Source organism: Homarus americanus, unplaced genomic scaffold, assembly GCF_018991925.1.
Source record: "Homarus americanus isolate GMGI-L3 unplaced genomic scaffold, GMGI_Hamer_2.0 scaffold51859, whole genome shotgun sequence".
NCBI classification, from domain to species: Eukaryota; Metazoa; Arthropoda; class Malacostraca; order Decapoda; family Nephropidae; genus Homarus; species Homarus americanus.
In genome coordinates, this window is record NW_024711292.1 from 1,581,727 (window position 1) to 1,645,105 (window position 63,379).

The window sequence follows — 63,379 nt, forward strand, 5'->3', positions numbered from 1 at the left end:
TGTCTAATCTTCAGGTGAAATAAGCTGGGGTGTCTAATCTTCAGGTGAAATAAGCTGGGGTGTCTAATCATCAGGTGAAATAAGCTGGGGTGTCTCATCTTCTCACACACACACACACACACACACCTGTACGTCTTATCACCTGACCTTATAACACCTTCGTACTGTAATTAAATAAATATTGAAATTTTATGATACAAAAATTATTATGGATAAAAATGATATAATGAGAAAATGTTATAAAAGGTGAGAATTTGTAACTTAACAGTGAAAATTATTATTATTATTATTATTATTATTATTATTATTATTATTATTATTATTATTATTATTATTATTATTATTACTACTACTACTACTACTACTACTACTACTACTACTACTACTACTACTACTACTACTACTACTACTACTACTACTACTACTACTACTGCTATACTACTACTGATTTTGTTGCTAATACTATTACTATTACTAATACTACTTTTACTACTACTACTACTAATAATAATAATAGCAGGAGCAGAATTAATAGCACTAGTAAAACGAAGTAGTAATAGTAGTAGTAGTACAGGAGCAGGAAAAGTTGAGTGCATCAAAAAGTGGTGGGACTTGGTAACATCGCGAGGTCCACAAATAGGGTACCACCCAAACGCCAGCAAGTCCTTCCTCATCGTGAAGCCAGAACATTATGAACGGGCATTGGAGGTTTTTGGCGGAAGTGAGGTCAAAATAACTAAGGACGGCCAAAGACATCTAGGCGCAGTAATTGGCACTACGGACTTCAAGACCGAGTACGTGGCGGGAAAGGTGAATGAGTGGGTTAGTGAAATCCAAGCTCTGTCTGAGATTGCTAACACAGAGCCACATGCGGCCTTTGCAGCATTCACCCATGGAGTCAAGCATCGTTGGAACTACCTGATGCGTACCATCCCTGAGATCGGACCCCTCCTCCACCCTCTGGAAGAAGCTATCAGTGTCAAGTTCATTCCCAAACTAGTGAAACACCCTGACTTAACCCCAGCAGAAAGAGCACTTCTTGCACTTCCACCAAGACTGGGAGGGATGGGACTGACCAATCCAGAGGAGATTGCTGCCACTGAACATCAAAATTCACTTAAGCTCACGGCAGCCCTCACGGACCACATAATAGCCCAGAATGCAACAGGGGAAGTGGATACCACCGAAGTAAATAAGATTCGTAGGTCCATTACGACAGATCGACAGCACTGCCAAAATGAAAAGTTGCAGCAACGATTGCTGCAGGTTCCAGAAAATTTGAAAAAAAAAGTAGCTATAGCGCAGGAGGTGGGCGCCTCGAACTGGTTAACTACGTTACCGATAAGGGCAAATGGTTTCAGTCTTAATAAACAAGAATTTACAGATGCCATTGCTCTAAGGTACGGTTGGCCAGTAGAAGGTTTGCCCTCCCAATGCGTGTGTGGCTCTTCCTATGATGGCGATCACGCCATGGTCTGCAAGAAGGGGGGCTTCATATGCATGAGGCATGACGAGGTAAGGGATCTCACAGCAAATATGTTGAAGGAAATCTGCCGGGACGTCATGGTAGAACCGACCCTCCTTCCATTGGATGGCGAGATCTTCCAACACAGGACTTCAAACACATCTAACGAAGCCCGTGTGGACGTCAGTGCTCGAGGATTCTGGACGCTGGGACAGCGAGCTTTCTTCGACATCAGGATTTTTGATCCCATGGCCGCATGTCACCGTAACCTAGCTCTCGATGCTGCACATAGGAGGAACGAGAACGACAAGAGAAGGGCATATGGGGAGAGAATTCAAAACGTTGATCAAGGCAGCTTCACTCCTCTAGTGTTCACCTCTGGTGGGATGGGCCCAAGTGCAAGATGTTTCTACGCCAGACTCGCGGAGTTGATCTCCGAACAGAAGCAGCAGCCCAGAAGTTATGTTACAGCCTGGATGAGATGTCGACTGTCTTTCTCTCTCCTTCGGTCGGCTTTGCTTTGCCTCAGGGGAACGAGAGCTTCTGCCCCTACTCCGACAACTGCTGCAGATATTGACTATGAGGCTACAGTCACTGAATGCCGCATAGATCTGCGGCTCAACTAATTTAACACAGATAGGATAGCTTCTTATGTATTAGGATATTTAATATTAAGGTAAATAAATGGTGGCGAAGGTGTGCTATTGGGGGAGGCTGGAGGCCACGTTAAAAAAAGTAGTATCAAGAGCAGTAGTAATAGTAGCAAGAGTAGTAGTTGTAGTAGTAGTAGCAAGAGTAGTAGTAGTGGTATCAAGAGTAGTAGTAGTGGTAGCAGCTAGAGTAGTAATAGTAGTAGTAATAGTACTAGAATAATATCAAGAGGTGAGTGAGTGTGTGTGTGTCTTGTTGTCTCCCCTCCCTGGTATTTGCATGTTGCTCTGCCTTACTTAGTGTTTTGTTATACTGACGCGGCCACGCAGGGAGGGAAGGAGGGCAGGGAAGGAAGGAAAGGGAGGGCAAGAAAAGAAGGGGAGGGAGGGCAGGGAAGGGGAGGGAGGAAGGGCTGATAGAGAAGGAGTGGGAGACAGGGAGGAAGGGACGGAAGGAAGGGGAGGGAGAGGAGGGCTAGAGAGAAGGAGAGCAATAAAGAAGGTGGGAGTGAAGGGCAGGCAGAGAGATAGAGCAGATTGAGGAGAAATGAAGGGTAGGAGGGAAGGGAGGAAAGGAAGGGAGATGGGCTGGGAGGGAGGGAGGGAGGTCAGGCACAGAGGCTGTTTAGGTAGGGCGGGAAGAGGGAAGGGAGGGAGGGAAAAGGGAAGGGAGGGAGGGAGGGAGGGGAAGAAGGTCAGGAAGGGAGGGAGGGAAGGAGGGAAGGGAGGGAGGGCCAACTTAAACTAGTTTAGGGAGCCACTGTGTTTATAATGTTGTCTCCTGACACAGCCACAGCGGACCTCTCCTCGCTACACCAATCCTATTACCACAGCAAGTTATCCTACTGTCTCACTCACTCACTCACCACAGTAAACTTCGAGTCACTCACCACAGTAAACTTCGAGTCACTCACCACAGTAAACTTCCAGTCACTCACCACAGTAAACTTCGAGTCACTCACCACAGTAAACTTCCAGTCACTCACCACAGTAAACTTCCAGTCACTCACCACACAGTGCAAACTTCCAGTCACTCACCACAGTAAACTTCCAGTCACTCACCACAGTAAACTCTGAAATAGGCTCCACCACAGTAAACTTCCAGTCACCACCACAGTAAACTTTGAGTCATCACACAGTAAACTTCCAGTCACTCACCACAGTAAACTTCCAGTCACTCACCACAGTAAACTTCAGTCACTCACCACAGTAAACTTCCAGTCACTCACCACAGTAAACTTCGAGTCACTCACCACAGTAAACTTCCAGTCACTCACCACAGTAAACTTCCAGTCACTCACCACAGTAAACTTCGAGTCACTCACCACAGTAAACTTCCAGTCACTCACCACAGTAAACTTCGAGTCACTCACCACAGTAAACTTCCAGTCACTCACCACAGCAAACTTCCAGTAACTCACCACAGTAAACTTCCAGTCACTCACCACAGTAAACTTCCAGTCACTCACCACAGCAAACTTCCAGTCACTCACCACAGTAAACTTCCAGTCACTCACCACAGTAAACTTCCAGTCACTCACCACAGCAAACTTCCAGTCACTCACCACAGTAAACTTCCAGTCACTCACCACAGTAAACTTCCAGTCACTCACCACAGTAAACTTCCAGTCACTCGCCACAGTAAACTTCCAGTCATCACCACCACAGTAACTCCAGTCACTCACCATGCAAACTTCCAGTCACTCACCACAGTAAACTTCGAGTCACCTCACCACAGTAAACTTCTGAGTCACTCACCCTACAAACTTCCAGTCACTCACCACAGTAAACTTCCAGTCACTCACCACAGTAAACTTCCCCAGTCACCACCACAGCAAACTTCCAGTCACTCACCACAGTAAACTTCCAGTCACTCAACACCACAGTAAACTTCCAGTCACTTCACTCACAGTAAACTTCCCAGTCACTCACCACAGTAAACTCCAGTCACTCACCACAGTAAACTTCCAGCCCCACAAAACTTTCCACAGTAAACTTCCAGTCACTCCCACAGCAAACTTCCAGTCACTCACCACAGTAAACTATCCTCACACCACAGTAAACTTCCAGTCACTCACCACAGTAAACCAGTCACTCACCACAGTAAACTTCAGTCCTCCCACAGTAAACTGAGTCACTCACCACAGTAAACTTCAGGTCACTCACCACAGTAAACTTCCAGTCACTCACCACAGTAAACTTGATCACTCACCACAGTAAACTTCGAGTCACTCACCACAGTAAACTTCCAGTCACTCACCACAGCAAACTTCAGTCACTCACCACAGTAAACTTCCAGTCACTCACCACAGTAAACTTCAGTCACTCACCACAGTAAACTTCCAGTCACTCACCACAGTAAACTTCAGTCCTCACCACAGCAAACTTCCAGTCCTCACCACAGTAAACTTCAGTCCTCACCACAGTAAACTTCAGTCACTCAACACACCACACACCACAGTAAACTCAGTCCTCACACACCCCACAAACTTCAGTCCTACCAAAGCAAACTTCCAGTCACTCACCACAGTAAACTTCCAGTCACTCACCACAGTAAACTTCCAGTCACTCACCACAGTAAACTTCCAGTCACTCACCACAGTAAACTTCCAGTCACTCACCACAGTAAACTTCCAGTCACTCACCACAGTAAACTTCGAGTCACTCACCACAGTAACTTCAGTCACTCACCACAGTAAACTTCAGTCACTGACCAAAGCAAACTTCCAGTCACTCACCACAGTAAACTTCAGTCCTCACCACAGTAAACTTCCAGTCACTCCACATAAACTTCCAGCATCACTCACAGTAAACTTCCAGTCCTCACCACAGTAAACTTCCAGTCACTCACCACAGTAAACTTCCAGTCACTCACAGTAAACTTCAGTCACTCACCACAGTAAACTTCAGTCACTCACCACAGTAAACTTCCAGTCACTGACCAAGCAAACTTCCAGTCACTCACCACAGTAAACTTCCAGTCACTCCACAGCAAACTTCGAGTCACTCACCACAGTAAACTTCCAGTCACTCACCACAGTAAACTTCCAGTCCTGACCAAAGCAAACTTCCAGTCACTCACCACAGTAAACTTCCAGTCACTCACAACAGTAAACTTCCAGTCACTCACCAAGCAAACTTCCTCTCTCCCTCCGTCTCCTTCTCTCCCTCCCTCTCTCCTTCACTCACCACAACACCAAACTTCCCTCTCTCTCCCTCTCCTTCCCTCCCTCCTTCCTCCCTCCCCTTCCCTCCCCTTCCTCCCTCTTTCTCTCCCTCCTTCCTCCTCCTCTCTCCCTCCCTCTCTCCTTCCTCACCCCCAACACCACACTTCTCTCTCTCTCCCTCTCCTTCCTCCCTCCTTCCCTCTTCCCTTCCCTCCCACCTTTTCTCCCTCCTTCTCTCCCTCCTTCTCTCCTCCCCTCTCTCCTTCACTCACCACAACACCAAACTTCCCTCTCCTCCCTCTCTCCTTCCTCACCACAACACCAAACCCCTCTCCCTCCCTCTCTCCTTCCTCACCACAACCACCCTCTCTCTCCCTCTCCTTCCCTCCCTCCTTCCTCCTTCTCCCCACCTTTTCTCCTCCTTCTCTTCCTCCTTCTCTCCCTCCCTCTCTCCTTCCTCCCACCCCAAACTTCCCTCTCTCTCCTTCCCTCTCTCCCTCCTTCCCTCCTCCTTCCCTCCCTCACCACAACGACCACTAACACAGCCACAGTTCGGCGCTAATTCAATCCGCCACCTCAAACTCGCCTCCTTTCTTACATTTTAAAATTACATTTGCACATTAGGGCGCTGGCACACTGCGGTAAGCCGGTTACAGGAGCGCCGCTCAACCTAGTGTCCCCACCCTCACCGCCTCTGCCGCGCCACTATGCCCACACACACACACAACACATACACTATGCCGCGCCACTATGCCCACGTACACACTCTAAGCCGTGTTATTATACTGAGAATTATGGTGAGATGCTCTGCCACGCTATTATGCTCATATGCCGCGCCACTATGTCCATACACACTATGACCACACACTATGCCGCGCCACTATGCTCACACACACTACGCCGCGCCATTATACTGAAATTGTGGTGAGATGCTCTGCCACGCCAATATGTTCACATTATGCTGCACCACTATGCCCAAACACTATACCACGCCACTATGCCCACACATACTATGACGCGCCACTATGCCCACACCTGTGCGCCATTATACTGAGAATTCTGGTGAGATGCTCTGCCACGCCAATATGTTCACATTATGCCGTGTCACTATGCCCATACATAGACTTTGTCGCGCCACTATACCCACACACAATGCTGCGCCACTATGCCCACACAGACACTATACCACGCCACTATCCTCACACTCCTTACTTTGCCTGGCATATACACACACGCCGCGCCAATATACCAAAGTTGTAGTGAGATGTTGTACCATGCCATTATATCGAGCACTAGGTTGTGGTAGTTTGTTCAACGCTATGCCGCTGCGCCATTATACTGTGACGCTATGCCACGCCACTATACCGAGTGCTGGAATGTTATCTAATCACTATGCCATTCTACTATGCTTACACTATGTCACGCCATAATAATATATAAAGACCGTAGCGCCATAATGTATAGACTTCTACTCCATAATTACTATACTCTATGCTATAACCAGACTATGCCGCACCATTATAACCAGACTATGCCGCACCACTATAACCAGACTATGCCGCACCACTATAACCAGACTATGCCGCACCACTATAACCAGACTATGCCGCACCACTATAACAACTATGCCGCACCAAACAGACAGCCGCACCATTAACCACGACTATGCCGCACCACTATAACCAGACTATGCCGCGCCACTATAACCAGACTATGCCGCGCCACTATAACCAGACTATGCCGCACCACTATAACCAGACTATGCCGCACCATTATAACCAGACTATGCCGCGCCATTATGCACCTAAAGTATACCACGCCACTATAAAGGACAATGCACACAGTAACTTTCTTATTATGTAGATTGTGAATGATGATTAATACAGTGTTTGTGTGTATATTTGTGTATAATTAGTTAATGGTTGTATATATACACAGGTGATGTCGTAGAGGTGTGTGTGTGTGTGTGTGTGTGTCTACACATATTTAATTATCCAAGTAGAGATATATGTACATGTGCATTTATATCATCAATGTGTATGTATGTATGTATGTATGTATGTATGTATACGTGTGAATAAAACTACCCTAACACAGTTTACAGCAGGTATTGACTGCCAGTTGTCACCTAACCTAATTTGCTGTATTTTTCTGCATCCTCTGTCACAGCATCACAGCTTAAAGTGGTGGAGGCCGGCCACTGTGAGGTACTCTGTCACAGCATCACAGCTTAAAGTGGTGGAGGCCGGCCACTGTGAGGTACTCTGTCACAGCATCACAGCCAAAGTGGTGGAGGCCGGCACTGTGGTGCTCTGTCACAGCATCACAGCTAAAGTGGTGGAGGCCGGCCACTGTAGGTACTCTGTCACAGCATCACAGCTTAAAAGTGGTGAGGCCGGCCACTGTGGTACTCTGTCACAGCATCACAGCTTAAAGTGGTGGAGGCCGGCCACTGTGGTACCTGTCACAGCATCACAGCTAAAAGTGGTGGAGGCGCCCTGTGAGGCACTCTGTCACAGCATCACAGCTTAAAGTGTGGAGGCGGCCACTGTGAGGCACTCTGTCGCATCCAGCTAAAGTGGTGGAGGCCGGCCTGTGGTTCTGTCCATCACAGCTAAAGTGGTGGAGGGCCGGCCACTGTGAGCACTCTGTACAGCATCACAACCTAAAGTGGTGGAGGCCGGCCACTGTGAGGTACTCTGTCACAGCATCACAGCATAAAGTGGTGGAGGCCGGCCACTGTGAGGTACTCTGTCACAGCATCACAGCTAAAGTGGTGGAGGCCGGCCCACGTGAGGTACTCTGTCACAGCATCACAGCTAAAGTGGTGGGGCCGGCCCTGTGAGGTACTCTGTCAGCCCAACAAAGTGGTGGAGCCACCTGTGAGGCACTCTGTCACAGCATCACAGCTTAAAGTGGTGGAGGCCGGCCACTGTGAGGTACTCTGTCACAGCATCACAGCAAAGTGGTGGAGGCCGGCACTGTGAGGTACTCTGTCACAGCATCACAGCAAAGTGGTGGGAGGCCGGCCACTGTGAGGCACTCTGTCACAGCATCACAGCATAAAGTGGTGGAGGCCGGCCACTGGCAAGTACTCTGTCACAGCATCACAGCATAAAGTGGTGGAGGCCGGCCACTGTGAGGCACTCTGTCACAGCATCACAGCAAGTGGTGGAGGCCGGCCACTGTGAGGCCTCTGTCACAGCATCACAGCATAAAGTGGTGGAGGCCGGCCACTGTGAGTCTCTGTCACAGCATCACAGCAAAGTGGTGGAGGCCGGCCACTGTGAGGCACTCTGTCCAGCATCACAGCAAAAGTGGTGGAGGCCGGCCACTGTGGTACTCTGCCATCACAGCTTAAAGTGGTGGAGGCCGGCCACTGTGAGTACTCTGTCACAGCATCACAGCATAAGTGGTGGAGGCCGGCCACTGTGAGTGCCTCTGTCACAGCATCACAGCTTAAGTGGTGGAGGCCGGCCACTGTGAGGCACTCTGTCACAGCATCACAGCCAAAGTGGTGGAGGCCGGCCTGTGAGGTACTCTGTCACAGCATCACAGCTTAAAAGTGGTGGAGGCCGGCCACTGAGGCACTCTGTCACAGCATCACAGCTAAAGTGGTGGAGGCCGGCCACTGGTGGTACTCTGCAGCATCCAGCCAAAGTGGTGGAGGCCGGCCACTGTGAGCACTCTGTCACAGCATCACAGCATAAAAGTGGTGGAGGCCGGCCACTGTGAGGTACTCTGTCCAGCATCACAGCATAAGTGGTGGAGGCCGGCCACTGTAGTACTCTGTCACAGCATCACAAAGTGGTGGAGGCCGGCCACTGTGAGGTACTCTGTCACAGCATCACAGCATAAGTGGTGAGGCCGGCCACTGTGAGGTACTCTGTCACAGCATCCAGCCTAAAGTGGTGGAGGCCGGCCTGTGGGCACTCTGTCACAGCATCACAGCTAAAGTGGTGGAGGCCGGCCACTGTGGTACTCTGTCACAGCATCACAGCAAAGTGGTGGGGCCGGCCACTGTGAGGTACTCTGTCACAGCATCACAGCAAGTGGTGGAGGCCGGCCACTGTGAGGTACTCTGTCACAGCATCCGGCTTAAAGTGGTGAGCCGGCCTGTGAACTCTGTCACAGCATCACAACAAAGTGGTGGGCCGGCCACTGTGAGGCACTCTGTCACAGCATCACAGCCTAAAGTGGTGGAGGCCGCCACTGTGGTACTCTGTCACAGCATCACACTAAAGTGTGGAGGCCGGCCACTGGAAGTACTCTGTCACAGCATCCAGCAAAGTGGTGAGCCGGCCACTGTGAGTACTCTGTCACAGCATCACAGCATAAGTGGTGGAGGCCATGCAAGTGCTCTGTCACAGCATCACAGCATAAAGTGGTGGGGCCGGCCACTGTGAGGACTCTGTCACAGCATCACAGCTTAAAGTGGTGGAGGCCGGCCACTGTGAGGTACTGTACAGCATCACAGCATAAAGTGGTGGAGGCCGGCCACTGTGAGGTACTCTGTCAAGCATCACAGCAAAGTGGTGGGCCGGCCACTGAGGCACTCTGTCCAGCATCACAGCTTAAGTGGTGGGGCGGCCACTGTGGAGTACTCTGTCACAGCATCACAGCTAAAGTGGTGAGGCCGCCACTGTGAGCACTCTGTCACAGCATCACAGCATAAAGTGGTGGAGGCCGGCCACTGTGAGGTACTCTGTCACAGCATCAGCTTAAAGTTGTAGGCCGGCCACTGTGAGGCACTCTGTCAGCATCACAGCAAAGTGGTGGAGGCCGGCCACTGGGCACTCTGTCACAGCATCACAGCTTAAAGTGGTGGAGGCCGGCCACTGTGAGGTACTCTGGTTGAGTTACGCTTACTTTATAGAGAGTGCCGTTCGTGCAGTGAGTGCCGTGCTGTGTGTTGTGAGTACCGTGCTGTGAGTACCGTGCTGTGAGTTCCGTGCTGTGAGTACCGTGCTGTGAGTTCCGTGTTGTGTGAGTTGGTTGTATTATTATTATTATTATTATTATTATTATTATATTATCATTATTATTAGTAGTATTAATAACTGCTGTTAATTTATTTGCGTAATTATATATTCTTTGACTACATTAGTTGTTTTATGTTTCTTTGTCTTTTGTAAAAAATTAGTAAAAAATTTACAAAAAATTAATTAAGGAGTTAAGGTGTTTGACAGCTACAGCGGGTACAGAAAAGTTGCAGAATTTGTGTACATATTTGCAAGATTTTGGGGGAATTTGCAAGTTTTTTTTATAATTTTTTGCAAAAATTTTGTGTTGCGAATTTAGATTTTAGGCACAAATAAATACAACGGAATGTTCACACACACACACACACACACACACACACACACACACACACACACACACACAAACACACACACACACGCACGCACACACACACGCACGCACACACATACGTCAGGTCTCCAGCTACCCCCTCTAACCCCCCTCTATCCTTCACCTTCAGTTCTCCATCAGGTGAGAGACGCCCCTGAATGAACGCATTTTTCCTCACAAAATATCAATTCATAATCACCAAACACCCAACACTCTGCCCTGAGCTCGTGTATGTTGGGTGTGGGTGTGTGAAAGGCTCCAGTGGTGTGGCAGCCCTGCGCCTCCATGTTTACAAAAGCCTCCGTGCACCGTGAAGTCTCTGTGGCGGGGTAATAATGAGTGAGGGATATGATCTTGAAGGGGGCAACTCCTGAATAAGCTCTTCTTCCCGGCCAAACAGCAAGTAAACATTCGAGATTAACCTTTCTATATTCTCATTAACATCTCGGTAACTCCTTCACGCGGGGGTATTCACTGACGGTGCTCAGGACCCTCTCTCTCTCTCTCTCTCTCTCTCTGCCTCGCCGCGTCAGGAGCCCGCCTAACTTTTATTCACCCAAAGAAAAAAAAAATAATGATATGGACGAAGACTTGGTAGACTTGGTAATTTTTTGGGGGGGTTATGTTAAGACTGGAACCATTTATTTTATTACGAGTGACTCTGAATAATTGATATGTATGGTATGGGTTTGTGTTTGTGGGAAAACATGAATCAGTGGCGGGCATCACTCTCCACGGAGGCCGCAGGGGTAAACACAGTCATGTGTAGCTTGAGTAAACACGATACGCTAAATCCACTTGCAAAATGTTTTTTCAAAAATGCGTTTATGACCCCCGCCTTTCATTCCTACTCGAGGGAAAATGGATGGAGATGGAGAGCTAACCTGACCTGACCTGGCTAATTGTGTAGTTGTGTCCCTGGAGGGCGCGGGGCCGCTGGTATTCAGAGCAAGGGCGCGCGGGAAATTGAAAAGATTCCCTTGGGTCGACGTGGACGAACCCAGCGGTCTCTGGAGCAGGTCATTAGCCACGGAACGGACGTACTATACCTCCACTTGCTAGACTGAATGTAATATATGTAGATATAGTTAATGATAGCGACAGAGAGCAGGTAGGTCACTCACCCTACACCTGCAGCAGCCCACACACACACCCACGTACTGGGAGATGATTAATGATACCTGCTGCCCCCACTAACTTCACCACCCACACAACTGCTGGTTATTTTACCGGCTGTTCTGATACTACTAACATAATAATAATAATAATAATAATAATAATAATAATAATAATAATAATAATAATAATAATACAGCAGTACAATATTTCCCACATCTGCAGCATCGCTAAAACAACCAAGTCAATGATTAAAGCTTAATAATACTATAATATATAAGAAAAAAAAACTTAAAATTGCGGTACAAAATATACATTACAACCCAACAAACCATTTGAGGGTAAAAACGACATAACTTTACGTCAGAGTTGTCTTAATATAGTTTTTAATTGCAAGATAAAATAATGGCAGTACGGGAATGAGATTAAAGTTGTTGGGAAAAAGACCAGGTGTAAAAACTTTTGCTCAATACGAGAAAATTATAAAAGTTAAGGAAGAAACATTTTAACTTGATCAGAAAAACTTATTAGAGAGAATGTGAATAGAAGGAGTGAGATCGTGAAATGCCGATTGAATTAACTTAGTATTAGGCTTTATTTAATGTAACTTATCAGGCCTAGATTAATGTCGTTTATTAGACCTTGATATATGTAATTTATTTAGATCCTAAGATACATATTTTGTGACTGGGATAATATTTAATGGCACAAGTGGTTTAATAGGTCGGTGTGGACTTGTCATTACAGAAAATGGTCCTGTAAGCTATCCAAAGTTTCAAGGGGTGATCGAGTTATTAATATCCTCGTCTATCAGCTTAAAACTTCAACGCATAAGCTTGATTAATCGGTTTTATTTGTGTCAGGTTTATAAATTTATTGTAAAGTTTCATACAGCTTAATATATGGGCAAATCTCTTCACGTTGTCTTTCTCGGGGTTAGGTTAGGTTACAGTAGGCTTAGATTACATTAGATTAGGTTAGATTTCTCGACTCATTCAATTTTCGACCATAGCTAAACAACGTGAGGAGATTTGACCGTACTATTATTTATGTATCTCAAAAGTAAACATTGAATTATGGGGTTGTAGTTATTCAGTGTTGATGCAGTAAGGAGTAGGAAGGTTCTGGTGATTTTTGACTCAATTCATGTCATCATCACTATTAATACTACTACTACTTTTTTCTTCTTTTAACATGACCTCCAGCCTCCCTCAATAGCCACACCTTCGCCATCATTTTATTGTCTTAAAATTAATTATCCTAATACAAAAGTAGTTACCCTAGCTGCGTTGAGTTACTACTGCTACTACCTGTACTACCATCATCAGTTTGCCACCAACACTACTTAACTACTACTACCCTCAGTCCTTCACCACCACTACCACCATCGTTACCTCCACAACTACCACCAGTACCCCCACCACCCCCACCACTAGCCCCAATACCTCCACCACCTCCTCGCTCACTGCCAAAAACGAATCGTCTTTTCTTAAGAATGGATACTCGTTCGTAAACTGGAACTGCCAAACTCCTACTGTAGGATTTAGTGATGTAATAAAAAACGTAAATAACTCAGACAAAGCCCAGATATCTCTCTTCCTTCGCCTTGCACGCCATTTACTCCGGGATTATCTTGCAAGGCAGCGCCACGTCAGCACGCCATTGTGGTGACGTCACTTCCTGCGTGTGGTATAATCCGGGACCCTTTCACATCTCCCACACATTATATAAACTTCTACCAACATAATAAAAAAATTGCTTTGTGTGTATTATTTAAGCGTTTTACTATGAAAAAGAGGGAAAAGGAGACGTAGTTTTATCTTCAAGAAATGTTCCTGCAACTTTCCTCTCGCGAGCCACAACTGCGGACGAACATAAAAATTATGACCCCTCATGATCTCAATAGCATTTGCATATGAATCCCGCGTATGAATTTCAGATCAAGTAGAGGCGGGAGACGATCGGCATTTACATGTAATTCACATATTTCATAAATGTGTCAAAAATCCCATCGTGGTGTTTCATGGGTGTTGTAGCGGCACAGATCGACAGCGGGAGTCCATATTGCCCGCTAACACCGCCCGCGATTTCCTGGTCTTTGACTTTATCCACGATGCAGTTTTGTCGCATTGCTAAAATCAGCGAGTAATAGCTGAATTTCCGGATCAATAATAGGATATTATTGTCATTTGGAGTGAAAAGGGTATTAATCTTATGTATATACTGTGAAGAAAATTTAATTTTAGAAAACCTATGAAGACGAAGTCACGTCTAGTTGTTTTTTTCGCATCATTTAGCGGCGCCTCACTACCCTCAGACACCTCCGCCGCTCCTTCACCAACCCACACATTGATATCTCCGATGGACGCTTTCACGATGCATGCCTGAAGTACCGCGGCTAAACACCAAACAACTCTTATTCTTCTCCTCCCTGATAAAACTCCCCTGATAAAATCCTCCAAGTGAGAGAGATATAAAGTACATTTGCCTCCCTCTCGCCAACGTTCACACACCCACTACCACTGGCAGACGATTCTCAAACGTCTCTGCGTTAAAATCTTACCCGAGAACCGAGATGGTTATATGAGAAGCCATTTTACCGACTCTCCAAAGCTACGAGACAAATATGACAATGAAAATGGCGCATTACACTGATACTCTATCATAAATAGAGAGAACATTTACCCATGGAGGTTTTGAGGTTAATGGTGTATGAAGCCCATCGTTGACACATATAATTCACTTTGTTGTGTGGCTGCTTTGTGACACACCAAGTGGAGCAACAGCGCGAGAACCACATCAATAAAATAAAACATAAGTGTATGGGTAAATGCCTCACTTATCCAAATACCCGGGTCGTGTTATGGTGGCGTGTCTTCTGTAACTCCACCAGACTGTGATGTTATCTTACCATTCTACATGCTAATTCATCCGTATCTGTGATAATAATAAACACACCCCCTCAAAAAAGGAAACATTAACACAGTACACCATACTACAGTATATAGTAGGGTTCCCGGACATGTCCTCCATTTAGGTCTCGAAGTCTTCGTCCGGAAGTAATTTTTAAAATTCTTTAAAAGTCCGGAATTTCAGCTTCCATCATTTTCTCCACGGAAAAAAAACATGAAACTGTAACGACGAGAGAGGGAGAGACTGTGAGAGAGGGGAGGTGGAAACCGTACAGATCTCGTTCAGTTTTCGTCAGGTGATAAGTCACGTGTGCGCTGTACGGTGCTGTCAACTTAGCTGCTAGCAGTTTTTGGGCTAGCCTGTAGTGCCATGTACTGCTTTTCCTTGTTCTTCAGCCACGCGCATTATTAAATTTGTTTTTGTATTTGGTGCTATTACAGCCATAAATGAAATGTTGAAAGTATACCTTTTTTTTTTCTTATGGCTTTTTTTGTACACTGAAGCATTTGTTTTTCTTGTCCTGCATTTAAGGCATTTTAGCAATTTTCAACCATAATCTTGATGTGCATGGGCACACCAAGTCACACACACAGTAGGGGAAGAAGACTGCAGCTAAGGGAATGAAGATATTCAGCCTTAAGCAAAGGTAATTTTTTTTATTATTTTTAAGATTTCTTTACCATGAATGTTGAATATTAGCTTACATTAAAAACACAATGCAATACAGTATGCAAAATTAATTGTCACGGCTGCTTCAAGGTTACATAGCGGAGGGGGGGGGGGCAGGATGTCGTCTGGAGCGTGTCTTTTTTTAATGTTCACATATGTCAACCCTACTATATAGGCTAGCCATAATGACGAGTCTTATACATAAAGGGCGACCGTGAATATTTACATCAAGAAAAAATAAATAAACTCAAGTATCCTACACTCTTATGGCGCTGTTACTGCTGTTCTGACTCTACGTGCCTCTATTATGTCTCTCTCTTTGCTGTTAAACTCTGGTATATAAACAAGAATGAGGCATAACGTCCGTAAACTTCTCAGTAAGTGCATTTTTAGATACGAGTTTATGTAAGATGGCCGAAAGTGAATGTAAACAAAGAAGCATTCACAAACAGTTGGGAGTAACATTCACAAGTATAGTAATTTAATAGAAATGTAACCTAAATCAACATTACTTATTGATGGATTAATCGGATAAATTTATGAAGTTCGTTAATTTTAAGGTTTTTACCCGACAATTTCACTAACTACCGTACAAAAATAAGATTAAGATAAGATGGCTGCCTAAATGAAAGTAATTATTGATGATTCTTTCCTTAGAACTGGACCGTAAATAAGGAGCATAACTGTGTGATTCTATAATACGGAAGATTCACCTCTAGCTTATTTCACCTAAAGATTAACCACCCTAACCTAACCTAACCTAACCTCACCTCCCTAGTTTATTTAACCTGATGATTTGACACCCTAACGCTACCTAGGTAGGGGGGGGTTAGGTTAGGTTAGGTTAGGTTAGATTAGGTCAAGTTCAATTAGATTAGGTTAGGTAAAGTTGAATTAGGATAGGTTAGGTAAACCTTAACTAGGATAGGTTAAATTAGGTTAGTATAAGTTCGATTTGGTTCAGTTACACTAGGTTAGATTAGGTTAGGTAAAATTAGATTAGATTGGGTTAGGTTAGGTTAGCGTTAAGGTGGTTCAGTTGGTGAAATAACCTAAACTTGTCTAATATTCAGGTAATAATCTGGCGCTAATGTTAAAACAACGCCCCCCCCCCCCGACCCCCAAGAATACTTACCATAATACACAGTTTGAATAAATACCATAATATATTGTATTATTTTAGTGTAAATTCCCTTATGGCTGGAGATATATTATACTATTAAAACATCGTCGTGTTAAAACAGTGCAATATGGCTGTCTTTTGTCCCCACCACTTGTTTTGTTTTGTTTATAAGTCTACGATAAACTCTACTCTTTTATGGTCGTGCGACTTAATCAGATTAGATTACACACTTGTAATTACAGAGTGAATGGCCAGGAGTGGGATTAGCACGCGTCAGTGCATAGGGTAGTGGAGGGGAGGGCCGCGTGCCGTGAGACATGGAAGAGGGTGACATGGTAGAACGTATTGGTGAGGGGCGCGTGGCATGGCCTAGCATATGTTGTGAGGGACGTGGAGTGTGTGTGTGTGAGGGCTGTCAGGAGTGTGTGTGTGAGGGCTGTCAGGTGTGTGTGTGTGTCAGGTGTGTGTGTGCTGTCAGTGTGTGTGGTGTGCCTGTCGGAGTGTGTGGGGGCCCTGTCAGGTGTGTGGGGCCCTGTCGGGTGTGTGTGTGTGTGGGGGGCTGATGGAGTGTATGTGTGTGTGTGTGTGTGTGTGTGTGTGTGTGTGTGTGTGTGTGTGTGTGTGTGTTCCTGTCTGAGTGTGTGTGTGTGTGTGTGTGAGGCTCTGTCTGAGTATGTGAGTGTGTGTGTGTGGGGCTTGATGGGTGTGTGTGTGTGTGTGTGTGTGTGTGTGTGTGTGTGTGTGTGTGTGTGTGTGTGTGTGTGAGCCCTGATGGAGTGCATGCATGTGGACCCTAACTGGGTATTTGTGAGTGTGTGGTCCTGGCAGTGTATGTGTGTGTGTACGTGGACCCTGACTGAGTGCATTTGTGTGTGTGTGTGTGTGTGTGTGTGGGTCTTGATGAAGTATATGTATGTTGGGGTGAGGGATGAGAGAGGGGGGTGTAGTCCTCCACCATCATGTAAGGAGGAGGAGAGGGGGGGGGATAAACACCCTCCACTTGAAGACTCAGGAGAGAGGCACAGATGAGGATGACACTACTCGACATTTTTACCCAAACCTGTTTATCCCGGAGTCCTCCCGCCATTACCAACTCATCTTGAAGAAAATGACATCCATGAATTTCTAATCCTTCCCGACGACACACGACGATTTTCAAAAGAAATCTCGTGAAATGCGAATAAACACGAACTGCAACCCTGGGTCCCTAACAAAACTCTCACCATCAAGTAGGACCATGAATAACTTAGTCGCGCTACCATCTCCTCAACACCCGTTCAAAAATGATCACTCGGCCGGGTACCTTCCTGACGAGGGTGTACGGAACACAGTGGTAAAGGTCCCGCTGGTTATGGGAAGGCGTGGAGGTCTGGGCCCGCCTCGCTTCCACGTATTAGCTCTATTCAAACGGAATTATAGGTAAACAATGATGCTGTTACGGACGACGTTAGATGTTTGTCTATTAAATATTGCGGAGAGAAGGCATCTGCTGCCCGTGTCAATGGAGGCAAGCAGCTCGCTAATTGAGATATGAATGTTTTATACGTCCTCCGCCATGCCTCCGGCGACCCCACCCACCTACCCAACTACCCACCTGTGTGATGCTGAGGTCCTGGACGCCCACCCACCCCTATGATGCCAAGAATAGGCACCCGTTACCACCTTGCAAGAGACCCCGTTAGTGATCTTCCAGGTACTCTCGTTAGTAACTTCTTGATCGCGTTAATAAGGTGACCTACACACACACTCACACACACACACACACACACACACACACACACACACACACACATGATAACGTCACAGTGTTAGTTAATGTGAGGCTCTTTAGTATTACGTTATGTAGAATACTAGTGTGTGTGTGTTAGTTAGTGTGGCGAAGGCTCGTTAGTATGTTAGTTTACCAACGTGTTATTAGTCAGACACTGGAACTGTGTCGTCAGAACCGTTTCCAAAATCTCTGTTGATTTATGGTTTTTCCAGATTTATCAACTATGAATTCTCCAGATTATTTTTCAACATTTTAAGGATTAAGTCATTTTTTTAATACCCCAGTTAACTAAATGTTCCCGCAAAATTGAACGCCATGTTTGTGACGTCATAGTCCTCCCGTATGCCTCGGTTCTCAACACAAATATTGTGTATGTATGTACAGTATGTATGTATGTACAGTATGTATGTATGTACAGTAAGTATGTATGTACAGTATGTATGTATGTATGTTCTCGTACTCTTACCCATCCAAAATAGACAACATTCATCAACATTTTATTTATTGTTATTAATTAGAATTTGTAGATAATCAATAGAAGTATAATTATAATAAGGACAATATTTTCTTAACTTGACGAACACACAAGATCTTAGCCGAACAAAATGGTGTTTTCCCTACACACACACACACACACACACACACACACACACACACACACACACACACACACACACACACACACACACACACACGACAAAACAAATTTAAATTACACTGTTTTTGTAAGTAGTTGTTTTTGATGTCATAGGAGACTCTTGGAATATTAAACAAGGTACTGATGTATATGAAAGATGGATGATGTTTGAGGGTTATGTAAGAGAGGTTCTATATAGGCTCTAGGTAGGCCTATTGTAGTGGCTCTCACAAGATGGTCTCGTGACCTTTAAAGACATAGGCCTAGATTATTTATGCATTTGGACGTTTTTAGATAGACAGACAGACTGACAGACTTACAGGAGAAGAGACACACATACAGACAAAGACAGAAAGAAACACACACACACACACACACACACACACACACACACACACACACACACACACACACACACACACACACACACACACATAGACAGTGGCAGACGGACACAGAGAAAGATAGAGACGGATAGACAGGCACATAAAGGGAAAGACAGAGAGAACACAAGATCAGGGACGGATCCAGGGGGGTTCAGGGGGACCGGACCCCCCCTTTTTATCAGAAAATTCCAACACTTTTTCTTTATTACAGTATTGTACTCAGGCATTTTTTGTATAGTAAAAAGTAATGACTATTGACCTCAGAATATCTCCTAATATCAAGTGCACATGGCTTCAAAATGGCCATGACATTGGTGAGATTTCAAAAAATTTACTGGACTGGCCCAAACCCACAGCTGGGTGGTCTCGCTGTTCCCTCACCCACAAAATTCTTCTTGGACCCCCGGATGTAGGGTCTTTTCAACATAAGACGACTCCAGGCAGGAAAAAAGGTGTCGGCAGCTTCCATTACTGAAGTTCAATATTCAGACGACCTCACCTTTGTCACGTACACTGAACGTGATCTACTGGAGATCCTGAACACCTACGCAGATGCGTATGCACACTTCGGCCTTGAGGTGAGTGTTTGTAAGACTCAAATTCTCTCAGCCTGCTCCTGGTTCACCAACACCTCCACCATCCATCCAGCTTAACGGTACTACCCTCTCTAATGTTACCCACTTTCAGTATCTCGGCTCCCACCTGTCCACCACCGCGGACATCGATGAAGAGATTCAACATCGGATCAGATGTACATCTCAAGCCTTTGGCAGACTCCGTACCCGTGTTTTTAGCTGTAGGGAGCTGAAATTATCTACACAGCTGCATGTGTATCGAGCAGTGGTCCTCCCCACCCTGCTGTATGGCAGCGAGACATGGGTCACATACAGGAGGCACCTCAAGGCACTTGAAAACTTTCACCAACGTAGTCTATGTTCCATCCTCCGAGTTCGCTGGGAAGACAAGAGAACAAATGCCAGTATTCTTGCTGACACCGACTGTAGGAGCATCGAGGATACCATTATCCATGAACAGCTGCTTTGGACTGGCCATGTTACCCGCATGGACGACAGTAGACTGTCAAAGCAGCTACTTTACAGTCACCTAATGAATTCTAAACGTAACGCTGGCCGGCAACTGAAAAGGTATAAGGATAGTCTTAAGACAAACCTGAAAAAGTGCCAAATCGACCCACTCACCTGGGAGACGATAACTCAACACCGTAACGCTTGGAGGAACACCACACGAGAAGGTGTCAATACTTTCGAGTTAATCCGACTGCAAACTGGAGCAGACAAGCGCCAACGCCGGAAAGACGCTGCCGCCGCCCCTCCTGCATCAGATGCGACCCCCCACACGTGGAACACCTGTAAACGACCCAACCGGTCCCATATCGGCCTCTTTAGTCACCAATGAAGATGACATCCTTAATACCTCATATCATTGTATCATAGCTGGATGATCGTTATAATCGATTCCGAGTGACAGCAAAGTAGTAGTAGTGTCTCTGTGTGTGTGTGGGGGGGGGGGTCGTTTGTGTATGTGTGGGTTGTGAGTGTGTGTGGGTCGATATACTGTACATGTGTGTAAATCACTTGAGTTTGAAAATAGGGAATATTGACACACACACACACACACACACACACACACACACACACACTACAAGTACACAGCTCTTTCATGACTATTGGTGACCTGTTTAAGACGCAACTGATAGTTTGTTTATTCCTGAAGATAGGGGGGAGGGTCCTGGTCGTGGGAGGGTCCTAGTCGTGGGAGGGGGTCTGGTCGTGGGAGGGAGGGTCTGGTCGTGGGAGGGTCCTGGTTGTGGGAGGGGTCTGGTCGTGGGAGGGTCCTGATCTTGGGAGGGTCCTGGTCGTGGGAGGAGGGTCTGGTCGTGGGAGGGTCCTGGTCGTGGGAGGGGGTCTAGTCGTGGGAGGGGGTCTGGTCGTGGGAGGGGGTCCTGGTCGTGGGAGGGTCCTGGTCGTGGGAGGGAGGGTCCTGGTCGTGATGGAGGGAGGGTCCTGGTCGTGGGAGGGGGTCTGGTCGTGGGAGGGGGTCCTGGTCGTGTTGTTGGGAGGAGGGTCCTGGTCGTGGAGGGGAGGGGTCCTGGTCGTGGGAGGGTCCTGGTCGTGGGAGGGTCCTGGTCGTGGGAGGGTCCTGGTCTCGTGGGAGGTCCTGGTCGTGGGAGGGGGTGCTGGTCGTGGGAGGGGCTCTGGTCTCGTGGGGAGGGTCCTGGTCGTGGGAGGGGGTGTCCTGGTCGTGGGAGGGTCCTGGTCGTGGGAGGGGGTCCTGGTCGTGGGAGGAGGGTCCGGTCGTGGGAGGGTCTGGTCGTGGGAGTGTCTGGTCGTGGGAGGGAGGTAGAGGAGAAAGGAGAAAGAGGAGGGAAAGGAGGAGAAGAGAAAGAAAGGGTTTGCCCATTTTTTCTGGCTCCCTGGATTTTTGTCCTCTCCCTACCTTCTCCCTCTTTCCTCCTACCCTTTCTATCCCTCCTCCGCCCTATCCTCCTCTTCTCCTTCCTTTCCTCTTAACCTCCTCCTATTCTTTTCCCTTCCACCTCCTTTCAGCTTTATCTGCCTCCTCTCCTTTCCTCCTCTACCTTTCCTCATCCTCTTCCCCTTTCTTCCCCTCTCCCTTTCCTCCTCTCTTCCCTTTCCTCCCTCCCTTTCCTCATCTCTTCCCCTTGCCTCCCTTTTTCCTCCTCTCTTCCCTTTTCCTCCTCTCCCTTTCTCCATCTCTTCCCTTTCCTCCCTCTCCCTTTCCTCATCTCTTCCCCTTGCCTCCTTTTCTTCCTCTCTTCCCCTTTCCTCCCTCTCCCTTTCCTCCTCTCTTCCCCTATCCTCCCTCTCCCTTTCCTCATCTTTTCCCCTTTCCTCCTCTCCTTTCCTCCTCCTCTCCCTTTCCTCCCTCTCCTTTCCTCCTCCTCCTTTTCCACTCCCTCTCCCTTTCCTCCCTCTCCCTTTCCTCCCTCTCTCCTGTTCCATCATGATACTGAACTTCGATATGACGGTGTATATTGGAACCTCCATTTAGCGGACTATAGGGGAGATGGTAGTCCGTTAAATTGAGGGTCTATTTAACGGACTGTGTGATACAAAACCTCTATTTAACGGACTGTGATATGTGATAGTCCATTAGATCGAGGGGTCCGTTAATATATAAAACCTCCATTTAACGGACTGTGATATGTGATAGTCCTGTAGATCGAAGGTCCGTTATACATAAAACCTCCATTTAACGGATTGTGATATGTGATAGTCCTTTAGATCGAAGGTCCGTTAATATATAAAACCTCCATTTAACGGACTGTGATGTGATAGTCCTTTAGATCGAAGGTCCGTTAATATATAAAACCTCCATTTAACGGACTGTGATATGTGATAGTCCTTTAGATCGAAGGTCCGTTAATATATAAAACCTCCATTTAACGGACTGTATACGTGAGACTGATGTACGTTATATGGAGGTTTTATTGAATATAGAAATTAACTAAAAGAAATTATTAAACGATGCTTATTTCACCTGAAGATTAACTACCCAAACTCTAACTAGGTGGGTTAGGTTAGGTTAATTTTGTGTTAGGTTAAGTTAATTTAGGTTATGTTATTTTAAGTTTGGTTAAATTAATTTAGGTTATGTTAGATTAGGTTAAGTCAGGTTAAGTTAATTTAGGTTATGTTAGGTTAAGTTAATTTAGGTTAGATTAGGTTAGGTTAGATTAATTTAGATTAGGTTATATTAGGTTAGGTTAATTTAGGTTAGGTTATGTTAAGTTAATTACAATACATGTGGCCAATCATCAGGTTAAATAAGCTGGAGAGGGGCGGATGTTCAGGTGATCCGCATAACTAAACAAACTTACGGTTTAAAAGTATTAAGTACGGTTAAGATATGATCAGACGGTAGAGTAAATGCGCATCCGAATTAGCCGGAAATGGTGCGTCAGCTCGAGGGAGATGGAAAATTAGAAATACGTGCATTAGAATATCCTGAGATCAGACGTACAGAGATGAAAGGTGCAATTAATGACATTAGGGTAAAAATGGTATTGCGTTGATCCGCTCCCCGCCAGACCTCTCCATTACCCTCCCTGCTATGATATACTGGATTTTAACCTTTTCACACAACTCCCACCGCTTCAACATGCAAATATCTTCCGTGAATACATTCCACTAATCTCATTCAACACTGAAGTTTGTAGGACAGTTCAATAGAGATAAATTAAACATTTTCATCGCGTATTTACATTAGGTCGTGTTTTCCCGCCCAAAAGAAGCTGACAGGCTGGGCTAGTTGGCTGCTCTCTCCCGGCGCCGCCAACCTCCCAATGATCCACATTCATTTTGTCAGCTAATGTGTTCTCTTCAAAATTCCTTCATGGCTGGATCTCGTTCCGTTTAGTGGCATGGCGGCATAATATCAAACCAATATCAAATCTATTAGGTATCGTCTGAGCGCTCTTTGATCTGCCCACTCAGGGGTCCAAAGGTCGCTAGCCTATCAATTCCCCACCATTTTTACCCGACAAAATATCTATACAGTTTTATTGTGTTGGTGTGGCTGTTGTGGACTGCTCGCCGATGAGGGATCACTGGTGATGCTGTATGGGTGTGTGTTTCATATATTGATTTTAAGAGATTGATTAGAAAATGATAATTTGTAAGGTTCCCGCCATCCAGGAGGTTTTCAGAAGTGTGCGTGCCGTTACCACAACCCGTCTCCTTATCTCACTTTATTCCAACCTTGATAAAAATAAACAGAGCGAGTATATGAGTATGTGGATCTGTATATGAATAAATTGTTGTGCCGGTAGTGTGTTAGGCCGCCGAGGTAGCGTGTGTTGTGGGTTTTTGTCGTGGTTGAAACATTGTGGGAACAGCTGTGAGTATCGTTCAGCCTCAGTGACGACATTAATGGTATTGCTATCATATGTAAATCCCATTTGTCGTGAGCCTGCCCCCGCACCCCTGCCACCCACCCACCCGCTGCCACTCCCCCTGTTCTTCCTGCACCCGCTTACATCAACCCCCTGCGCAACCTCTGCCACCACTGCCGCCTTCCCCCCTTCGGCACCTGCCACCGCTGCCGCCCTCCTTACCTATCCCTTGCCTTGCCCATCCCTAACCCATCCACTGCCGCCCTGCAAGCTTCTGCACTTTCACCTAAGCCGCCCACCACCCATCCCTTAGCGTGCCCCAGTCACCTGCTCCCCTCCCCTAACTTGCCCCGTGTGCCCTTGCACTTCTTGCACCCTTGCAACCTCCTACCGCCCTCCTCCTTGCACTTGCTAGCCCGTACCCCTCTCCTCCTCCCTACCCTCTGCCTTACCCCACCTTACCTTACGCTGCTGCCCCGCCCCCTCCACTGCCACCTTGCGCTGCTGCTTGCTTGCGCACCTTACGCTGCTGCCCGCCACCGCCACTGCTGCCCCGCCCTCCTGCCTTACGCTGCTGCCCGCCACCTTACCGCTGCTGCCCCGCCCCCTCCACTGCCACCCGTTGCCCCTCCACTGCCACCGTTGCCGTCCCCTCCACTGACACCGTTGCCGCCCCTCACGCACCTGTTGCTGTCTCCCCCTCCACTGCCACCGTGCTGTCCGCCCTCTCCGTACCACCCCTCTGCCACCCGCTGCTGCCCCGCCACCTTACGCTGCTGCCCGCCCCCCTCCACTGCCACCGTTGCCCGCCCTCTCCACCCCCAGCACCGTTGCCGTCCTCCACTGTGCCGTTGCCCACTTCCCCCACCGCGCCTTGCGTTGCTGTCCCTCCCCTCCACTGCCACCCGTTGCCGCCCTCTCCCACTGACACCGTTGCGCCCCTCCTGCCACCCGCTGCCCGCCTCCACTGCCACCCGTTGCCGTCCTCCACCTGCCCGTTGCCGCCCTCTCCACTGACACCCGTTGCCGTCCCCTCCCTGCCACCCGTTGCCGCCCCCCCTCACTGCCACCGTTGCTGTCCCTCCCCTCCCTGCCACCGTTGCCGCCCTCTCCCACTGACACCGCTTCCGCCCCTCCTGCCCCCATTTTACCACTTCCTCCCTACTGTCACTCGCTGCCACCACAACGCCACCTGTGACCACCCCGCTCCGCCCCTGCCATCATCCGCTTTGCCGCCCCGCCCCAAGCCTGCCGCGGTTTCCAGGCTTCGCAGCCGCCCCTTTCCGCCCTCCGCCCCCTCACTGCCACCCGTTGCCATCCTTCCAGCCACCCACCACTCGCTGCCACCCCGCCATCACTGTCTTCTCCCCTGCCACCCGCCACCTCCCCCACCACCCTGCCTCCCCTACCCCAGCCCCACCAACTGCTGCTACTGCCTCACCTCTCCTGCCCGCCCCATTGCCACTTCGTGCCACTCGGTTCCATCTGCCACCCAGCAGCAACCACCCACCAACCTCTTCATTTCAATTCTCTACTGCTCCATCTACACCACCCCAATCCACCCATCACTGCCACCCTCATCCAACCACCATCCTCATTCACCCCATCACCCACCCACATACCTCTCTCTCTCTCTCTCTCTCCCTCTGCTCTCTCTCTCTCCACCCATCTTCCATTTTATAATTGTGTTATTATTTATACACATTTTTATTATACATTTTCTTCATATTTTTCTTCACTTCTCAAATCATGTAATTTTGTATACCTGTACTGTCTGTGTATATTATTTGTATACCTGCACTCTGATCCCCGTCAGGTCACCCTCAGGTCTAGACAGGTCCCTTCCCTAGGCCCTGATTCCCGCCAGGTCACCCCCAGGTCTAGACAGGTCTTCCCCCAGGTCCTGACCATATCTGCTCCCCTCCACACACTGCCAATTGGCCGTGAATGACGTAAATTGACAGTTGACGCCGTGTTTCAGTACACTACGGGGAAACTGATTGGCTTTGGTCCTCCCCTCCCTCCTCCTCCCTCCTCCCTCCCCTCCCTCCCTCCCTCCCTCTGTCCAGGCTCCATCCCCTCCCTCTACTCCTCCCCTCAGTCCCAGAACCATCCTCCCTCCTCCCTCCCTGGTGAAACCCATCCCCTCCCCTCGCTCCCACCTCCCTCCCTCCTCCCCTCCCTCCCTCCACCTCGGTCCAGAAACCCATCCCCCTCCCTCCTCCCCTCCCTCCCTCCCTCCTCCCTCCCTCTGTGTCCAAGTCCCATCCCTCCCTCACTCCCTCCCTCAGTCCCGGGCCTCCCCTCCTCACTCCCTCCCTCCCCCCCTTAACCCCTCCTCTCCCTACCCAGCTTCTACTCCCTCCCTTTGGTCCAGTACCCCTCCTCTTTCCTTCTCTTCTCCACTCCCTCCCACGTCACTCCCTACCCTCCATCCTCCCTGCTCCCTCCTCTGCTCCTACCCCTCCCCTCACTCAGCTGCTATGTTGTTATTATTATTATTATTATTATTATTATTAATCTCTCTCTTGCTCCCCCTCTTTGTCTTCCTCTTTCTATTCTTCTAATCTTCCCCACCTCTCCCTGCCCTTCTTCCCCCCTCCTCCTCTCCTTCCCTCCTCCTCTCCTTCCCTCCTCCTCTTCTTCCCTCCTCCTCTTCCTCCCGTCGTTCAATAATCACTACGAGAAATATTTGTACCGGTTGAGTTAGGTTAGGTTAGGTTAGGTTAAGGGGTTGGGTTAGGTTAGATTAGGCTAGGTTAGGGTGGGTTAGGTTAGATTAGGTTAGGTTAGGTTAAGGGGTTGGGTTAGGCTAGATTAGGTTAGGTTAGGTTTGGATAGGTTAGGGTGGGTTAGGTTAAGTAAGATTAGATTAGGTTGGGTTATGTTAGGTAAGGTTAGGGTAGGTTAAGTCTTGACCAATGGGATGAAGGTTAGGTTAGGTCTTGACCAATAGGAGGAAGGTTAGGTTAGGTCTTGACCAATAGGAGGAAGGTTAGGTTAGGTCTTGACCAATAGGAGGAAGGTTAGGTTAGGTTAAGTCTTGACCAATAGGAGGAAGGTTAGGTAAGGACTTGACCAATAGGAGGAAGGTTAGGTTAGGTTAAGTCTTGACCAATAGGAGGAAGGTTAGGTAAGGTCTTGACCAATAGGAGGAAGGTTAGGTTAGGTTAAGTCTTGACCAATAGGAGGAAGGTTCGTAGGAGGCAGGAGGAGGTCATTGTGTCCCCTATGTCAATTTTCATCTCCCCTTCCCTGTACCGTTGTGTCCTCCCTTCTCTTCCTCCTCCTGAATCCCGTATCGTCCTCTCCGCGTGTTTCCCCTCTCCTCCTATCCCCTTCCTTTTCCCCTTCCCCTCCTCCTCCTCTTCCCCTCCCCGGCCGAGCAATTCTGGCAGTCTACCCAAAGTTTAATAATCGCGGTGTGTACACTGTGTCAATCCCCTGTGACTACATATTGAAAATTTGTTTAAAACGGTTTTCAAACGCTTCCATGTTTGCCTACGGAATTAGATTTTGCAGGCAGTTAATAGTGAACCACAAGAAGAATTATTTGATAACGGATGGGAAGTTATTTCAACGGCAAATATTGACACTCCCTGAGCCTCGCTTTGGGACAGTTTCATTCCGTTTGGATATTTCTCCGTTGTGGTGCGTCCGTCCCCGTGTACCCCCAGTAGTTGCCAGTGATATAATTACCACCACTATTTTTATATCACCCCCTTGAAACACACGGTACACACCCAATGTTTATTTGTACTAATTAAAAAAAAAACGTATCATCACATTGTTTACAAAAAAAAATAATAATCAACATAAGTCAATAATGGGGTATGAGAAATAATCTTTTGAGAAAGTTGGTATATTTCGTGGCCAGGATAAAATAGTGATCACCTCCAGGCATCACTCAGCCCGCTCCTCGCTACTCAATCAACACAAGTCCTAATTATCATTTGTGTAATTAACTGCCTAATTATCTGATCACTTTTAGTCCCTTTTCTTGCCCCCTCCCCCTCCCTCAAGTCTCTCATTTGAGGCTGGGGCTCAGTAATTGCCAAGGGGTATTGACGTCATTCAGGTATTGGCGCCATTGGGGTATTGACGTCATTGGGGTTTTGACGTCATTGGGGTATTGACATTATTGTGGTATTAATGATGTCATTGTTATGTTAACATCATTGAGTATGATGTCATTAAGTAACTGATATGATCACTTTGAATATACTTGGGATGTTGACGTCCCTTCGAAAATGACATAATTGTTGGTATTGATGTCAGCAGGGTTTAATATCCTCATAAAAGTGACGCCACATGAAATATTAACACATTTTGAAACATTAACATCATTGGGATTAATCATTACTGACATGTAAGATGCAGAACGTCACTCAAATATATTTAGGTGTGTAGTCCCCCAGAATAAAACGCTGCCTCAACTTGTAATGTTGTGTTATATTGTGTACTGTAGCTCATACTTCCCCGCCTCTCTCATATCAACAACAACAAAAAACAATATTCAAATTATGTAATCCAAAATACATTACGAATTTATTTGACGAAGCGTGAATACAAATTTGAGAGGAGGTGGTGGAGGGCGAGAGATAGTTAGGTTACCCTCCTGCGCTGACGCTAATTATAACAAATATACTAAGGTCGACACACCTCTGTAATGTTTGCTGGGTAGAACAGCATGATAAAAACCAATCTTCATGATAATCTATAAACATACAGATGTAAATTTGAAAATATTTGTTTCATTGTGTTTACTTAGTGAATAACCAAAATTTGTGTGTGTTACATTTTGTTCCAATAATATTCTTTAAACATCTATGTTGAATAGATACAATTTCAGTAATACAGTATTCGCCACATATAACATTATTAACATTAAATAGCTTTTTGAACTATTGGTATAGCAGCAGTTACAGGTCGAGTGTACTGTGGCTACAAAAAGGTGTTAAGACCCAGTGACTTTATTGGGTCTGCACTGTTGTTGATGTTGTTGTTAAGTTATAACTCTAGTTTTTATGTTAGTCAAGATGTTGCAGAATAGTTTATTTCCAATAGGATGTGCTGTAAATCATCCACAAACTGAACATAATCCATAAGCCAGTTCAGTACTGAATTACATTATTATTCGCAGCTGCCAATCCCCAAACCTTGACTGTATAGTACTGTATTGTTGGAGTTTCACCAGTGTTTCTGTATCTCAGTCTGGCATTATTGACATCCTCTGCGTCCATCTTATGAACAAAAGTTGTATACTAATGGTACGTGACCCTACACCAGCCACCCTGGGATTATGGTTGTTAAGATGAAGATTTCACCGTGTACAAGGTCACTGATGACGATGACAGTGTTTCACATATTCTTTCGGCACTGTCTGTAGACTCTGGAAGACGACATACACATCACCATCAAGAAAGAGTCCAGCTACTGCCTAATACATATGGCAGTATCAACAATGCCCTCGTCAAAGCTGCTGAATCCTCCAGTAATTAGCTCTTCTCTGATCCCGACTCATGGAGCCATAGGTCATTCCAGCTCCTCGCTGTGTGTATTACCTGCTGTAGACAACAGATGGCTTGAACCATCTTACTTTCGTCTGGAGCTCTTCCACCGACTCCTGTCCCTACACATTCATAACTGTAAACTAGTGTCCATGTTGCACCGCTGATGACCCTCGCTGCCAGAGCAAATTACATCGTTCAAGCCCGTCACTCTGTCAGCAGCATGATGCTGAGGCTCTCATGTATTACTACACCTCAACAGCTAAGTTTTTAAGCATATAACTATTATAGGTTACTAATTACGTTAGTCAGCAACAATTGACAATTAAGACATACATCTCTCGTTCACATCCGTCTTTTTACCCAACCAAGTGAACCATCAACCAGTGTGAGCTTACGTTAAAAAAAAAAAAAAATGAACTGCTTGCTTCCCATATGGGTACTGTAATGCTTCTCCTTGTACAGGATTTAAAGGGGTGCCCAATAAACTAGTCCTCGTGCTGTGTGGGGGCTAATCTGAATCTGACTGCACCGATCAGCCATCAGTGCCACCAAGAACATCTTGACAGACATCCATTCTTAGTTTCTGCAGCAGCCTGCCTGAAACTTCCGAAAAACATTCAATCGCCAGCCTCTGCCAACACAACAGCCAAGCAACTGCTTTTATCATCACCATCATCAGGACAGTGCTCAGGCCTACAAGTACCAGACACCCTGTACCTATTTGGGAAACTCCTCCTGAGGGGACTGTTGGCATCCAGTGCCCCCACTCCCCTGGAAGCTTTGTTCCTCCATTTGTCAATCTTTCTCCTTAACCACCACTTTGTAATTGATGTAGCTGCAACAATTCTGCCACTGCCAGCAGTGATTATGAGTATCATACCCACACTTAAATTTGGCCGATCATTATGCCATTTCAACCTTATTCTTGTGGAATCTTCAACATACCCAAATCGCTGTCATTGTCTTCTTCAGCCTTCTGTAATACGTTTGCCCACCTTTGAACTATGGAACATTCCAGATGTTCTAGTGGTTTGCTCAACAACCCTCTGGAAGCCAGTTGCTCTATGACTATGGCCTCCAGTTGAGCACTGATAAGTATGTTTAGGGTGCTTGCCTTTACTTTCTATGACACCGAGTCAGTTGCTGGCATACAACAGACAAGGTTGAAGCTGCCAAGGAGTTTTCTCACCCTGGTCATAAGGCTACAAAGCTCACCTTACTTAGCCACCCTGCTCATGATGCTCCAGCCATGCATCCTCATAAATGTCTCCTCAGCTACCACAAACTCAGCAATAGCTGCCTGTAGCTTTCTTTCCCAAGCACTATCACTGACAGGAACAATACTGTACCTTCAATGGGAAACTCTTTGCCTCTCCACATTTATCCAGCACTTTTTCCCTTTAACCCTACAGAGGGCAGTGGTTTCTCTCAGCTAAATAAATTAACCTAGGGCTACACTGCCATCTAAAGGGTTAATTGGAGGCCAAGAGTTCCACTTTCTCTCTGAACAAAAGATCTATAAGTGTAAACATATGTCATGGCTACCAACAACTCTCACTCTCCACAAGTTACCACGTCAGTTTTAAATACACTTGGTTGGTGCTAATATGAAGACTCTACAAATAGCTCATTTGTTATTACATTACACTAGTAGAGCTGACCACATTACAGTACTTTACTGTAAGTGTCGTTGTGTTAAACTTTGGTGACGTTGTCTGTAGTGAGTAACTTTGTCATTATCTAATGATACTCTTTGTTGCCTAATGTAAGATGATGACCTCTAGCCAATGGTTATCTATAATGGATTTATCTCATTGTAAACTTCACTATAAAGCATCAAAAACAACATACATAATGATAAAAGAAAAAACACAACCATGCTTTACACTCTATTATAAAATATCCAAACGAAAATAAAGAAAAACACAAATATGCTTTTTAATTTATTACAAAATATCTGCTTGAAAATAACACCATACCTAATAACAGATTCAAGGCATCAGGCTCAAATTGTTGATATCACTTATTGTATTATATCCTTTCAAATTCCACGCAGACGAACTGTAGTCACTATTATGCAGCAACAAGGTGCAGTACTGTACATATAATTGGAATAATATTTGGTACATGAATATGGTCAATACCTGTACAGAAACATTATAGTATTTAAATATTAAATAAACATTTTTCTGTACAGTAGGAATTTAATAATTTTTGTTTTCTGTACTGTATGTGATTCCCTGTATTCATTAAGTCAACTTCATGGTACATAAAAAAACACTCTTGTATGCTTCCTTTAGTAATGGTTACCTCACAATATTAAGTAACAAAACATGGTCATCAGTTACACCCCAAAATGTCTATGAATCCCTTGGGGCATTTCCTGACTATAAACAGTACCAGATTTTTCTAGTAAATGTTTAAGCCACTATTGTATGCACGTCTAGTATGATAAACTAGTGTAAGAATCGTCTATCATGAACTATACAACCATATTTTTCACCTCAATTACTAAACAGTGTAGGTGTGTGCTTCCTCCTCAGTACATCTTGGTAGTCTGGTTCTTCTTTCACATGTCTACATCTGTCCGTTCACTTGTACCATAACTAATACATGAAGCACCAATCCTACATACCTTTTTTTCCCTCTTTGCTCCCTAAATAAGTGTTCATATTTACCTTGTTTTTTTGGTTTTTTTAATTATATGAAAGAGTGACAAGCTTGATTTTGTTTCACTCCATTTCGTCAATTCTCTTACGATTATAGCGTAAATTTTTGTGACTTGATCAAGTATAATTTATCATATATATTCACTTGATGCATTGAAAAAAAAAAGGATAAAAGGACAGTCAACACTTTAAGCTGAAAACAGAATCTGTGGACTGTGGTTAAGTTAAGCACAACACTAATGCTGACTCATTCTGAATACAACACCTCTAATCCCAGCTCACACAGAATACAGTAGATTAAACATTAAGTACATACTGTATATAGGGTATTCACTTATAGCAAATCTGAAATAAGCTTTCAGTCAGGTCTTCACACAGTACAGGGTATTACAAAAAGGTACAGCATATCACACATCTGTTATCTTTTTACTATGCACTTTCATTATACGAGTAGATACTGTACATGTCACCATCTCTCATGATAGGTCTTATGTTGGAAGATACAGATACTTGACCCTAAGTTATATGTAAGGATGAGCATGAATGTACAGTATACTTGTTTGTTACAACTGTTACAAATTACACACACATTATATCAAAATTTTTAACATTCCTGGAAGAATATTGGCTGAAATACTACATTCGAGCAAGTCATGTCATGGACACTATTCCTCTATATTTAAATTTTACAATAGATATTCATGCAGTTATTATCTTTTCACTTGTTAGTAAGTCTTTAAGGTTCATTTCCCATATTCACAAGTTGTTTATTTTTTTTCAAGCCATCTGTTGAAGCCAGGATATGACAGGTGCTAAGTTTTCCCCTCCCTTAGCTGTAGTCTCCACAAACTCCACTTTCAGGGGGCTGAGGTGACTAAACTCAAAATCTTGTCCCTGACGACCCAGGAAGCTGTTGTTGTTGCTTCCTTCACCCACTGACTGCAGCTGGCTGGCACGTGTCACTCGCAATAGGTTCCTGGTGAAGTCATTAAACATATTAAGAAATGCAAATAAATCACTGTAGGTGCACGTGATCCATGTATATGCTGATAACCACATTGGAAACAAGAGAACACGAAGTTCCCAAGCACTTTCGTGTAATTCACATCTTCAAGGTTTAGTATAGACTGAGGAGTAATTATTGACAAGGCTAATATGTACAGTAAAGGAGAGTGAGATCAATTCCCTAGGGACAGCATGTGTCCACCATATTCAGGTCGTAAGGTAGAGTGACCCAACCCTTTCACTTGGTTACAAATCGTCTTAATAACAAAATTGTGGTTATCAGCATATACCTGTATTAAGAAATTTGTATGGCTCCAATTTCCATAATTACATTTTCAGCCATATATCCTGGAATCCCAGTTTATGAACGAAGTGAAATCATGTTTTTCAAATCCTATTTTCTATAAGAATATGTTAAGGAATTGGTAAATGAAGATTGCTTAAAACAAGCCAGTAGATTTTTCAGGCACAAAATACTGTAACAACACCCATGCCTAGGAAGCACTGTTTTCTATAACTTGAGCGATCCCCATATGGTTGAGAAAAACTGCTGTTCATAAAGTAACTACACTACCATTTTTTATTTTTTTTATGGGGATTAGCCCACCCAGGCACAGGGTCACTGACCCACATCGGGGCCTGGAGGGCAAAAGTGTAATAATAATAATAATGATTATGATGGTAATCATAATAATAATAATGATAATTATTCAAATTAAATTAAATTTATAATAAAATAAAAACAAAATTGAAAATAAAATTATAATATAAATAAAGAACCATAAAGAAATACAAAAATGAAGAAAAAAAAGATCAAAAGTGCAAAACAATATATGTATGTTTTGTTAATAGTAAGAGAAACAATTGAGACCCTGCGGTAGTACCTCCCTGTTTGGTATGAGGATCTAGTGAGCTGTAATGACCACAAGTCACTGGTTTACCTCTCAGTCATATAATGAAGTTTCAGAATTCAGTTCCCCATTATTTTTACTGACAAGTACCTCCCCCTAGAGTGTAAACTTAGTGTGATTGTCCTCGATCTTGTCAAACATCACCATCAATTAAAATAACCATGAAGTGATAATATAGTCAAACTAAGTAGAAGAATTTTGTATTTTATGTTTTAGATATTACAGCAATGTTTAAAGTTTGAGTGAAAATAAGTACTGTAACCGATATACTGTATGATGAGGCATGGACTGTTTGATGATGATAACTGTGAATGGAATTAAAAAATTACCTTCAGACATAGGAAATATTCATATCATTATTTATATCATTCATTTATACTCAATATGGTTATAACTGCTGATCCTAGTCTGCTGTATGCCTTTAAACTGTTAATTCTTGACAGTTGCCATTTTATAAAACTATCACACAGCATAAATAAATAAGAACATTTAACTTTGAATAATAAAAAAAAAAACACCACTTGACTTACATTTCTTTTTCGAGAGTTTTCTGGATGAGTGCTGCAGCCCTGGCTAACTTGAGGTCCTGCTTGTTGCACACCACCAAAACCCTCAATCCTCCACTCTGGACAGCTCCATCACAAAGGGTCGAGTAGAGGAACCTACATTGTTGAAAAAATATTGAGAAATGTTGTTGGAAAATTTATCAGTGTCAATGAACTCAAGTTATTTGCTATATACAGTACTAAAAAAAAAAAAAATGCTTTGAAACATCACATCCCCCATCTTGCATTTTACTGGCATGCCTCTGGGTATTTTTAAACTGTGTACTGTATTACCTATGATCAAAAGGAATCCATTAGTATGCACAGTGGGTTGGGTTAAGAACAGATCATGGTAACAGTAAAGTAGTCATGGGTTTGTTTATTTTTTATTTATGTATTTAGTTTTCATTTCACACATTTGATGACTATTTTTGTGATTGTCAAGTCTACAGGTAATAATTTTCAGTTGATGTTGTTGATAGGTTGTGAGGTTTAGTTGTGGTTGTAGTCAGTCAATAAAATAGTTAAAAATCCTACATCACCATGACAGAATGATTAATATTACGGGTAACTATCACTCCGCTTCACAAATGAGAAATGCGTAGTTATCATTATGCAAATACATAAGAGAAATGACAACACATAATTACTCCAGTACTTACTCCGCAACATCCCGGACATCCTTCTGTATTGTTGCTGAATCCACAACAAAGATGATGGCACGAGCCAGCTTCTTCACCTTCTCAAACAGTCCGTAACGTATTCTCTCGTGGCCAGGAAGATCATACATAGTCAATGATTTCTGTTGACACCAGAAAAATTAGCCTATACGAGAGATTTTGTGAAGACTACGAGTACCTACCGGTATATAATTTATAATGAAGGGTCAAAGGCGGAGGAAAAATTCTTTCAATCGAGACTTGCTTAACTACAAAATATGGTTCAGATATGACAACACTCGCACAGACCCTACACGAGAGTAGGTTACAAGGGGCACTTAACTTGGAAGGTCTTTTTCTGTACCCTGAGCACTGAGTGAGCATTATATGAACCCTCCATGACTCCTGTAAATTACTAATTAAAGTTTGAGTGTATGTTTAAGCCATTTTAGCCATTCCTTTGTCCATTTCTTATGGACTTGACCCAAAAGGTTTCGTAACAGCCATTGGTCCGAGAGTCAATCAACTGAAGTTATCACCTCCAGTTGACTCACAATTTCCATCTATTCCATTGTATGTATTTACAACCCATAGCTAAACAGCAGCTAACTTCATAATGTTGAATAATGAAAAAGATAAAAGTGTATTTGTGATGAATTATATTTTCACATCTATACTGATTACAGATGGAATTTCTAGTAGAAGGATAACAGCAGAAAGGTATATACAGTTCAGGTTTTCATAACAAATGGTAGACACGTTAGGCATGATGCAAATGAGAATGTGAAAGTTACTCATGAAAAGAAACCTCAATAATTCTGCAAGTACATTAAATCCATAAAAACTCAAACTGAGAAGAATTATACTGTATTGTCTTCAAAGTTTAATACAGTAATCATGTTGTAGCTAGATAACTCATTATACAGTACAATATTATGTTAAGCAAAATAAAACACACACACCTTTCCAGAGCTATATTCCCCAACTGATTCTTTGATGGAAGTAACGGAAGTCACGTCCGTTCCATAACATAACTGTGAGAACAAATGCGTCTTGCCAGATTCACACAGGCCCATTAGTAGTATTGCACGTCTCTTGCTTGTTCCACGTAACAGACGCCATAAAAGTACTGAAATGAAGACCACAAATTGATTCACATTTCATTAGCATACCTCATCTATTAATGTCCAAAGGGAAACTCTGAAATACTCACGTACTACATAAATATATTAATGTACACAGCTTAATAAAATCTTAACAATAATGATAACTGTACAGTACATCAATATGAACAACACACTGTGAAGACTAGTTACTGTGATCCTTTACACTACCGTATGTACCCAATAATTAAACATTTGACTGTACACTATGATGCTGTATGTGTATAATTTGTTAAATTATCGTTTCGGTCATCCCTATGTTTTTATGACATTTTTTGACATGTTTTGAACAATTTTAATCTTACCTAACCTAACCTAGCCACAGAACCCAAGAACTATATCTAACCTAACCTAAATTCCTAAGATTGCCCCGATGACTGAAATGATAATACCAATTTATTATAAATACTGTATAGGGGTTACGAAGCTTACATTAGGGAGTATGTACTTTATGACAAAGGGTCGTACACAACCAAAGTGATTTACGGAGACATATGGTATATTTGTACAGTTCAATTACATTCATAGAGTCATAATTATGCTGTTTAAGGCAGGTGACGACAGCTTACTCTCAGGAATTGTGAATTCTTACTTTATATCTTCATTGAGAAAAGCCTAGTTTGGCCACTAGACCTACTTAAAGTATTAACCTTACTGGAAATAAGCATCTCTTGGGTTTGTAAGCTATACTTTGGTCAAATTACCATACGGCTTACTACTTTTGTATACCTGTACTGTCTAGGTAAATTTTCTGGAAAAAATAGTATTAATATTATTGTAATTAATACTACTACTATTACTATTACTACTATTATTACAGTATTATCACCCACCTAAAGTGACCAGACCAACCACCACAGCCGCCAACACCTGAGCCCAGAACATATTTTCCTCATTAAACTCTGGAACATATTTATTAAACGTCTCCTTTATGGATATCCTCTTCCTCTGCCTTACTTCCTCCGTCATGGTTGTGAATGTGTTGTGTCTTAGGCCTCAATAAGGAGCCTAAATCTGTTAACTTTCTTCTACCAGAGACACTTGTAGACAGATCCAAATACCTCTAAATAAAGATTGTATTATTGTTATGAGTTATTTATCAACATATAAATTAAATACACTTCGATGTTGTTATTTATTTTATTTTATTTTGATGAATATTTTTGGAATTTTTAGGTATTTAAATTGTAATTATGTTTGTGAATTGAGGTTATAAAACAATATAATATGAGGTGGAAATATGGTATCGTAGTCTACCATAATCTATCTGTATAAATATTTCGTTTTTTTCTATGATTTTCTATGATCAATTAGGATATAAATCATAAATATAAATTCAAACATGAGATTTAAAAGGATACTGACACTGTAAGATATATTTAGGACATTTACAAGCCATATTTCTAGAGCCAAGACAATCACGCCAATATAGCCAAGAGAACTATAGAAAATAGTGTAAAATTGTCACTGGTCACACATTGGTAAATTATTATTATATTACATTTTTTTTAGGTTTTTTTTACAGTTTGTTGAGTAGATATGACCCACTAGTAGAGGGACGGCAGGAACTTTAAAACTCGCCAACACGGCTATAAGGTTGGCGGGAAGTGTTTGTTGCACCACACTGGCTCACTCACAGCTGACCTGTCTCCTGCTGCCCCTGTGACCCGGGCCCCTGGTACGGTGATCTCTTGTCTATGTTAAAAGAACACTCAACAGGGGGAGATAATACTTTACGGCATGAGTAGCCCTGGACTACGGCCGTGATTTGATCGTTTAGGCGTATATAACACTTGTTTCTTTTTTGTACTTGTAAATTAATGGATTCGATGTCTGAAGGGTAATTTTTTTTTTAATAATATGGAAACTGTGTGTGTGTTTGCAGGGCTTCACTTTTACTTCTATGCCTTTTCTGTGAGTTTATTAAAACCTTGACCTACAGGTATTTTGGACATTTGAAACAACACCCTACTTGACCCCAAACCAGAGATTTCCACCCATGGTTGGACCCAATTTACTTCTCACGAAAGTGGGTACTGGCAAGAGAGAATTGGATCCCACCCCCTAGGTACATTGCTTGTCCAGAACTGACCAGAAACCAGAACAGCTGTCTCTGGACAGCAAGGATGGTTTAACAGCTGTAGGTGCTCTCCTGTTGACAGATTTCTTATAGACAAATTTCTTCAAGTTGGTGGTTAAATTTCACAGCCATCATAGAATATTACCCTCTCCTCCTTTCTTTGGTATTCGTAGAAATGGCGAGAGCGTCATTTCTTTCAGTAGTCCAGATGGACCATTCCTATACAGTACAGTATTCCTGATGTATAGTTCCACTGGACATTTTGTGGTAGAGGTGGAGCAGACGGTTAATACCAGAAGAAATTGTTCGATTTTGTTTATTGTTCCACAGATATTCTTTGGATAATAGTAAGTTATAAAAATTATACGATAATGTACAAAACCTAATAGAACCTGACCTAACCAACCAAAGAAACCTACCTAACTTCCTATCCAGGAGGGTGGAGCCCACTGGATCCCTCAGCATATTGAACATAAAGTACTTACCGTACTGTATACTTTGATATCTGGTGCCGATGAAAGCAAATCTCTTGAAGCAACAAGTTGCAATTTTTAGTTTTTCATGGACGTGAGAATACGAGAGTACGCTCTGTTGTAGTACTGAAACAAACAAAGGTCGGATGACAACACAAGCTGATACGGCAAATTTTTCAGCTGAATATTTATGGTAAATAATTAATTTCTTCATGTACAAAGTACGTAGAAACATAATTTTAATGTCGTGTTATCAGTTTTCACCTTGTTTTACTCCACAATTTCCCTCATCCTTCATTACCTGCCCACTATATGTGATTTATGATCGTAGATAGAGAAAAAATATTTATAGCATATCAAACGAAGAAGTATCATTTTTATTACTTAGCTACTGTCATCCAAAGAACATCTTTGGAAAAAATTAATTAAATCAAACAGCTCCTTCTGGTGTTAGCTGTCTGTTCCGCTGTTACCGAGTGAGAAGAGCTGAAGTTATTATTTCCACATCCAGCGGCAGTCTCTAGCCATGATAGAGGGCACCTGACAGTGTATCAGTACCATTACTGTAGTGTGACTGGATCTGTGGCTCTACCATTACTCTCCTCCTACATCACACAGTCTCCACAGGATGGTTAATTATCTACCAGTTCCATCCCTAAAAGGACCAATACAGTACAGTGTATTTAATATTGCCTGGTGAATCTTAGGGGGGGTCCAAATTATAGGGTGAAAATTTTAAAGTTTTCTGAACCAAGCGAGCACATGGTGCCCTTGTTACACTTCATGTACACTAGCTTTGTATAATTGAACCCAGTCAGGTGCTTGTGACATTCAATAAGTAATAGGGATCTAATGTAAACCTTTGTTTGTTTGTTTTGTTTCATGTGCAGTCCATAATACAGTATTTCAACCATGTGAGGAATGTAAATAAACTTAGAAATTGTCATCTTCAACGTTTTACAGCCATTTTCTTGATGGTGTCTAATTTATTTAATACTTACAGTTACTCCTCTCAAGAAGCACCAGATAATTTTTCTTACCTCCTTTTCTTCATTATGGCCTCCAGAGTTAAAATAGCGACCAGTGTTTTGGTAGAAATTTGCATCAAAGTCTTTTGAGAATTATGAAACAACTGTTGTAATAGAATTATGTAGATGTAGTATGGTAAAATATATACTGTACTGTCATACTGTATGTAAATCTTTCATAATTCAGTACAGTAAATCACTTAAATTGTATACTTTAAGTTTAATTTTAATTTCTTTCAGCAATGATGGTGGGTGGTGATGGTGGTCTGCCTGGGCGGTTGCCTGCCCTTATGGGCAACCCACATAATATTCGTAACTTGTGTATTATGGCGCATGTTGACCATGGGAAGACTTCACTAGCAGATTCTCTTGTGGCCTCCAATGGTCTGATTGCTCATCGCCAAGCAGGGAAGATCAGATACATGGATAGGTGAGTTTATTACAGTGGTATGATTTTTCAAGCATTATCCAGTGTGTTTGATGGTCTACTGTACAAGTAGCCTTCCAGATAACCTACAGTAGAAACTCATCACATGTCTGTTTAGGTACACTGCCTCATTCCTGTTGGTATTCTTTTGAAGCTCAGTATGAAGGTGAAGGATAATCTAATTCTTCAATTAATTAGATATTAGTCACAGAACTGTATTATGATCAACAATACCCTCCCCAACAGTCGCAAGGATGAGATGGAGCGAGGGATCACCATGAAGAGCTCTTGTGTGTCACTGGCGTACAGTAGACCAGACGGTGAATACATTATCAACCTAATTGATTCACCGGGACACGTGGATTTTTCGTCAGAGGTTTCAACGGCTGTTCGTCTCTGTGATGGTACAATTATTGTTGTGGACGTTGTTGAGGGAGTCTGCGCTCAGACTAAGGTATGTTATTTATCCTGGTACAGTACAGTATTTATTAAAGTTTCTGCATATTTGAGTAGGGACTGTGAGAGAAGAGAGTTGGCTTATGTGTAATGCTCTTGTTGTAGATATACAGTACGGTACTGTTTTTCCTCTCGGCAATAAACATACAGTATATACAGTAAATCATAATGAAACATGAACATTAATAAATAAATTTTATATACAAAAAGTATGAAGACCCACTTGTATGGGAAGATTCCCTTTATGATTAGAGAGCAGTTTCATGACAAGGTATTTTAACACTTGTTACTTGGAATTTTTTTTTTATAATTTCATGATTTCTACCAGTTAATTTATTCTATTCGAGAACCCTAAATGACTAGACAGTACTATTGTAATATATTTTAGGATGTGCAATAAGCAGGAACCTAAAATTAAGTAGGAATAAAGTTTGATCATCTGAGTCAGACTAACATACAGTAAATGAGCAGACTTTATTCTTATTGATTTTGAGATTCCTGTTTATTGCACTTCCTAAAATGGAGTACGGTCTCTCCTCGACTTACGACAACCTGAACATACGACGGCCATGGTCGTATAAAATATTTTTCACATTACGTATTTTTGAGTCCCGGCGTTAGTGATTGCTCTGTGTACTGACAAAATTTTTGTTTGTAATTCCCTTTAAAATGACTGGCAAGCGTAAACGTGAGAGTTCTCGTGGTGCTGAGAAGAAAAAGAGACCCCCATTTAGAATTTTTATGTATTATTTTTGCCTTTTCGACTTGTGACCAATTCTAATTGTGTTGGTCACACAAAATATATATGTAACCGGTCGGAATACCTGTTATTGTTTTTTTTTAAGTTATAGTGAATGGTAATGCAGTGGAAGCGTCCCTCAGAGAAAATCCCAAACCAGCACAAACACAATTAATAAAAGTGTTCTCCGTGACCGTGGAAAGCTAGTACCTGTGATTGGGGTAAATGAGACAGAATCAATAATTGTACACAAGCACTAGAGTACTTCTTAGCGTGGCTTATAACACTACAATGGGAAAAAAAGTTATACATGGTATCCAAAAAATTATTAAAAGATATTAATTGCATCTGAAGAGGACTAATAATACCACAGTACTACATACACCAGAACAGACACCAGAATGAGGAACTCATCTGAAACAATTCCTTCATACATCCTACTTCACTTAGTGGCACATAAAACATTAAAAAAATATTACTTGCACCAATGAACATGCCTTAAGGGCATCCGACAAAATTATAGCAATCTCTGAGGAATAGAAATCCCGATTTTAGTCATACTATAGAAGAACATGGATCACTCATAGCCTGTCTGGGATGACCCACTAAATACTATAATCCTAACTGTCCTAACTACACAGAACCTGAAGGTTGTAACTACTAACCTGCCAAGGGGCAGGCATTTACAAGAAACCGAGAAAATCACTCATGACCCATCAGGCAGACGGGTGCTCTGCTGTTTTTTTCATTACTCTCACTAGATTTCAGGAGTCATAAGTGTATTTCTCCACCAACACCCATAACATGCTTCACACATAGGTTCAGAATGCACCCATACTTTTAAGGTACTAACAGCCTTTCACAAACTTTTGGAGAGGAACTCCTACGTCCCACGTGTGCAATCAACCATGAGGAACGTTGATCTCACACCTGGACTTGGCTATTCTAATCACATTGTACCACCATCACCCGTAACATGCTTCACACATATGCTCAGAATACACCCATACTATAAGGTGTTACAGCCTTTCACCAACTTTGAAGAGGAACCCCTACGTCCCACGTGTGCAATCAACCATGAGGAGCGTTGATTACACACCTGGACTTGGTTAATTCAATCATATACACCCATACTGGGGAAATGAATGTCTCTATGCAACCACTACACTCCCGGTCTCAGCGTGTGACCTTTCATTCACTCAGTCTGCACTCAGTTTACTCCCAGTTCTTCATGGACAGGAAGAGAGTGACCGTGGGCAAGACAAGTGTTACGAACCCACGGTAATTGATTCCAGCTCACCGAAAATTGCCTAAATTCAACAAAAAAGGTAGTAAAGTACACTTACTTTGAAGTGTGTATGTAGAAGGCTCCTGGATGATGATGGTGATGATGATGGGAATTAGAATGGGGGTGGAGAAGGGAGAAGAGAAGGCATTGGGGTGGAAGAGAAGTCACCCCATGGCACCATTTCACCTATAAAATTTTAGTTCACTTGGTGTAATTCAAGATTATTTTCTTTAAGTCAACACTGCACTGCATTATATATTGTCAATATGTAAAATAAATTTCAAAATGACCAATAATTTGACTGGAAACAGAAAAAAAGCGTTTATGTTGAAGAGAGTCTGAAGCAAGATGTTACCTCCACTGAAAAGGCACAGAGATTGACGCCTGTATGGTGTGTTCACAGGCTGTTTGGCGCGCTAAAAACTAGTTTCCCTGGACTTAAATTATGTTAAATAATTGTTAAAATTACTAAAAATTTAAATATAAGACTTAAATTTATTGAATAGTACAAACTTCTTGAGATTTACTAAAATAGTAAGGAATTTAAGCCCTAGAACCAGTTACTGTATTGGCAGACTAATATGACAGCTAGTGTGCAAGCGAAAACATGTTGAGGGGCGCTCGTAAGGAATTCGTTAATAGTGGGAATGCTCGTTAACCGAAGTTAAGAATCTTATGGAAAGTAATATATATATATATATACACACACACAGGTGCTCCCCGACTTACGACGGGGTTAGGGACCCAAATCCAGGTCGTAAGTCCGAATGGTCGTAAGTCCGGCATAGATAAAAAAAATAAAAAAATAAAAAATGAAAAAAAAAATCTACAATGAAATACAGTACAGTAAAAGTAATAAATAATGAGGAATGGATACAGTGTGATTGAGCACTTACCTTTAATGTAGTCAGCTGAATGCACATGGGGCCCCCATAATTTTCTAATTATACAAGGAGACTACATTAACTGGAAACGTTTCGGTATAGAAAATGCACGCGTCATTTGAAAAAAAATTTTGGGTCACGACTGCGGTGGTCGTATGTCCCGACGGTCGTAAGGTCAGAGCAGGTCGTAAGTACCGATGGACGTAAGTTGAGGCAGTCGTAAGTCGGGGACTACCTGTATATATACAGTATTAGTTCTGGAATTGATAAGTGGCAGGGCTGAAGTAAACACTTTGTTGGTTTTTCTTTATTGTAGAAAAATATAGTTTCACAGGTACTGAGTTCAGTTGAGAGTATACAGTGACCCCTCGTTTAACGAACACCTCGGTTAACGTAATTTCGATTAACGAACTGCCTTCCATAAGGATCTTGAATTCGGTTAACGAAGTTCTTACGAACCGACCTCAGCATGTTTTCGCTTGCACTGACCGGGCAACCAGCTTTAGTATCAGTCCGCCAATACATTAATCAGTTCTAGGGCTTAAATTCCTTACTATTTTAGTAAATATCAAGAAGTTTATACTATTCAATAATTTTAAAACATTAATATTCAATTTTTTAGTCATTTTAACAATTATTGAACATAATTGAAGGTAAAGTGACTAGTTTAATGCGTGGCATCCAGCCTCTTAACACAGCAAACAGGAGTTAGTCTCTCTCTGTTTTCACTGGAGGTAACATCTTGCTTGAGACTCTCTTCAACTAAATGCTTTTTTCTGTGTTTCCAAGCAAATTATTGGTCATTTTGAAATATATTTTACATATTGACAATATATAATGCAGTGCAGTGTTGATTTAAAGAAAATAATCTTGAATTCCACCAAGAGAGCTAAAATTTTATGGGTGAAATGGTGCCATGGGGTGACTTCTCTTGACCCCAATGCCTTCTCTTCTTCCTTCTCCTCCACCCCCATTCTAAATCCCATCATCATCATCATCATCCAGGAGCCTTCTACATACACACCTCAAAGTAAGTGAACTTTTCTACCATTTTTGTTGAATTTAGGAAATTTTCGGTGAGCTGGAACCAATTACCCAAAAACCCATTGAAACAATGGTTTCGGTTAACGAACGACCTTCTGGAACGGATTGAGTTCGTTAACGGAGGGGTCACTGTATTGTACCTTCTCTGCTGAGGGAAGTGTCTTACTGACCAAAGGAGAGAGGGAAAAGCAGGCCTCAAGAGTGTGATAAAAGGAAACGTGTCAGATATCTTGTTGCTAACATGCACTGACCTCAGACTGCCCTCGCTCGCTCCCCGAAGGAACTGCAACCTCAGCCATGCATAACATCAACAGCTGAGACACAATTTAATAACTTGGTGAATAATTTGGTGCTGTTACATATTTACGACCTGGTCGTCGGGTTTGAACCCCGCCGTAAGTCGAGGAGAGACTATATACTGTACTGTATTATATAGTGATTTCTGGGTTCTGGAATTTAATAAATTACCCTGTACTGTATTTACCAACTATGACAGGAAATAATATTTTTCCTTGTGGTTTTGTCTCCTGTGGGAATAAGCTGCTGATATATAAATTGCTCATAGCTGAGGATTGACGTCATTGTTGAACTTTACACATACTGTACTGTATTTTTTTAGTATTTATTTTATTTTATTTATTTATTTTTTTTTTTACAGGGATTAGCTCACCCAGGCACAGGTCATCAACCCACATTGGGGCCTGGGGGCGGGGGATAAATAAGTTGAACCATAAATAAATACGAAAATGGAAAAAATAAAACAAGTCAAGAGTGAGAAATGATATGTATATGTTGTGTTGTCAAAGTAAGAGAAACAATTGAGACCCTGCAATTGTGTGCAAATGAGGCAGAAAGTCAGTCAGATGACAACTTGGGACTTGGTCACAATATTTGTGATGCCATATGGCAGCAGGGTCTACCATTAGACAACACATTATGCTTCCAATGTCTTCCCAGGCAGTAGTACCTCCCTGTTTGATAATTGCCGACTAGCTGCTGTACTGTACATACTGTAGTTCACTTTAAATCATAAATTTTAATGGAAGAGATGGAGGAGTTTGGAAGGCCAGGAAAGTGTGTTTGTGATGCATTTTTGCTGCAGTATAACAAAGTTTGGCATGTGGAGCTGGGTTCTTGGGCATTTTGTCACAGGATAATTCATCATTAGGTCATTATAAACCTAATCTAACCAAAGCATCAAAAACAAGGTTCAGATTATTTTGGTCAAGATCATTGTAACAGTTTTAATAGATGATATGTTTTTCTGATTATTAAAGTAAAAAGATTTACATCATATTTTTTGTATTTTATTTTTCAACAAATCAATCAATTAATCAAATTTTCTCCTACATTTGACAGGTAGTGCTACAGCAGGCATGGGTAGAGAACATTAGGCCAGTACTCGTCCTCAACAAAATAGACAGATTAATACTCGAGACCAAGTTGAGTCCTATCGACTGCTACTATCATATTGCCCAGATTCTGGAACAGGTGAGTGTTTTTATTATGGTTTTGTTAAGTAATCCTCTCACAAATGCAGTAAGTTTTTAAGTTTCCTTGACCACGACAAAAGTCATATGGGACCACTCGATTGATCCTGCAAGAAATAGTTTTATTTTTTCTTTCGGGGTTTATATATCACTTGTTTTAATATACAGTGGTCCCTCGGTTAATGAACACAATTCGTTCCAGAGGGTCGTTCGTTAACCGAAAATTTTGTTAACTGAATCCATTGTTTCAATGGGATATTGGGTAATTGGTTCCAGCTCACCGAAAATTACATACAAAGTAAAAAAAAATGCAGTAAAGTACACTTACTTTGAGGTTTGTATGTAGAAGGCTCATTGTTGATGATGCTGATGGGAATTTGAAGTGGGGGATGGAGGAGGAGAAGGGAGAAGAGAAGGAAGTGGGGGTGGAGGAGAAGCATTTTACTGCTTCTTGGAAGGCGAGTCACCTTCCATGATAATGTCAGGAACCTCTGGACTGACACATTCTCCAACAGGAAAATCCTCTCTGTTTTTTGAAGTGGAAGGCTGAGGGGAAGCATATTTCTCCCACTGCCTTTTAGAGAAGAAACTGTAAATTTTTGGTTGTGGGGCATTTCACCTGATCATTAGCTGGTTCTTGAAGGAGACCACTTTGTCCTCAACAGTATTGTACACAAAATAGGTTCTTTTGTTTCCACATCAGGGTGCCTTAAAGCCAGTTTCCTGAACATCTCCCAGTGGTGAACAACATCTTTTAATTCTGAAGAAGACATAAGGTCATCACTTTACCTTTCCTCCTCACCACTGTCTGTTTCTAGCATCTCATCCATTTGTTTCAAGTCTTCAGGAGTAAGTTCCTGCTCATGAGACCTCACAAGCTCTTCAACATCATCCTCCTCCACTTCGAGTCCCATTGTGACGAATGGACACAATCTCCTTGTCCAACTCCGTTTCTTCCTCAAATCCCTCAAAATCATGGACTGCTGTTGGCCACAGTGCTTTCCATGCAGAATTCAGGGATCGAATGGAGACTTCTTGCCATGATGACACGATCAATTTTACAGCCTCCAGGGTGTTGTATTGCATCTTCCAGAACTGTGCCAGTGTTGGATCAGTGGAAGTTGCCTGATGACACCTTCTGAACATTTTCTTCATGTACAGCTTCTTGAAATTGCTGATTACATTTTGGTCCATTGGCTGCATAATTGATGTAGTGTTGGGAGGCAAAAACAACACTTTGACAAAGTCAAATCGAGCCTCCAAAGTGCTGGCAAGTTCAGGGTCATGACCAGGGGCATTATCCAGAAGTAGAAGAGCCTTTAAAGGAAGTTTGTTGGTGGTTAGGTAACTTCACAGAAGGGCAAAACACCTCAACATCCCATTCATTAAAGAGCTGTCTCGTTACCCTTGCCTTACGGTTGAACTTCCAATAAACTCCAAGTTGTCCTCTTACCACCTTTTGTTGCTTGAACACTCTGGGGTTCTCAGAGTGGTGAAACATTTCAGTGGTCTGAAACATTGGAAGCTGACATTTTCGTAAAGAAGTTTCATGTGATGATGTATTTTGGTTGGTGATTGTAAATTTTAATTTTCCAAACAAGGGTACTGTATTAATGAATTGCTCTCATTAACCTTAAAGCATTGTATGTTATGGTGTTACTGTACTGAATTTCTTGAGCAAAGAAAATGCAGAAGTATTGTTTTTGTATTAAATTTATCATTTCACTACGTATCAGCTTACTGGCCATTCAGGCAGTTGTCTGTTATTGATGGTGTACGAAGAAAACTGGAGGAATTATCAGGAGTGTGGAGTATGGATATGACTTGTCTGTCTATATTTGAATAATAATATACGAATTACATTATTAACCTTTAGTTTTCTGAACTTCTGTAGGTCAATGCCTACATGGGTGAACAATACAACACAGCTGTCCTGGGTAAAACTTCTGAAGAAGTACAGAGGCGTCAACAAGCTGAGCGAGAGAGAAAGTTGATAATAGAGAGAGAGAGGAAAGTGTCTGAGTGCGAGACACCTGAGGCTCAACTCATGTTTGCAGACTGGGGAATTGAAACAGTGGACGACTCTGACCTTTACTTCTCACCAGAACGTGGCAATGTTGTCTTTGCAAGTGCTTATGATGGTTGGGGTTTTAGGTAAGTTTGTTTTGAAAATACTTTAATGTACTTGTCTACAATTTGCATTTAGAAATTCACCATCTTAATATTTTTATCTGGCCTAGATTTTAATCCATAAGTCAGTTGCATATTTCTGAATGATATAAGCTGGTGTGTTTATTAAGAGCTGAGTAAATTATCTAGCCACCTTTAGCAGCTCACCTGTCCAAAGCTGGTGATTATAAGAGCAACAATGGACAAAGACACTTAAAAGATATTTTAAAATCGCCATATACCGGAACACATCTAATACAGCAGTAACAATAGAATAAATAATACTGTAACAGGAAGTGAAGTTAGAATTTGTGCTTGCTCTTGGTCTCTGTCAAACTAATAGAATGAGAGAGAATTTACAAAATAAAAAAGTCACCTGAAGATTACACACACTTACTTGACATGATGATAAAACACCCTAATGCTAACTTAACCTTACCCCCCCCCACCCCAGGTAGTGTTTTGGTGTTTAATCATTAGGTGAAACATGATGCAGTGCTTGATCTTGAAGTCATGCAAAAATTGCTCTTATTGCCCCTTAGTATAAGCACAAAATAGAGATGAATACAAATGAGAGAACCAAATATTTTTTCTCTTTTATTGTGTCCATTTTCAATGCGGTGTTATTGATTTTATTTTATTTTATTTTTATTTTTTATAAGTATTTAGTTGTCTTTGTACAGTTAATTATTAAAGTCCTTTCACCTCTCCCCCTGAACCATGAACCCCGAAATTAAAACTTAAGAATCTGAAGAATTTATGAACGAGTCTGAATCTCAAGGTTTGTGGTTTAGGGGGAGAGGCAAATGGACTTTAGTAGTTGACTGTTCATCTTTGCATCCAATCTCAAAGTATTTATGGTCTCTTGTATTTTATTACAGCATTCATCACTTTGCTGATCTGTATTCAGCCAAGTTGGGGATGAACAAGGCTGTGTTGAACAAGACCTTATGGGGGGACAACTACATAGCAACTAAGGGAGGACAAAAGAGAATTATGTCGGGTGCGAGAGATAAGCGCAAGAACCCTCTCTTTGTCACCCTCATCCTGGAAAATCTTTACAAGGTCTATGATAATGTTATGGTGAGGAAGGATAAAGGTGAGACCGAGAAACTGGCAGAGGCGTTGGGAGTAAAGATGCCGATGAGTGTGTTAAAATCAACCGATATGCGATTAAAGCTGAATTTCCTGTGTAGTGGTTGGCTTCCTTTGGCTACAGCTGTTCTGGAGATGGTGGTCGAGCATTTACCCAGTGCAGCGAACATGTCAGAGGACCGTGCGACAAAGCTCATGTGCTCGGCAACTCAGAGGTTTGACTCGCTTCCACCAGAAACACAGAAGCTTAAAGAATCTTTTGTTAGATGTAGCAGTGATGAAAATGAGCCACTTATTGTTTACGTGTCAAAGATGTTTGGCGTGCAGAGACAGCAACTCCCAAAGGAGAGATCATCAGGAAACAAAATAATAATTCGAGGCAAGAGCCAGGGTATCTTGTCTGATGAAGAAATAGCAACTCGCAGAGAGGAATTACGTCGCAGGAAAGAAGCAGCTGCTGCAACCGTAAATACAGATTCTGGTCAAGAGAGAGCAATGTCTTCAGAAGAAATTGATGAGTTAAAGAAACAACAGGAAGAAATTATACTGTATAAGCAGAAAACTGAGGAAGAGAAAAAAAAGTTGATGGAAGAGGAGGTGTTTGTTGCCTTTGCCCGTGTCTTCAGCGGAACTCTCAAGGCTGGGCAAAAGGTGAGGAGTCTTTGTGTTTATTTTTTGTATAGCAACATTAATTATGACTGCAGTATCATTTATATTCCTGGAGTAGTAATTATGTACAGTAGGATCAGGATATATCGCGAGAGAGGGTCCAACGATGTTTGCTATATACTAAATCGCTATATATACCGGGTAATTACATGTAATTAATGGGGAAAATAGGGTTAGGTTCTGGAGGCCAAAAAGGTGACTAAACTTCACTTAACGAGTTCCTTTTCTTACTAACTAAAGCACCAATGAACACTGGACTCAGGAACAACAGGCTACTGTATTTCAATATCAATATCAAGGAACACTAGACTCAGCAGCAGACTCCACACTGCCACCCCCACTTGACAATCCCACACCTACATAAACGAACACCAAAAATATTAGTTACGGTATTAAATATTTTCCATTACCTTCACTTCACTTTTCACGTCACTCGCATCCCATTTACACTCGCTTTAGAAATTGAAATCTGCACCGGACTTGGCAGCTGATGTGCCATCCCGCAAACAACAGACGACACACTGCCACCCTCATTTAACAATCATAAACGAACAAACCAAAAATATTAGTATTAAATCTTTCCATTATCTTCGCTTCACTTTTCACGTCACTAGGAACCCATTTACACTCACCTTAGGAGTCGTAATCTGCAGCAGACTCGGCTGCTTTCTCATCACTCACTCAGAAAAACTAAGCGGGTGAGCGTGAATGCGCGAGTGAGCAGCCACGGTGGCGCCTCTGGTGAGCAAATACACATTTGTTTGCCATGGTGGTACATTTGAAATATTTCCTGCCCGATTTCCCTTGCAAATTAAAAGAAATTATCGCTATACAGTCTCTCCTCGACTTATGGCGCGGTTCCGTCCCGACGACCAGGTCGTAAGTCGAAAAGGCGAAAATAATAGTACATATAAATTTTCACTTCTACACTTGCCAGCCATTTTAAAGGGAATTACAAGCAAAAATTTTGTCAGTACACAGCGCGATCACTAACGCCGGGACTCGAAAATACGTAATGTGAAAAACATTTTATACTACCATGTTCGGGTTGTCGTAAGTCGAATATGTCGTAAGTCGAATATGTCGTAAGTCGAGGAGAGACTGCATATAGGAAAATTCTGATAATTTTGGTGGCCGCTATATATCCCGACCCTACTGTACTGTACATTAGTAACTACAGTAATGCCTCTGATACCCACCTTCTCAGGGTTATACAGTAACAAGTTGTGATGGTTGGGCATACTAATTGTTTGATTTGTACTTGGACTCCATATTCAAATACACTCAAGAAAATAATTCATTTAAGAGAAATAATAGTGTGCGTTCCTCAAGAAGGCCAACATCAGTGTTGCTCACCGTGGCTTGTTATTCCATGCAGGTGTATGTGTTAGGACCAAAACATGATCCAAGCTTGGCATTAAATCTGATGACTCTCGGTGATGAACAGGAAGAAGAAAGCTTGAAGGGTCACAAGCACATTCATGTTTGCCAGGTATGGTTAATAATCATGTCTCAATTATTATTGTTTATATCTTAATTTGGAGGTGATTATCCTTTAAGTGTCAGTAAACAAATCCCCTTTCTTGTTTGTTTTATGCTTAATCTATGTAATTTACAGATATCTGAAATTTACTTGTTGCTGGGCCGTGAGTTTGAGCGTTTAGAGTGTGCTGCTGCTGGCTCCGTGGTGGGTATTACTGGACTGGAGGGCTGCATCATAAAGAGTGCCACACTTTCCTCCACACTAGCCATGCCACCCTTCACAGAGCTTACCCTGAGTGCCACACCTATTTTAAGAGTTGCAGTCGAGCCACATGACCCGAGAGATCTGCCTAAGCTGCGTGCTGGTTTGAAGCTGTTGAACCAAGCTGACCCATGTGTTCAGGTAATTGTTCAATGTTCACTAAACCCTTCTTATCACTTTTAGCTAATATTACGTTCTGTCTTATCCTCATAGGTCATAGACAGCAAACAACAATAGCACCTAACCTAATCTCACCTGATGTGGACTTGATGGTAAGAGTTTAGTGATATTCAAATTTGTCTTGATCGTTGCTTTATACCTTTGATTTGATTTGCAATGTCAAAGTTAATTAACCCTCTCACAGATATATATGTAAGTTTTTGTCAAGAAAATAGAATTATGTATATTTACAGTCCCAATCCCTAACTCTAACCCATAAATGGATTTCACTGCTACATGTACCATATTATAGATTCCTTACACCTTGAGAGTAATAAGTACATTCTGGCAAAAATGTCCATCACTCTTGGCTCATTATCACTGATTATGAAGGCTTAAGGTCTTGTACACTCTCACTGACTCACCTCGAAGGTTACTCAGTTGCTAACCAAGAAGTAAACAGAATAATATAACATTACCGGTACATTAGTTGAGTGAGGAAGTGTAGAAAATTGTACATACAGACCCTGTACTTGTGCTACTCCTCAGTATGTCCTTCAGCCCACAGTCAGGACTCACTCCAGTTGAATTTCTGAGCTCTGTAGCAAAGCCAGTGTAACTTTTGTTTGATATGCGTCTCTTATGATATTTTAGCATTTTATAACTTATATATAATGGGCCACTCATTAAGACAACCAATATGTGTGTGTACTAACTTGTCAGAGTGTTAAGACTTGATTTTGTGATTGTGTATATTTGTAGAGCACCTTGCAATTTGTTAGGGTATCACAGTTTGGAATGAATTTTCAGTGGTCTTATATTCGACCTAATTTTTCCCATTTTTTGTTGAAGAACCTCCCCATATGTGTCACTGATCATACAGACAAGAGATAATGAGTGAGAGGATATAGTAAACTCTTGCTATTCGTGGGGCTTAGGTTCCAAGGAATGGCGCGAATTGGCAGAACCACGAATAGCAACTCTACAGTAGGATGAAATTTGGTTACTATAGCATAGAGATCACCAGGATCACTGTTGGAAGAGGTCTTTATGTATTTCCTGATAGGGAACCAATGCCTGTTTGATTTCTTGGACAATCTTAAGGCTCCATTCCATGGAAGAATCATGGTCAACAATGAAATCAGTTATCACCTCCACATGTTGAAAATGCTCAAGCCCCAACATTCTTGTTGCAAATCCATAATTTCTTCCACTTCATCTTCCAAATCCTCTTCTGCCAGTTCCTTTCCATGCCCATCAATCAGCTCTTCCAAGTCTTCAGCAGCCATGTCCACAAACCCCTCACTACCCAATTGATGCGGAACACTCACAATGTCATTCACATCCTTTACTATGGACACCAATCCCTGGTAGTTAGTCACATACTCAGGCCATAAGTTTTGCCAACAAGCATTCAGTGTTTCTGGTTTGAATTCACTAATGTTGGTAATGCAGTCCGCAATGTTGTACTCCTTCCAACACTTGCTAACATTAAGGTCACGGTCTGCATCCATGGCACTGTTGATACAACCAAAAGAGCGCCAGGTGTAATATGCCTTGAAGGTGTGTATTACACCCTGATCGAGAGGCTGAATAAGAGCAGTGGTGTAAAGGGGTAGGAACACCACCTCTGCACCTGGATGGCTAAACTGCAAACTTTCTAGATGGCCTGGTGCATTATCTCTCAATAATAGTACCTTGAATTTCATCTTCTTGGAAGCAAGGTACTTTTCCACTTTTGGGATGAAGCATTTATGAAATGAATCCAGGAATGCTTGCACAGTTACCCATGACTTTGTTTGACTGGCTAAAGTCCTAGGGTTTGCTGAGCGGTTAAGCAAGCCAGGTTTGATCATGTGGCCAACCGCACTGCCACAAACGATGAGCATTACTGTCTTTGACTGCCTTGAATGCAGGGGCACGCCTCTCCTGCTTATTAATGTAAGTTCTACCAGGCATCCTTTTCCAATATAGACTAGAATCATTACCATTACAAACTTGCTCTGGTCTATAGCCTTTCTCATCCCCTCCTTTAACTTATCTAAGAATTCAACTTTCTTTGTCAGGGTCATCACTCACTTCTGCCTTTTACATTTCACTCTATTAGCATCACTAGCACTGACACTAGGTTGTCTTTTAGGGGCCATTTCACACACAAAAACACTAAAGTTTTGAGAGTACAACACAGATGCTGTGTCACAGGCAATGGTTGACCACCAACAGAGGGAGAGGAGATGCTGCGGGCGCACGGGGTGACTCATTGCTCTGCAGGAGAGGCTCACAAGCTAGCCACCATCTGCTTACTGCGAATCATCGAAATTGCAATGGTTTACTGTATTTTACATACATATTTCACAATCCGGTGACTCGGATGTTCAAGTATAAGAATAAAAATTTTGACTAATTTATTCTAGGTTGCATTACAAAAGAGTGGAGAATACGTCATACTCACTGCAGGGGAGGTACACTTACAACGCTGCGTGGATGATCTGCAGGAACGGTACGCTGGTGTCCCTGTACGAATCTCCGACCCTATTGTGCCATTCAGAGAGACCATCATTTCTCAACCTACAGTTGACAGACTTAATGAGGCCATTGAAGGAGAAAACATCAATTTCAAGAAGGTTAGTAATCTGTCTTAGGATATTTTTGTTTCTTTATTTGTTATTATCTAGTAATGCTGATTCAAGTACCCCTTGCTATACAAAAATTCACTTACACAAATTTCTTAAATTGCCACCTCTTTTTCTTGTTACGAAAGCTTTCCTCGCTTATACGAGTTTAGGTCCTGGCAAAAATTCAAAATCCACACCTCCGGGAGTCAAGTGGGGCAGCCACATCCCCTACCAGGCAGAGGTAGGAGTTATGTTATGGTAATTTTTGGTAGATGAACTTCACTTTCTTCACCTTTTTTACTCCATTAAATGCATGCACAATTCTGCATACATAATATGAAAAAAAAGTAAAAGAAATACAGTAACTATCATAAGGTGAAAAACATAAAGGGAATAAACATTTCTTTGTGTGTGTGAGAGCGAGAGGTGGAGCTGGGTTGCTATGGCAAGGCTAGAGGGCGGCTACCCGTGATGCAGCCAGTGTCTATGCAAATGGCGGTTGTGTTAAACTTTGATTTAGCTTTTCCTTAATGGTTTTAGCTGTATATTTTCATTTAGATAGTACATTATTAACCCTTATGCCCAGAGTTAGGGTGCGGGAAAATAGGCGTTCTGGAACGTCACCCGGGGCCTAAGGGTTAATGTTTTTAATGCGTTAGGTAGTAAAGTACAGGTATTCCTCGAGATAAGAATGGCTTAGGGTAAAAAAATATGTTTTTAGGTGAATTTACTTATCACAAATAAAATCATATGGGAAAAATAGGGCTTGGTTCCCCAATGACAAAAATACCCCAAAACACAAAATCAGTTCACATACCAGAACAAAACCTACCTAACTAATGATAAATGGTACACAGCTACTGTCTTGTAGCTTACTCCCTAACACGTCTGTCGTGCGAGGGTTGCTTGTGGGAGAACTTAGTCTTTGTACATAAGATAAAAAAATACTGCGTTGCCATTTGACAGAAAACGGGAACACAGCGGAGCAGTGAGTGAAGAAACGCCAGCCGTACCTCTTTCTGTCCCACCCTCAGTGCTTGCTTCTACACACATAATGTTTAATACTTTTATGTTTTTAACCTTAAGATAATTAAGGAAAAGGGAAACACTGGAGCACCTTAACTTTCATCTTTATTCAAGACATCTTCAGAGACAGCTGAATTTACAGGGACTGAGGGAGGCTTACAGTATATACAAAGGGCGACCTATGTAACATCAGGTGTAGGCAAGTGTAATCCCAATGGCCTTATGACGCTCTGAGTCCCACTGAATCACTCATGCCATGACTTCATCAGTGCATATGCTCCAACACTGGATGCAGAGGATGATATCAATGAGGCCATTTACGCCATAGGGAGAAATGGACTAGACAAATGCAATGCCAACGGCCACGAATCACATTTGCGTACCGGGGGGGGGTGTACAAAGAAATGTATATCCCTTTGTGTTTACCCTTAAGACAATTACCGGTATTTCTTTTACCCATAGTTTTGTATATGTGTGTGAAGACACATACACACACACAAATCAATAATAATAGGAAAATCCTCTCACAAATAATCAGAAACACTTACAACCTAACACATAAAAAAAAAAATACTGTTTAACTTTGGTACAGGTTGTACCTCTCTAGTCCGGCAACCTCGGGACCTGACCGGTGCCGTACCATGAAAATTGCCGTACCATGAAAATTCACCCTTTTCCTGGATAGATAGTGAATTGTGCTTATGCCTGGAAGCACTAGCACCACTTTCTCTGCGTCATGGTCTCTTTGAAGACATATTGAAGGGTTAAATGTCGTATAGTACCTTCTCAAATTTCGCGAGTTTTTAATTCTTAACGTATTTTATTGAAACACAAAAAAATAAATAAATAAAAATTTTGACGGCGGAAACTTGAACTTCGACGGGTTTGAACGGCCCGCCAACGTGCAGACGACGTGCATAATCATGTAAACAGTGTCATTTCTCTTATGTACAAGAGATTCATTATTGTTTATTACTGAATGTCTTTTTTATCAAATTAATGTTTATGTGTGCAAAATGAGCAATAAAATTCATTAATAATACGTAGAATATAAAAACACACGAGGAAATGACACAGCATTGTTTTCGTTGATTACAAAACCAGTGACTGACTGGTTCTACATATAAAACTGAAGAAAATAAGACCTTGGTTGTAGCTGTAGTAAAATTAATATGGTTGTTTTAAGTAATGTTATTTAATGTTAATAAATGGAACAATAGAAGTAGCTAACGATAATGGTAAAGAAAAAGAGAGATCGCATATGTAAGTGCGCATGCGCACACGTGAAAACATATCATCATTACTTTACATAAGAATATGAAAGCAACACTTATTTACTGTTCATATATATTTTAATTAATGTTTCTGAATTTGTTTTTATTGAATTAATGTACGTGTGTGCAAAATTAACAATACAATTTATTAATAATACGTGGAATATTAGAGGAGACGAGACGGCTGCCGGCATTGTTTATGTTAAAGCTTACGAAACCAGTGACTGATTGGTTCTACATATAAAACTGAAGAAAATAAGACCCTGAGTTTAGCTGTAGTAAAATTAATGTAAAAAATGAATATGGTTGCTTGAAGTACCTGTAATGTTATTTAATGTTAATAAATGGAACAATATAAGTAGCTAACCATTAATGGTAAAAAAAAAAAGTGAGACTGCTCGTATGTAAGTGCGCACATGTGAAAATATATCGTCATTACTCTACATAAGAATATGAAAGCAACACTTATTTACTGCTCATATATATTGAAGGGTTAAATGTTGTACTCTGTATAGACAAGCAGAGAGAGAGAGAGAGAGAGCAGCCGAACTGCCGGATGTAAACAAACCTTAATTTCCCGCGGCTTTTTTTTTTTTAAGGGGATTAGCCCACCCGGGCATAGGTCACTGACCCACATTGGGGCCTGAGGGGCAAAAATTTAATACTCCTGTAATAATAATAATAATTCAGAAGTAAAAAAAAAAAAAAAAAAAGCTGCCTATCTACCTATTGGACAAACTAAAATCGTTCCGGACCACGGGAGTTTCCGGACCACAGAATGCCGGACTAGAGAGGTACAACCTGTACTTTACCTTGTGGGAGGGAAGTCTGGGCTCACCACCACAAGGGGTGGGGCTGAGTAAGGGCCTTACTCTGTTCATTTCTCCCCAAGTTGGCTGTACCAGCTGACTCCCTACTCAAGGGGGGGGATACCTGTACAATGTGAACTTCAGTGATGTTTTTATCATTGTAAGGTAATAAAAAAGGATGCTATGTAATAAAACCGAGAGTGGCCAATACTCATTGAATTACACGATCTTAGCTATATACTCTATTTTTGTGATGTGAAGTGAACAGTGTTCTTAATGATGTGGTGAGTGTTTGTTTTCTAGTGATAGTAATATTCGAGGAAAATTTTTTCGGTGATAAACGTGGGTCCGACTGGCCAGGTTCAGTATTGGAAATGTATTCATATCCCTCCCTTTGGTAACCCATGTCTCCAAACAGCCTACCTATATGACCTATAGCAAACCTAGCCTCCAATCACGTCCGTCATTACACAACCAATACCCATTCATTCTTAAACAGTGATACTGCTACTGCAACGTTGCCGTTTGGAGACACGGGTTACCACGGGGTTTAGGAACACATTTCCGCAAATGTACCTATCCATTGAACCTTATGCTATACAGCATGTAGAATATCATGATAGAGTGGTAAATAATATGTAAATTTCATGAGAAAATAGACATTTGGTTGTAAGTTAGTTTTATTAAGAAAAGAAGATATTTTGTAATGAATAATGGAGTGGATTACTTTCAAGTAGTAAGTCTTCATGTCCATCTGTCTGTCAGTAGCATTATTCAAGTCTTAAAATTAAGGAAGCTGTATTATGTAAATATTAAGGTGATGATGGCAGTACTACTACAACAGGTACAGATGCTGATTGAATTCATGCCCACTGCTACTTCTTTGATGTTCCCACGCTACTCGTCCACCTTCCAAATTACTTTTATGAAAAAAATATTTCTTTGTTGCAGGTGGATAATTCTGATCCTTTGGGTGTGGTAGAAATAAGTGGCCATTTCGGAAAACTACGCTGCAGAGCTGTGCCTCTGCCTGATGCTGTTACAAAACTGTTGGAACAGAATGAGAAACTGTTGAAATTGGTTTCCAAAGCTGGCGCCATTGTTACTGATGCAACAAATGCACAAGATGGTTCGGGCAGGGAGGTGTATGATGATAGTTCCCTCAAAGATGATGATGAGCAAGACACTTCACTACATAAGGATGCCTTAAGTAAAGCTCTGGAAAATCGACAGAAGTTGAATAGAGAAACTTTTCAAGCAATAACAGAATTTAAAATGTGTCTAGATAAGGCATTCAAAAGTGCTGGTGATGAGTGGCAAAATGCAGTAAATGAAATATGGAATTTTGGTCCACATGGGTGTGGGGCAAACATTTTACTAAACCATATCCCAGCATATCCCCGACCTTCAATCTGGGAAAAGGCTACTTTGGTCGACTGTCCTTTGGCTGCTTACGACACTAATTTTGTTACAGGATTTCAAATAGCCACTGCTGCTGGTCCATTGTGTGAGGAACCAATGATGGGAGTGTGTTTCATTATAGAAGACTGGAAATTGGCACCAACAAATACATCTATAAATGGAGTGGATGAACTACAGACATTTGGCATGTCATCTGGACATATTATTTCCCTTTCTAAAGACACGTTAAGAAAAGCATTTGAGCAGCAGTGTCAAAGGCTGGTTTGTGCCATGTACTCATGTGTGATCAGTGTCACTTCAGAAGTAGTAGGAAAGATGTATAGTGTAATTGGCAAGAGACAGGGGCAAATTGTTGATGGTGACATAACAGAGGGTTCTACGTCTTGGAATATCACTGCATATCTTCCTGTCATTGAAAGTATGAATTTCGCCAATGAGTTACGGAAATCGGTGAGTTTTGCTTTTTTTAATGTTCTAGGTTAGCACGAGATTGTTAGTTTTGTTCAGGGTTAGCACACAAGAAAACACACAAAGGGTTATCTGCAAGAACTTATTTATTTGTTTAAGTTCATGGTATACAATTTGAATAATTGATAGAAGTGGTGGTAAATTCTGCCCAAGTGTGGATTTTCTGGACTATATTAGAGAGGGTTGATAGGAAATAACAGCCAGATTGAAGCAGATTTGCATTTTGTTGTGGAAGGGGAAATGATAGAACACATGTTACAATGAAGATAATGTGTATATGTACTGTATTTGCTATTGCTTGTGGCCATCCAGCATTAATTGCTTCCAGATGCTCTCTTGGTGACTCCAGTGTACTGATAATTGATTAGTTTTTTATTTACAGACTTCAGGGGAAGCAATGCCTCAACTTGTGTTCTCTCACTGGGAGATATTGAATATTGATCCATTTTGGGAGCCACAAACCACTGAAGAAGTGATGCACTGGGGAGAAAAGTCTGATAGTGAAAACGTTGCCAGGAAGTACATCAATGCTGTGAGGAAGAGGAAAGGACTTGCTATCGATGAAAAAATTGTTGAATTTGCCGAAAAGCAACGGACATTATCTAAAAATAAATAGGAATTGAATAATCTAATATTGCTTATATTGTTTTAATGCATTACTTAATTTATGTGCAGGTACTGTATCCCCAATAAACAAGAAAAGTTGTAATGAGTCACATTGACACCTTTTTCTCTTTACAGTACGTACAGTAAAGCCTCGAATAATGACGTTAATGTGTCCTCCAGTATTGCAGTGTAAGGTGAATCATCTAATTGCCATTAAAATAAAGCAATAATAAACAGATGCATTAACAAGTGTGACCTTTTCATATCTTTTCCTCCCAAAACAATACAATTGCTATTGTATTGTACAGGGTATAATACTGTATATTAAAAATATATAGTGAGGTATGCTATAACGAATGGAGTCTATGAATATTCCTATAACGAACGGTTTTACCTATAAAATTGAATGCTATAACTAACGAAACTCCTACAACGAACGCGGGTGACTACGGGACTATTTCGTCATGCTCATGAATATCGTTGTACAGCGGCTTATAGCAAAAGCGTCAGGCGCCATATTGGTTCATTGTGTAGTCAGTGCACCACTGAACTTGTTGAAATTTTGTCTTTTGATGTGGAAATTCGTGTTATTTTTATAACTTTTGTTAAACAAATGTACAATGTAACAATGAATCGTCAAAAGCGAGTGAAAGCTAATAACCCTTGAAACTAAGAAAGAAATTATAAATAAACAGACAGTGCCTGTAAGACAGTCACCAAAGAGGGCTAGGAAGGATGACTCCTCTCCTTCCACCTCTTCTCCATAATTCTCTCCTCTGCCTCCTGTCCTGCATGCTGAACAACACTTAGGCAAGATAAAGTACCATATTTTTTACAATTTCCACAAATTTTTCAGTGTTATGTGGTTGTATTTGGGGGCCTGGAACGGATTAATCCTCTAACGAACAAGGTTCTAGAACTGAATGTATTTGATTGAATTAATCTTTATATATGCCAAATGAACAATACAATTCATTAATAATACGTAGAATATTAAAACGAGGATATGAGACGGCATTGTTGTCAGTTATCCACCTGAAACTAAAGAAAATAAGACCCTGGTTGTTGTTGTAGTAAATTTAATGTAAAAAAAAATGTGTTTTTAATTAATGTTATTTAATGTACAGTAGAAGTAACCCGACAAAGAAAAAAGTGATACATTGTAATTTTACTGTTAAGTATTTGATTGGTATAAATTATTAGAGGCCATAATTCTTCTATTCACTAGATTCCAAACTTCTTGAACTTACTATTATTTCAAATAAATTTTGTCCTATTTTCAGTCTGTGAAACTAACATTACATGTTGACTGTTTGCTGGTGGTGTTCCACTATGAAATCATGACATTCCATCAACTGATCTATCATAGGTCTGTCAAGCATTTTTAATTAATTAAACCTAATGTTACTATCAATTTCCATTTCTGTAGAAGTTATAGATCATTGAATTTGTTTAAATTGACAGTTAGGCTATAAGATGACAATTTCAAAGCTTAAAACTTTATCACCAAACCCTCCACACTCCATTAGTGCTTTAAACATTGAAAAGTATTATGTAATTTATATCATCTAAGTTTGGAAAAAGTTATGTATTATTTATAAAACATCAAGGAAATCTGAAAAATAACAACCTAAGAATTGTAAAACAGTATATATTCACACAATACACTGCTTATCACTGGTTAATCCCCAATCATCATTAATCTAAAGTTACACAGCACTACCACTTGTATGTACAATTGTGTATAAAAATAATTGAAACTACAATAGGATTTTCTTTCTAGACAAACTAATGCAGTAGTTACCTCGAAACTTATAAGTTTACATAGCAGGAAGTGAAGTTACCTTCCTTGTATGACTTGGATACTTTGAAAATGTACTGTATGATCCCACTCACACGGAGTTATATAAAAAAAAAAATCCTTTTAGCGAGTGATAAACACTCACATGCATTATACAGTATAGGGATGACTAATCATGAAATCCCAAAAATTACTTTGACTATAGATATTTCCAAATGTAATAATTTCAGTGTTTATGGGTCTACATAGCCCCCAAACCACTGGTCCATACATCTGTAAGCAATATTTTTTTTAATAGTAAACGACTGGATACTTTCCGGACAGACCTCGTACATTATGAGACTGAAGACGAGTGAAGTCCTCCCACCAACATTTACTCCCCCTTTTCACCATAAGTCAAAATCACGGTGCCCAATTAAAGTAACACCTGTACAAAACTGTCTAAGAACATTCTTACAGCCAAATGCCTAAATTTATAATTATCCTTAGGTGTCTACAAATCCAAAAGCCATTGCATATATTCAGAAAAAAATTACATATTTCAAGAGGAGTGTTCAATCTAATAAAAATAATTAACGGTTTATTGAAAGAGCATAGCAGCCAGAAGGCTGAAAATATACAGTTACATAATTGGGGAATGGGTTTTGATTTGCAAATAATATACAAGCAACATAAGTGATACAAATAAGATATATAATAACTAGATGGGGAAAAACTCAAACTACAGGGCATTTCAGTGCATGAAGTAGGATTTACTGGGAGTGAATACACTGGTTTATTACAAGTTATTGATAATTTTTACAATGGTTGGGACTGGGCTGTTCTTATAGCGATCAGTTCGTGCACTTATGGGCTGGATGCGGTTGTGGTGTCGAACAGCAATTCTCGGGATAGGGATCTCAGGTGGTAGTAGGAGCCGGTGTCGAGTATGTTAAGAGTAACATAGATGACATTATCTGAATGTATCAAAGTTAATCAATACAAATATCTAACACTTTATAGCCTTAACACTTAACATTGTGA

General features: G+C 42.0%; 2 protein-coding genes across 2 annotated transcripts; one reads left to right on the forward strand and one right to left on the reverse strand.

Annotated features, from left to right (window-relative positions):
- Positions 1-31,568: 31,568 nt before the first annotated feature.
- Positions 31,569-37,667, reverse strand: LOC121870517 (signal recognition particle receptor subunit beta-like). The gene is made up of 5 exons (XM_042372383.1): positions 37,424-37,667; positions 36,390-36,556; positions 35,431-35,570; positions 34,754-34,885; positions 31,569-33,283 (listed from the first exon to the last, which is right to left on the reverse strand). The coding sequence occupies exons 1-5, from the start codon at positions 37,557-37,559 to the stop codon at positions 33,085-33,087; spliced, it is 774 nt and encodes a 257-aa protein (XP_042228317.1). The 5' UTR covers positions 37,560-37,667; the 3' UTR covers positions 31,569-33,084.
- Positions 37,668-38,151: 484 nt separating this feature from the next.
- Positions 38,152-60,655, forward strand: LOC121870612 (elongation factor-like GTPase 1). The gene is made up of 11 exons (XM_042372493.1): positions 38,152-38,268; positions 40,412-40,601; positions 40,845-41,052; positions 46,369-46,500; positions 48,394-48,653; positions 49,550-50,414; positions 51,811-51,924; positions 52,051-52,317; positions 54,750-54,959; positions 59,011-59,931; positions 60,332-60,655. The coding sequence occupies exons 2-11, from the start codon at positions 40,414-40,416 to the stop codon at positions 60,563-60,565; spliced, it is 3,399 nt and encodes a 1,132-aa protein (XP_042228427.1). The 5' UTR covers positions 38,152-38,268; positions 40,412-40,413; the 3' UTR covers positions 60,566-60,655.
- The last annotated feature ends 2,724 nt before the right edge of the window (positions 60,656-63,379 follow it).

Excerpts from the sequence above, each read along its gene's own strand:
- LOC121870517 (XM_042372383.1), bottom strand. The coding sequence starts at position 37,559 with ATGACGGAGGAAGTAAGGCAGAGGAAGAGGATATCCATAAAGGAGACG. Across the intron at positions 35,571-36,389 it reads GGGAATATAGCTCTGGAAAG|AAATCATTGACTATGTATGA; the intron begins GTGTGTGTGTTT and ends TGGTGTCAACAG. Across the intron at positions 34,886-35,430 it reads GATGTCCGGGATGTTGCGGA|GTTCCTCTACTCGACCCTTT; the intron begins GTAAGTACTGGA and ends TCAACAATGTAG.
- LOC121870612 (XM_042372493.1), top strand. The coding sequence starts at position 40,414 with ATGATGGTGGGTGGTGATGGTGGTCTGCCTGGGCGGTTGCCTGCCCTT. Across the intron at positions 51,925-52,050 it reads AGCACATTCATGTTTGCCAG|ATATCTGAAATTTACTTGTT; the intron begins GTATGGTTAATA and ends TGTAATTTACAG. Across the intron at positions 52,318-54,749 it reads AAGCTGACCCATGTGTTCAG|GTTGCATTACAAAAGAGTGG; the intron begins GTAATTGTTCAA and ends AATTTATTCTAG.